This window comes from Pseudophryne corroboree, chromosome 2 (genome assembly GCF_028390025.1).
Source record: "Pseudophryne corroboree isolate aPseCor3 chromosome 2, aPseCor3.hap2, whole genome shotgun sequence".
Classification (NCBI taxonomy): Eukaryota; Metazoa; Chordata; class Amphibia; order Anura; family Myobatrachidae; genus Pseudophryne; species Pseudophryne corroboree.
In genome coordinates, this window is record NC_086445.1 from 642622153 (window position 1) to 642694241 (window position 72089).

General features: G+C 46.1%; 1 protein-coding gene across 1 annotated transcript; it reads right to left on the reverse strand.

Moving 5' to 3' along the window:
- Positions 1-29218: 29218 nt before the first annotated feature.
- On the reverse strand, positions 29219-58382 carry TNNI1 (troponin I1, slow skeletal type). Its single transcript, XM_063954967.1, has 6 exons — positions 58274-58382; positions 56680-56811; positions 56504-56593; positions 49697-49873; positions 46136-46247; positions 29219-29446 (listed from the first exon to the last, which is right to left on the reverse strand). Exons 2-5 carry the CDS (start codon positions 56803-56805, stop codon positions 46140-46142), a joined length of 501 nt encoding a protein of 166 aa, XP_063811037.1. The 5' UTR covers positions 56806-56811; positions 58274-58382; the 3' UTR covers positions 29219-29446; positions 46136-46139.
- Between the last annotated feature and the right edge of the window lie 13707 nt (positions 58383-72089).

Below are 72089 nucleotides of genomic sequence, written 5' to 3' on the forward strand. Positions count from 1 at the left end.
CCCAAAATTCATATCGGATTATAAATTAGATGCAGAGGTGCCTCTCACTGATGAGTACAATCAGGAGAATGTACGGCAAATCAACCTGCAATTAGGAATGTATTTCCCTACTGTTGTTAAATGGAATAAAATCTTCTCCATAAGACAAAAGGAAGGTAAAATGGCATCCGAGTATTTCCATAGAGCATTGCAGGAAATGGCTAGATACACTGGGATCGAGGATATTAAGGAGAATGCCAACCACAGGGAGGTAGCTGTCTCTGTGTTAATGGACGGATTAAAGTAGGCACTGAGGACAAGAGTGCAAACCTCTCTACCTAATTGGAGAGGTATCTCAGTGGTTGCGTTGAGAGAGTCCGCTATCGAGCATGATCGTAACATCAGTAAACACAGGGAGTTGCAAGGGGATAAGCTGATGACAGTAAGTATACAGGCACTTACAGGAAAGTCCCATCAGCCAAAACCCCAGACCCCTGATGGTAAGTCACGGTCAATAGTATGTTTCTATTGCCAGAAGGGAGGACATTTCATGAGGGATTGTAGGAGTAAAGGGACACATAACGTATACAGACCCCGTAAATATGAACCACGCTACAATACACATAGTTGGGACCAGGGACCACATAGAAGGGACTACGAGACACATAGAGGGGAAACACGGAGGTACCCACCCAGGAGGGACTGGCAGATCTCCGAAAACTCACAGGTATACCCCTCACATATCGTAGCTGCCAATGTGCTGCAGGAAGGTACCACTACACAATAGAGGTTAGGCCACACCGGTAGTCTACAGCCAGTGAAATTGATTGCTAGCCTTGGTAGTGAACCTGAGGTCATGGTTGATGTAGCTGGTGAACCACTACCTTTTCTTGTAGATAAAGGGGCGGCCAGGTCAATGTTGAATTCCACAATAGGTGTAAAAATCACGGGTAAAATGATTTTGGCAATGGGAGTAACAGGAATGGTGCAACAATACCCTTTGAGTAGACCTGCAGAGATTATGATAGGGCCCTTGCAGACAAAATATTCATTTCTGCTGGCTTCATCGGCTCCGACTAGCAGAGATTTGTTGTGTAAAATGTAGAGATGTGCACCGGAAATTTTTCGGGTTTTGTGTTTTGGTTTTGGGTTCGGTTCCGCGGCCGTGTTTTGGGTTCGACCGCGTTTTGGCAAAACCTCACCGATTTTTTTTTTTGTCGGATTCGGGTGTGTTTTGGATTTGGGTGTTTTTTTCAAAAAACACTAAAAAACAGCTTAAATCATAGAATTTGGGGGTCATTTTGATCCCAAAGTATTATTAACCTCAAAAAACATAATTTACACTCCTTTTCAGTCTATTCAGTCTATTCTGAATACCTCACACCTCACAATATTATTTTTAGTCCTAAAATTTGCACCGAGGTCGCTGGATGACTAAGCTAAGCGACCCTAGTGGCCCTAGTGGCCGACACAAACACCTGGCCCATCTAGGAGTGGCACTGCAGTGTCACGCAGGATGTCCCTTCCAAAAAACCCTCCCCAAACAGCACATGACGCAAAGAAAAAAAGAGGCGCAATGAGGTAGCTGTGTGAGTAAGATAAGCGACCCTAGTGGCCGACACAAACACCGGGCCCATCTAGGAGTGGCACTGCAGTGTCACGCAGGATGGCCCTTCCAAAAAACACTCCCCAAACAGCACATGACGCGAAGAAAAAAAGAGGCGCAATGAGGTAGCTGTGTGAGTAAGATAAGCGACCCTAGTGGCCGACACAAACACCGGGCCCATCTAGGAGTGGCACTGCAGTGTCACGCAGGATGGCCCTTCCAAAAAACACTCCACAAACAGCACATGACGCAAAGAAAAATTAAAGAAAAAAGAGGTGCAAGATGGAATTGTCCTTGGGCCCTCCCACCCACCCTTATGTTGTATAAACAGGACATGCACACTTTAACCAACCCATCATTTCAGTGACAGGGTCTGCCACACGACTGTGACTGAAATGACGGGATGGTTTGGACCCCCACCAAAAAAGAAGCAATTAATCTCTCCTTGCACAAACTGGCTCTACAGAGGCAAGATGTCCACCTCATCATCATCCTCCGATATATCACCGTGTACATCCCGCTCCTCACAGATTATCAATTCGTCCCCACTGGAATCCACCATCTCAGCTCCCTGTGTACTTTGTGGAGGCAATTGCTGCTGGTCAATGTCTCCACGGAGGAATTGATTATAATTCATTTTAATGAACATCATCTTCTCCACATTTTCTGGAAGTAACCTCGTACGCAGATTGCTGACAAGGTGAGCGGCGGCACTAAACACTCTTTCGGAGTACACACTTGTGGGAGGGCAACTTAGGTAGAATAAAGCCAGTTTGTGCAAGGGCCTCCAAATTGCCTCTTTTTCCTGCCAGTATAAGTACGGACTGTCTGACGTGCCTACTTGGATGCGGTCACTCATATAATCCTCCACCATTCTTTCAATGGTGAGAGAATCATATGCAGTGACAGTAGACGACATGTCCGTAATCGTTGTCAGGTCCTTCAGTCCGGACCAGATGTCAGCATCAGCAGTCGCTCCAGACTGCCCTGCAACACCGCCAGCGGGTGGGCTCGGAATTCTGAGCCTTTTCCTCGCACCCCCAGTTGCGGGAGAATATGAAGGAGGAGATGTTGACAGGTCGCGTTCCGCTTGACTTGACAATTTTGTCACCAGCAGGTCTTTGAACCCCAGCAGACTTGTGTCTGCCGGAAAGAGAGATCCAAGGAAGTTTTTAAATCTAGGATCGAGCACGGTGGCCAAAATGTAGTGCTCTGATTTCAACAGATTGACCACCCGTGAATCCTTGTTAAGCGAATTAAGGGCTCCATCCACAAGTCCCACATGCCTAGCGGAATTGCTCCCTTTTAGCTCCTCCTTCAATGCCTCCAGCTTCTTCTGCAAAAGCCTGATGAGGGGAATGACCTGACTCAGGCTGGCAGTGTCTGAACTGACTTCACGTGTGGCAAGTTTAAAAGGTTGCAGAACCTTGCACAACGTTGAAATCATTCTCCACTGCGCTTGAGACAGGTACATTCCACCTCCTATATCGTGCTCAATTGTATAGGCTTGAATGGCCTTTTGCTGCTCCTCCAACCTCTGAAGCATATAGAGGGTTGAATTCCACCTCGTTACCACTTCTTGCTTCAGATGATGGCAGGGCAGGTTCAGGCGTTTTTGGTGGTGCTCCAGTCTTCTGTACGTGGTGCCTGTACGCCGAAAGTGTCCCGCAATTCTTCTGGCCACCGACAGCATCTCTTGCACGCCCCTGTCGTTTTTTAAAAAATTCTGCACCACCAAATTCAAGGTATGTGCAAAACATGGGACGTGCTGGAATTTGCCCATATTTAATGCACACACAATATTGCTGGCGTTGTCCGATGCCACAAATCCACAGGAGAGTCCAATTGGGGTAAGCCATTCCGCGATGATCTTCCTCAGTTGCCGTAAGAGGTTTTCAGCTGTGTGCGTATTCTGGAAAGCGGTGATACAAAGCGTAGCCTGCCTAGGAAAGAGTTGGCGTTTGCGAGATGCTGCTACTGGTGCCGCCGCTGCTGTTCTTGCGGCGGGAGTCCATACATCTACCCAGTGGGCTGTCACAGTCATATAGTCCTGACCCTGCCCTGCTCCACTTGTCCACATGTCCGTGGTTAAGTGGACATTGGGTACAACTGCATTTTTTAGGACACTGGTGAGTCTTTTTCTGACGTCCGTGTACATTCTCGGTATCGCCTGCCTAGAGAAGTGGAACCTAGATGGTATTTGGTAACGGGGGCACACTGCCTCAAGAAATTGTCTAGTTCCCTGTGAACTAACGGCGGATACCGGACGCACGTCTAACACCAACATAGTTGTCAAGGCCTCAGTTATCCACTTTGCAACAGGATGACTGCTGTGATATTTCATCTTCCTCGCAAAGGACTGTTGGACAGTCAATTGCTTGGTGGTAGTAGTAAAAGTGGGCTTACGACTTCCCCTCTGGGATGACCATCGACTCCCAGCAGCAACAACAGCAGCGCCAGCAGCAGTAGGCGTTACACGCAAGGATGCATCGGAGGAATCCCAGGCAAGAGAGGACTCGTCAGAATTGCCAGTGACATGGCCTGCAGGACTATTGGCATTCCTGGGGAAGGAGGAAATTGACACTGAGGGAGTTGGTGGGGTGGTTTGCGTGAGCTTGGTTACAAGAGGAAGGGATTTACTGGTCAGTGGACTGCTTCCGCTGTCGCCCAAAGTTTTTGAACTTGTCACTGACTTATTATGAATGCGCTGCAGGTGACGTATAAGGGAGGATGTTCCGAGGTGGTTAACGTCCTTACCCCTACTTATTACAGCTTGACAAAGGCAACACACGGCTTGACAAATGTTGTCCGCATTTCTGGTGAAATACTTCCACACCGAAGAGCTGATTTTTTTGGTATTTTCACCAGGCATGTCAACGGCCCTATTCCTCCCACGGACAACAGGTGTCTCCCCGGGTGCCTGACTTAAACAAACCACCTCACCATCAGAATCCTCCTTGTCAATTTCCTCCCCAGCGCCAGCAACACCCATATCCTCCTCATCCTGGTGTACTTCAACACTGACATCTTCAATCTGACTATCAGGAACTGGACTGCGGGTGCTCCTTCCAGCACTTGCAGGGGGCGTGCAAATGGTGGAAGGCGCATGCTCTTCACGTCCAGTGTTGGGAAGGTCAGGCATCGCAACCGACACAATTGGACTCTCCTTGTGGATTTGGGATTTCGAAGAACGCACAGTTCTTTGCGGTGCTTTTGCCAGCTTGAGTCTTTTCAGTTTTCTAGCGAGAGGCTGAGTGCTTCCATCCTCATGTGAAGCTGAACCACTAGCCATGAACATAGGCCAGGGCCTCAGCCGTTCCTTGCCACTCCGTGTGGTAAATGGCATATTGGCAAGTTTACGCTTCTCCGACGACAATTTTATTTTAGATTTTGGAGTCCTTTTTTTACTGATATTTGGTGTTTTGGATTTTACATGCTCTGTACTATGACATTGGGCATCGGCCTTGGCAGACGACGTTGCTGGCATTTCATCGTCTCGGCCATGACTAGTGGCAGCAGCTTCAGCACGAGGTGGAAGTGGATCTTGATCTTTCCCTAATTTTGGAACCTCAACATTTTTGTTCTCCATATTTTAATAGGCACAACTAAAAGGCACCTCAGGTAAACAATGGAGATGGATGGATACTAGTATACTTATGGATGGACGAGCGACTGCCGACACAGAGGTAGCTACAGCCGTGGACTACCGTACTGTGTCTGCTGCTAATATAGACTGGATGATAATGAGATGAAATCAATATACCGTATATACTCGAGTATAAGCCGACCTTTTCAGCACATTTTTCTATGCTGAAAAGGCCCCCCTCGGCTTATACTCGAGTCAACGGCTGCAGCAGACGCCGTGGGCTGTGTGGGCGTCCGCTGCAGCCGGCTCCAGAGACAGACACTAGAGGTCATTATTGACCTCTAGTGTCTGTGCGGCGTTGCTATGGGAGAGACGTCATGACGTCTCTCCCATAGAGATGATCGGGTGCCGGGAAGCGGGCGCCGGCGCGGGCGGCCAGACGGAGCGGCGACCAGACGGAGCGGGTGGACAGATGAAGCGGCGGCCAGACGGAGCGGGTGGACAGACGGAGCGGAGCAGCGCAGCAGCAGAAGAAGCGGTCGGGAAGCAGGAGCGGGGCAGTGGTAAGTATTGTTTTAGTGTATGTTTGTGTGTTTGTAAGCTGCAACGGGGGCACAGTAACAGGGGGCAAAGAAAGGGGGCACAACAACTACTGGGGGCAAAGAAAGGGGGCACCACAACTACTGGGGCAAAGAAAGAGGGGTCATAACTACTGGGGGCAATGAAAGAGAGGGCATAACTACTGGGGGCAATGAAAGAAAGGGCATAACTACTGGGGGCAATGAAAGAGAGGGCATAACTACTGGGGGCAATGAAAGAGGGGGCACAACTACTGGGGGCAAAGAAGGGGCATAACTACTGGGGGCAAAGCAACGGGGGCATGTTTTATCTGGCACTGTGGGGAGATATCTGTCACTGGGGGTATATGTGGCACTGGGGGCACAACCCTAGAAACAAACATTACACCCTGGCAACAAGCATAACACCTACCGCATGAAATCCCTGGCAACGAGCATGACACCCTGAGCATGAAAACCCCTGGCACCGTGTATTTCCCATCCTAGGCTTATACTAGAGTCAGTAATTTTTCCCAGTTTTTTGTGGTAAAATTAGGTGCCTCGGCTTATATTCGGGTCGACTTATACTCGAGTATATACGGTATATATATATAATATCACTAGTACTGCAGCCGGACAGGTATATATATTTATTATGTAATGACTGATGACGGACCTGCTGGACACTGTCAGCTCAGCAGCACCGCAGACCTCTACAGTAAGCTACTATAGTAGTATGTATCAAGAAGAAAGAAAAAAAAAACACACGGGTAGGTGGTATACAATTATGGATGGACTGCCGAGTGCCGACACAGAGGTAGCTACATTCGTGGACTAACGTACTGTGTCTGCTGCTAATATAGACTGGATGATAATGAGATGAAATCAATATAATATCACTAGTACTGCAGCCGGACAGGTATATATATTTATTATGTAATGACTGATGACGGACCTGCTGGACACTGTCAGCTCAGCAGCACCGCAGACTGCTACAGTAAGCTACTATACTATAGTAGTATGTACAAAGAAGAAAGAAAAAAAAAACCACGGGGAGGTGGTATACAATTATGGATGGACTGCCGAGTGCCGACACAGAGGTAGCTACAGCCGTGGACTACCGTACTGTGTCTGCTGCTAATATAGACTGGATGATAATGAGATGAAATCAATATAATATCACTAGTACTGCAGCCGGACAGGTATGTATATTTATTATGTAATGACTGATGACGGACCTGCTGGACACTGTCAGCTCAGCAGCACCGCAGACTGCTACAGTAAGCTACTATACTATAGTAGTATGTACAAAGAAGAAAGAAAAAAAAAAAACCACGGGGAGGTGGTATACAATTATGGATGGACTGCCGAGTGCCGACACAGAGGTAGCTACAGCCGTGGACTACCGTACTGTGTCTGCTGCTAATATAGACTGGATGATAATGAGATGAAATCAATATAATATCACTAGTACTGCAGCCGGACAGGTATGTATATTTATTATGTAATGACTGATGACGGACCTGCTGGACACTGTCAGCTCAGCAGCACCGCAGACTGCTACAGTAAGCTACTATACTATAGTAGTATGTACAAAGAAGAAAGAAAAAAAAAAACCACGGGGAGGTGGTATACAATTATGGATGGACTGCCGAGTGCCGACACAGAGGTAGCTACAGCCGTGGACTACCGTACTGTGTCTGCTGCTAATATAGACTGGATGATAATGAGATGAAATCAATATAATATCACTAGTACTGCAGCCGGACAGGTATGTATATTTATTATGTAATGACTGATGACGGACCTGCTGGACACTGTCAGCTCAGCAGCACCGCAGACTGCTACAGTAAGCTACTATACTATAGTAGTATGTACAAAGAAGAAAGAAAGAAAAAAAAAACACGGGGAGGTGGTATACAATTATGGATGGACTGCCGAGTGCCGACACAGAGGTAGCTACAGCCGTGGACTAACGTACTGTGTCTGCTGCTAATATAGACTGGATGATAATGAGATGAAATCAATATATATGTATATATAATATCACTAATACTGCAGCCGGACAGGTATATATATTTATTATGTAATGACTGATGACGGACCTGCTGGACACTGTCAGCTCAGCAGCACCGCAGACTGCTACAGTAAGCTACTATAGTAGTATGTATAAAGAATAATGAAAAAAAAAAAACACGGGTAGGTGGTATACAATATTATATATATATATATATATATATATATTATATAGAATTATATATATATATATATATTAAACTGGTGGTGATTGATTATTAAACTGGTGGTCAGGTCACTGGTCACACTATCAGCAACTTGCAAGTAGTACTCCTAAGCAGACAATAACAAAATATATTATACTGGTCTGGTGGTCAGTGTGGTCACAATGGCAGTGTGGCACTGACTCTGGCAGCAAAAGTGTGCACTGTACGTTATATGTACTCCTGAGTCCTGCTCTCAGACTCTAACTGCTCCCCACTGTCAGTGTTTCCCCCACAAGTCAGATAATTAATACAGTCACACTATCTAATCTATATCACTTCAGCAAGTAGTAGTAGTATAGTAGTACTCCTCCTAATAATGCTCCCCAAAATTACTACTACTGTGTCTCTCTCTACTGTCTCACTCTCTTCTCTAAACGGAGAGGACGCCAGCCACGTCCTCTCCCTATGAATCTCAATGCACGTGTGAAAATGGCGGCGACGCGCGGCTCCTTATATAGAATCCGAGTCTCGCGATAGAATCCGAGCCTCGCGAGAATCCGACAGCGGGATGATGACGTTCGGGCGCGCTCGGGTTAACCGAGCAAGGCGGGAAGATCCGAGTCGCTCGGACCCGTGAAGAAAAAACTGAAGTTCGGGCGGGTTCGGATTCAGAGGAACCGAACCCGCTCATCTCTAGTAAAATGAGGTGTGTCATATACTGTACTCCTGAGGGTGTGTTCTTAGATGTACCTGAGAGCCATGCGCAAGAAGTGCAAGATATATTAGACACTCCTCAAAGGCTAATGTTGCACTTTACTGTTATAGACACGTGTCCATCGCAGGTAGAGGAAATGATCTCACAAATACCGGGTTCCCTTTCGACCAAAGATGGACAGGACACTGGATTGATGGCGAATGTAGCCCCAGTAGCAGTACAAGTAAAAAAATGGCAGGATAGCTCCAAAAATTCCACAGTATCCTCTGAAGCCAGAGGTAGAATTAGGAGTGTACCTCATCATAGAGCGGCTGCTACAGCAGGGCATCCGAGTCAGGACGTCCAGCACCGCCAATAGTCCCATCTTCCCTGTGAAAAAGAGTGCGGGGAGGGGTTACAGGCTAGTGCAGGATCTAAGGGGGATAAACAAGATAATTGAGAGCCAATTCCCTGTAGTGCCCAATTCAGCTGTCATCCTCATGCAAATTCCCTCTACCTCAAAATTCTTCACTGTCATTGACCTCTGTTCTGCTTTCTTTTCTGTCCCTCTTCACCCTGACACTCAATACCTCTTTGCTTTCACTTACAGAGGAGTACAGTACACCTGGACTCCTCTCCCCCAAGGTTTCATTGACAGCCCGAATATTTTCTCACAGGCCTTACATGACTGTGTGCAATCTTTTTAACCTGAGAGTGGGTCAGTGCTAGTACAATATGTTGATGACTTGTTGTTGTGTTCTGACTCACTCGAGTCGTCCTAGGCAGATACTAAACAACTTCTGTTTCACCTCTCCCAGACAGGACACAAGGTTTCAAAGGATAAGTTGCAGTTGTGCCAGACCAGGGTTAAATACTTGGGACACTGCTTGACGCAAGGACTTAGGCACCTGACCGCTGATAGAATACAGGCGATTCACGACATGACTCTGCCACAAACTCAGTAACAGATCCGCACTTTTCTCGGAATGTGTGGGTACTGTTGGAACTGGATTCCAGGGTTTTCCATGCTGGCACTACCTTTTCAAGAAATGGTCTCTTCGAACAAACCGGAACGGATCTCTCACACAGATGAGTCCGAACTGGCATTTGAGAGACTAAAACAGTGTTTATCACAAGCACCTGCGTTGGGTATGCCAGATTATGAGAAGCCCTTTGAATTGTACGGTACTGAAAGTGCTGGGTGCGTGGCAGGAGTCTTAACACAGAGACATGGTGATGCCAGCAGACCGGTTGCCTACTACAGTGCACAGTTGGACACTGTAGCACGGTCTCTCCCCACTTGCTTGCAAAGTGTTGCAGTGATAGCTTTGCTGGTAAGTAAAAGCGAGGACGTAGTGTTAGGACACGACTTGACCATCCATACACCTCATGCAGTATCAGCCTTACTAAACTAAACTAAACATGTCTCATCTGCTCGGTTTACAAAGTGGAAATTATCACTGATGGCCCCTGTAAACATCATCATTAAGAGATGCAGCTCACTAAATCCTGAAACCTACTTGCCAAGTGTGCTGGTCATGCACAAAGGGTGGAGGATGAGAACGACGGTGAAGGAGGATTTAGTGCAGACACTGATACGCATGATTGTATGGAATACCTGAACCAAACTTTCACTGCGAGACCTGACATCAGTGACAACCCACTGGAAGTAGACTTTACCTTCTACACTGACGGGAGTTGCCACATACAGACGGAATCGGGATATGCTCCCACGTGTATACCGGTACCGAAAATACTTTCCACTGTTGGCTATCTTGCGTACAAGTTCAGAGTCGATAGGAATCCTATCAGCTCTGTGTGAAAAGGTCATTGTCTGGTTATTCCACGTCACTTCCCAATTTCCTGGTTTTCGGAAATTGCAAACATTAAAACACAACAGAGACCTATCTACATTGTACTGGTGGAGCTTCAAGCTAGGGGGCCTAGATATATTGAATTTCTTGTCCACCGGTGTCCCACCCCGTAATTCGAGTACCTCATCTATCGTTAAAGGGTATGGTACTAATCCTGACTTACTCGGTCCTTAAGGTACCTGTGAGCACACCCAACATTCGGTTTGGTTTAAGACCTTACCCAATAATGAGTGGTAATCACTCAACGGATGTCGGCCCATGTCGGCATTAATGTTGGACTGACATCTTTGGATGCACCCATCTTCGACTATGTTCTCACAATTTCTACATATACAATATTCGTCAGACAATAACCCTTCACAGTTCCTCCAAGCTCCATGACTACCAGAGCGCTTACTGATACCAGCCTTTACCAGAGTGATGTGCTGCTCCTGAGATCCTACAAATCCGTCCTCGCCATCAAAACCCATTCCAGATCCTTGCTCAACATCTCTGGGACCCTCCCAAAAACATATTGTCCTGATAGATAATATCACTGAGATGTATGATGACACCTTCAGGTATACAGGAAGGGAGTTACAAGCCTACAAGAAGGATTTGATCCAGCACAGAATGGTCCTTAATTACATTACGTCTGTGACAGGTGGGTACTGTGTTACCCTGGCAACTCAATATGGAGTGAAGTGCTGTACCTATATTACGAATAGCACTGACGACCCCACGGAGATCATTGATCAAAAAATGGATGAGATCTTGCAGTTGAAGTGGGAGTTCAGGAGGAAACACAACCTTACCTTGACGGCTGTGGGTAATGAACTGACCGGCTGGGTCTCATGGTTGAACCCACGCAAGTGGTTCTCAGGGTTAGGAGAGTGGGCAAAGAATGTTATTATGAGTGTGGGAAAGTTTCTCCTTTGTATCCTGGGTGTCGTCATAATTATTGGTCTGATATTCAGGTGTGTTCAAATCTTGACGCGCCGCAAGCTCAGCACAAATTTGATATGTCTAAGGAGCGAGGGCATTGTTACAGCAGCAGATTTGATTTATGATCCATCCGTACAGACAGTGTTATGATAAGGATTGCAAATGAATTTTATGGCCTGTTTCTTTCACTATTTCTCTCTGTTTCCCCTCTCTACCCAGAAACATCCAACCGGAAAAGACGTCATCCATACCCAATGTTATGTGAATGTATTTTTATATATGTGTCTTACCTTCAACCCTCAGTTAATGGCACACATAGTCGACAGGTGTTATCCACATATAGTAGCACTCACATATGATCCCCCTCCATGTATCATCAGATAAATGTGCTCCCCATTTGTTGGTATTAGAAGCCGAAAAGATGAGGGTCAAAAGCCTTTGCCCGAAAGGAGCTCGGAAGTGTTTGTTTGCCCAAGTACAGACCCTTAATATGGGATAAGAAGGATTAATGTATACTTCGCAATACCTCGAAGCTTGCTTAGAACATATACGGCACTATGATACATGCCCCTCAGACATTGATTCATACATACATGCTTTTTTTACTATCCCACTAGGCTAAACATTTCCTACCTACAACTCTCCCCTGATCATCCAAACTTTGTATATATTGTATAGGTAATATTTTCTGTTTAGTAGAAAAGTGTGGCAGCTATTGATGACTGCCAAAGGGTGGACTGTCGAAGTTGAAAATATTGCAGCCATACGCATCAAGTACAAACACCACACAGATGGCCTCCGTGCGCATACTTGTTCTGCCGTGCGTGCACATTCTCGCAGGTTGCATATGACCACTCACACGGTGGTGCATATTAGCGCGTGGTATGAGTAATTATGGTAGCATATGTATTTGCATGGAAAACCAAAAAGACACATTTCATATTTAATTCACAAAGTGCACGATTTACACATAGCCTACATGCACCACACCAGCGAGTTACACTTGCTTAAAAGGCACAGTAACAAAGGAATTCACCTTTACAGGATATGAGGGGACAGAATTAGGTTAGGAGGTGGTGTTTGGTATCCAGTTGTACAGTATTTTAAGAGCAATATACCAGTAGCAGTTTGCAGAAGATAGCATGTTCCTGCGTATATCTATGCGCAGGAACAGAATATTAATATTACACTGTATTTACTGTACTTTGATATTCAGCGGGAACCCAGTGGAGACCATCTGCAAGTGCGCCTGAGCCAGGCATCGCCCACCTATTCAAACCGACCTATGACCCCTCCTGTACTGTAAATGACCAGCCCTGTGACCTATGGGTGAAGAGATTACAGTTTCTATTGTATCATGAAATGGACAAATGTATAAAAAGCCAAGCTGCTTGGCCGGCCACACATTCTCTGAAAGTCATCTATCTTGATTGACCGGGGACCGGGACTGGGTGGCGCTTGCGAACAAACGTATGTATAATTGGTTGTAGCCTGTATCTCTTATTGTGAATTGTATTACTATTGTAACCCCCTGCTAGTAATAACTGTTGGTGGGTCGGATCCCAACATATTTAAATACAATTGGTGTCGTGTCCCTTTCCTGCTAAGGTTTAAGGTGTATTTCAGCCACACGTGTAGCTGCATTGTGCTTACAGGGTGTCGGTGTGTGTGTACGCAAAGTGTGTACTTTGTACGACCGTTGCGGCGTGTGTACGCAAAGTGCTTACACGGTACGGGCCTGTATACGCTAACTGTGTAAAAAGTACATAGGTTGAGGATTACATCCAGCAGCTGCAGCGGCTAAGGTTTTAGTGTAAAAGGTATAGCTTTTCTGTCCTGTAAGGTAATCAGCATTAACAGCGTTTTGACGCATTTGTGACAGTGATTAATGCTGTGCTGTTATTTGAGCTATACACTTGACTGTAACCAAAGTTTAGTTTACAGCGGTGACCAGTATGTGGTTAATAAATCATTGCCACCGTCACTTTGTGTTCCCTCTTATGTCTGGGGTGCGTTACTTGGGGTGTTCATCCTTCTGTTACAGCAGGGATTCCCAACCACGGTCCTCAAGGCACACCAACATTGCAGGTTTTAGTGATATCCAGGCTTCAGCACAGATGGTTAAATCAAAATAACTGAGCTACTAATTACGTCACCTGTGCTGCAGCCTGGATATCACTAAAACCTGCACTGTTAGTGTGCCTTGAGGACCGTGGTAGGGAATGCCGTAGGGAGAAGTCTCTGTAGCTGTTGAGTCAAGCCATCGTCTGGAAACACAGGTACGACATTATACCTTTCCAGGGGCCGCTATTACAGGTACATTATCATGGAAATACCTCATCCCATGTAGCTTAACTCATGGGTTTTGAGCTGGGGAAGAGTATGTGTGGCAGAATGAATAAAAGGCATTAGTGAACCATGGTGTCAGCGGCGGTGGGTGTAAGACGCGCGGCTCCCGGACGTTGCTAGGCAACGGGGCCGGCGCATCACTTCCGCCGCTGAGCGTCCATCTCCGGCCGGTTGCCTAGCAACCGGGGACACTCGGTGGCCGCCCCGCACTTTAGTCCCGGCTTTTACCAGCAGCCGGGACACTGCACAGCTGGACAATTAGGTTTGGGGGACTGGTCTGCCAGCTCTCCCATGATAGGTCAGCAGGACCTTTTTATGGGAGCCAGGATCAGGCAGCTTCGCCGGTGATAGCTTCCTGTGGAGCTGCTTCCTGCCCCTGGAGAGTTCCTCTGCAGCCTTCCAGTTCTGTGACCCTGCATCCTGAGTCCTGGTGTCCGGAGACTGGTCATTTGGAATCTGATGCAGCCTTCCAGTCCTGCGATCCTGTATTTGCAGCCTTGGGGTTCCTGTTCCATCTGCGTGCACCTTTACCGGTGTCGTGAGTAGCAGCTCTGCCTCATTTTACGGCCGTAGCCGTATTATTTCTTACTTTCTTGCTTTTGTGTTTTCTGCGGAAGTTTCCACCTTTGCTGTCCCCGCCGAGATACGACGGTGTCGTGTTTGGCGTTTGGGCAGCGTTGCTTTTGTTACGGGTTTTCTTGGCGGCCACGCCACACATAAATTTGGTTATAGTTTTCAGCAGTTTCCCTTTTTCTTTTGTGTGTCAGTTTTTAGTTAGATTTCCCCTTGTTCTCTCTCTGTCTCGGTTAACGCCTTGTCACCTACTAAGATCGGGGGGCATCGGAGTCGGGCAGACCTAATCCGCCCATGAAACGCTGCTGCCATGGGCCCAAGAAACCATAGTCTAGCAGGTGTTGACCGACCACTTGGGGGAGACAACGGAGTCTGGGTTTCCTTAGGGATTGCTGCTGAACTCCGCTCTAACTGCAGCATCACGTTCCTGTACTCGGGGCTCATCTATTGCCACCCTGTCTCTTGGGTTCCGAGTACAGAGAACGTAACATGGTTTCTGTATGGAGCAGGAGGGATCTGCCCACACATGGAAGAAAAGGCAGGTGTGTGCTCCTAATGGCTGGAGAGTGCAGCCCAGATGGAGTTGTAAAAGCCAGTCAGACTGCAGTGGCAGTAAGACAGCCCAGTGTGCCAGGCAGCCAGTGGAGGCCAGTGTCTACACCTGAGGGAGGCAGGGAAGACCACCAATCCCTGTGACAGTTCTTATGTTGCTGAGAAGAAGCCAGTGTGAAAGTTAATAGGCCTGGAGATGCCTTACCTGTCAGACAGTAATGAGACTGTATGTGAGTAGTTGTGACAGCCAGCCAGCCCGAACAGAGCCTGTGATAAATCTGCAAGAAGCAGGCAGGACTTTGAGACTATGGGGGTAATTCCAAGTTGATCGCAGCAGGACATTTTTTTAGCAGTTGGGCAAAACCATGTGCACTGCAGGGGAGGCAGATATAACATGTGCAGAGAGAATTAGATTTGCGTGAGGTGTGTTCAAACCGAAATCTAAGTTGCAGTGTAAAAATTCAACGGAAAATTAAAATTCAGTGTAAAACCAGTATTTACCATACACTATAACAACAACAATATAGCCCACCCAATCTAAATCTCAATGCATGTTACATCAGAGTTGCCTACCCTCCCTCATTCTGCAGGAGACTCCCTGAAATAGTAGCAATCTCCCTCATTCCCTGAATACACCAGCAATCTCCCTGATTTTACTTTACATTCATGGGGTAAAAAAATAAATCAGAGATACATACATACAAAGGAGTTCATCAGTGTCAATTCCCTGCATTGTTATAAGGCACAATGATCCCTATGGCTACATGTATTTTAAATAAGATTTCTCTTGGCCAATTACAGTATATGGAACCTCTTGTAAAACACAATACATGAAAAATTCCTGAAAAATATCAGTGTCTTTTCTTCAACAAGTAGATCTTACAAACTTTGGGGCTCATTTACATTTGGATGTAAGTCATTTTTATGACACGCCTCTCAGATGTAGCAGTACATGTCCGCGCTGATAGGTGTTACTTTCACATCTCCCTGAAATGCTTTTTCAAAAGAAGGTAAGTATGTGTTACCTGCAGCACATGTTACTAGATGTGTGCTGAGCGATCTATCAGTGACCGCTCAGCACACATCTCTCCCCCAGCGGGTGAAATGAGTGATGTGCTAGATCACAGGTTCTCAAACTCGGCCCTCAGGACCCCACACAGTGCATGTTTTGCAGGTCACCTCGCAGAATCACAAGTTAAATAATTAGCTCCACATGTGCACCTTTTAAAATGTGTCAGTGAGTAATTAATACACCTGTGCACCTGCTGGGTTACCTGCAAAACATGCACCGTGTGGGGTCCTGAGGACCGAGTTTGAGAACCTGTGCTCTAAACCACAGGTTCTCAAACTCGGTTCTCGGGGGCCCACAAAGTGCATGTTTTGCAGGTCTCCTCACAGAATCGCAATTGAAATAATTAGCTCCACCTGTGGACCTTTTCAAATGTGTTAGTGAGTAATTAATAAACCTGTGCACCTGCTGGGTGACCTGCAAAACATGCACTGTGTGGGGTCCCGAGGACCAAATTTGAGAATCACTGCTCTAAACCACAGGTTCTCAAACTCGGTCCTCAGGACCCCACACAGTGCATGTTTTGCAGGTCTCCTCACAGAATCACAAGTGAAATAATTAGCTCCACCTGTGGACCTTTTAAAATGTGTCAGTGAGTAATTAATACACCTGTGCACTTGCTGGGTAACCTGCAAAACATGCACTGTGTGGGGTCCTGAGGACCGAGTTTGAGAACCACTGTGCTAGATCATAGGTCTGCAAACTCGGTCCTCCTTACCCCCACACAGTGCATGTTTTGCAGGTAACCCAGCAGGTGCACAGGTGTACTAATTACTCACAGACACATTTTTAAAGGTCCGCAGGTGGAGTTAATTATTTCACTTGTGATTCTGTGAGGAGACCTGCAAAACATGCTGTGTGAGGTAATGAGGACCGAGTTTGCAGACCTATGTGCTAGATAGTGCCTGCATGCAGGCCAATCTAGCACTGGCGATAGCGACACGCAGGGCCGCGCATCGCTATCGCTGGGGGGCATACACTCGAGAGATCCGTGCTTAAAATCTAAGCAATCTAGTCAGATTGCTTAGATTTTAAGAATGGATCTCTCTGTGTGTACCCCCTTAACATGGTTTTGCCCATTAGTGTGCTTTTTTTGTTCGCTAACACACCTGAATAACTCATTTTGTTTGCAGTTTAGCTGGCCAGTACAGTGAGTGGCGAATAAGTGAGTTATAAGCTAGATTGTTATTTTTTGTTTCATGTATGCTGACAGTAAAGCACCATTTAATTTAGTTATCTGACAGCCGTGTGTTGACCTGGGTTAAGCACCTAGACCGTGCACCCCTCCACCGAGTTGATTTACCCAGATTACCACTAATAGATAGATAGATCATACATGCCTACCTGACCCTCTCCATAAGGGAGAAAATGCTCTGTTCCTGGGCTTTCCTGGTGATGTATGATTGCCATCACCTGTGGTGAAACACCTTTCTTATCAATTACCTAGCTCACCACAGGAGATGGCAATCATACATTACCAGGAAAGTCCAGGAACAGAGCATTTTCTCCCTCATGGAGAGGGTCAGGTAGGCAAGTATGAGATAGATCACAGGTTCTCAAACTCGGTCCTCAGGACCCCACATAGTGCATGTTTTGCAGGTCTCCGCACAAAATCACAAGTGAAATAATTAGCTCCACCTGTGGACCTTTTAAAATGTGTCAGTGAGTAATTAATACACCTGTGCACTTGCTGGGTTACCTGCAAAACATGCACTATGTGGGGTCCTGAGGACCGAGTTTGAGAACCACTGAGATAGATAGATACAAATAGAAAATTCAGCACTCACCAATCACCATAGCAAGCTCACTTGTCCTCACAACATCAATAAATAAATGATGGGGGTTTAGTTAGTGAATTGGCCAATGCACGGAAGCCTGCATACCGCTCGCCAAGGTACCCCACCTTCATGCAGGTCCTACACTACCACAAAGCCTTAAAAATTGGTAGTGTAGGACCTGCATGAAGGTGGGGTACCTTGGCAAACGGTATGCAGGCTTCCGTGCATTGGCCAATTCACTAACTAAACCCCCATCATTTATTTATTGATGTTGTGAGGACAAGTGAGCTTGCTATGGTGAGTGCTGAATTTTCTATTTGTATGTATTTGGGTAGGTGGCCATGGGCTGCATGCACCCCACCCTATGAGTGGGGAGTGCAGACACTGCACTCCGCTTCTGGGGTGGCGAGTGCTGTGGTTTTCTATATTTGTTTGTATATTATGGGGTTAATCTTTGGTTAACTCTTATTAACCGTGGTCACAGGCCTTTTCATGCACCCCTGTGTAATCTCAATTGTTCTAAACCTGTGTCAGCTGCTCCTTAGTAATTTATCGGCTAGTGTCAGGTGACTAGTATGCCTTTAAAAGCCATAAGATATGTGGTAGGCATACATTAAACTTAGTGGGCATATTTGCAGTTATATTATATGTGATACAGTTGGCAGGTTTTAATTTTTAAGGCTTTGTGGTAGTGTAGGACCTGCATGAAGGTGGGGTACCTTGGCGAGCGGTATGCAGGCTTCCGTGCATTGGCCAATTCACTAACTAAACCCCCATCATTTATTTATTGATGTTGTGAGGACAAGTGAGCTTGCTATGGTGAGTGCTGAATTTTCTATTTGTATGTATTTGGGTAGGTGGCCATGGGCTGCATGCACCCCACCCTATGAGTGGTGAGTGCAGACACTGCACCCCGCTTCTGGGGTGGCGAGTGCTGTGGTTTTCTATATTTGTTTGTAGATAGATAGATAGATAGATAGATATGCACAGTATGGGTCTGGCATTCATATGCAAACTGCATCACAAAAATGTGCTCCGGTGCCTTCCTGACAGGCCTGGGCAGCCTGTACATACACAGAAATCCACAGAAGGTGGCACTCAGGAGACTGCAGAGTAGGTGAAGAAAGCTGTGCTATTTATTATCAACGTTTCGGGACATGGCGGTTCCGTCTTCAGGACACACACAAGTGCAAAGTGATAAAACAAAACAATATATACCTGTAACAGTGAGCCTCCATCCGCCCCCGTCATGCCACTGCTCGGTTTCCAGACTCTGCGCTTCCGGTCCGGCTTCCAGTCACCTGACCAGACGCATCATCATGAGGAGCCGTCCAACGGGGGGCCGGGATTGTCACCAAGGAAACCGCTGTAAATGATGCACTACGTTTGTGTTCATTTAATTTGTTTTACACTGTTACTGCAATCATTCACAGCGGTTTCCTTGGTGACAGTCCCGGCGCCCCGTTGGACAGCTCCTGATGACGTTCAAGAATTCTAACTTCTGAAAAAATGGGCTTTTTGAGAAGTCAGTTTTTTTCACAAAGGTGATAATTTTCTCCCTCTGAAGCTGCAGCACCCAACACCCCCCGCCGCCGGGACCACCTTACCTGTGTCTTCCGGGGCGGCCGCCCCCACCAGCAGCTTACATGTGTGTCCCGGCCAAGGCCGGTCCCCCCACCACTGACACCTGTGTCACCCAGCCATGGCCTCCTCCCACAACTTACATGTGTGCTGCAGCCGCGATAACTCCCCTCACCAATAACACCTGTGTCTTAGCCACAGCTGCTGCACCCCCCCTCGCATTGTAGTGTTGGGGCTGCCCGGTTGTGAGTGTAGTGGAGACTCCTTTTAGCCGGGCAGCTAGTCGCTGGGGCAGCCAGGCCCCCTCAGGGTGGCTAACAATTGCCGGGGCAGCCTGGCTGCAGAAAGGATTGCCTCACCCCCCTGCCGCTGGCACTTATTATAGGGGCCTGACCGGCTGCAGAGAACACACTGCAGCCACTCCACCGTCCTCTGCTGCACAAGCTGCCGTGTAAACGGCAGCTTGTGCTGAGACTCAGAAGCTGTTCGCCATCTCAAGATGGTGAACAGTTCCATGATCAAACTCCGAAAAAAAAATGCTTTTTCAGAGTTTGATGAATGTCACAATTTCTACATCCCCCGGGGAGTGCAGAAATTGTGGCTTTTTAAGGATGATGAATATGCCCCTAATTCTCTTACTTCCCGATATGTTAGGAAGCTGAAATTAAACATAGGTATTCTTTAGGTGGAAAATAGGAAAACTACAGAACTAGAATTTTAATAAACCTCCCCTAAGGGGAAATAACAGGGAGTTGACATAATTACATCATCACCGATGCGTGGCTTGTGTTGCGTGAACGATAACACCCAAATGGACAATCGGATCAAAATTTGAATTGCATCTACAGTGGATAGAATTTAATAAACTACAAAAATGGTCCCGTCTCTTTTTACCATATATGCAACGGGTGCTCCTTGGGTAATACCAAGAACCATGGATTAATATTTACTTACATTAAAAAGGTCTCAAGTTTACATCTCTACAGATTTACAGAGTTCAAGATTTTACCCGTGCTGCACCCCTTCAGTGGAACGCGTTCACTCACTTCATTAGACTCTCCCCGACCTTGCAAAGCTTCAAACGGTCACTGTAAACCTATCTATTCATCAAAGTGTACCCTTCCACTGCATAACCTAGTCCTGAGGCTGCTCCTCCATTCCCCTGCCTTGACCATCTCTGCTTTGCTTACATCCTGCCATCAGGTTACCCCCCGCTTGCTTGCACCCCATGTCATCTGTCTGTCGCCCCTTCCCACTAGATTGTTAGCTCTTTAGAGCAGGACCCTCTTCCCTCTTGTTGTCAAAGGCCTCTTCTCACATTTCACTTACAGCTCTCTCCTACTCAGCGACCATCTTTACCCGCATATGCTCCTGCTGGTAAAGGCTCATCTCTGTCTATGGCCGCAGTCCCCGAACAGTATGCTGATTACTCCCATGTTACTTACATCTAAGCTGTAATGTGTACTGAGAATTGTGGTGCTCTTTGTTACCTGTACTCAATCTTTGTTTTTTATTTACTGTAATGTTAGGTTCTGTCTCCCTGTACTGTTCTATTGTATGCCCTTTGTACGGCGTTGCAAAACACTTGTGGCGCCTTATAAATAAAATGTAATAATAATAATTTACCAAATATTGAACACTCATTTATATTTACAACCGTGAAAATCCGAAACTCCCATGTGAATAACGAATAGAACAGCTAGTGTGTGTGTATATATATATATATATATATATATATATATATATACACATACATTATACACACACACACACACACACACACACACACACACACACACACACACACACACACACACACACACACACACACACACACACTCAGGCAGCAGTGGCACGGACCCATGGCTATTAGCACCCCTCCCCTCTGGAGTATAGCATCCCCCTGCCAGAGCTTGCACCTACCTACTTGGGGGGTAATTCAGACCTGATCGTAGCAGCAAATTTGTTAGCAGTTGGGCAAAATCATGTGCACTGCAGGGGGGGGCAGATATAACGTGCAGAGAGAGTTAGATTTGGGTGGGGTGTGTTCAAACTGAAATCTACTGTAAATTGCAGTGTAAAAATAAAACAGGCAGTATTTACACTACACAGAAACAATATAACCCACCCAAATCTAACTCTCTCTGCACATGTTATATCTGCCTCCCCCCCCCCCCCCCCCCTTGCAGTGCACATGGCTTTGCCCAACTACTAACAAATTTGCTGCTACGATCAGGTCTGAATTACCCTCACGGCGCACTCCCGGCAGTGTGTCCATCACTCCTGCCCTGACTCTGCCACAATAAAGTCCCGGATCACCACCAATCCCAGAACCAAACGGCACTACTGCACCTTCATATCCCAGCATGCCTATATTTTGTGTGTGATTGCAACTGTATATGCATACAAAATGTTATGCTACAGTGTTTTCATGGAAAACACAGTAACGTGGCATTCCAGATGCAGATAGAGCCACAGTTCCACACAGAATATATCATTTAATCAGCAGAACCTGCTTGTGTGTCCTATTACATCACTTTGAAAAAAGTTTTGAAATGTATTGAAAAAGTTTGAAAAAAATGCATAAAAAGACGTTCATCGTTACCGAGTCCCGCCACCGCATGGCACAACTTCAAGGGCTGTTTAGCATGACTACAGCAAAGATTCCAGAGGACACATCTGTATGCCCCAGAGCAGCAGTTGAAAGGGAGAGGCAGTGGGTGACGGGGGCTGATGCAGAGGGTGATGTGCAGATGGTGACAGAGGCACTGGGTGACAGGCAGAGGGTGCAGTTACCTCATTCAGGCAGTGACGTACGGTGAGGACAGAGGCTGGGGAGGCACAAATGGTGGTGGGTCTCAGTGCTGGGAGCCTTTCTCACCCGCTACAAAATGTAAGTCTTATGTCTCTGCACTACAGCCAAGCAAACACAGAGAAAACATACATAAAGTCATAGCCAGGTCACCCTAGTGTTGTGAGTAAACTGGTGGATACTAACTTCTGTGGGAAGTGCCCCCCACTGCGCCTTCACATGCAGAACACCGTTGGCCTGGTGCAGGAGGTTACACAGGGCAATACAGTTATCAGTTATACAGTCAGCAGCACCTGGGGAGGGAGAGCAGGAACATATCTGTACACTACGTCTCACTACTGTAGCCACACACAGAGTCCTGCCTCCGCACTCACTACAGATGCCACACACACACACACACACACCTGTCCCTACACTCACTACAGATGCCACACACACCTGTCCCTACACTCACTACAGATGCCACACACACACACACACACACACACACACACACACACACACACACACACACACCTGTCCCTACACTCACTACAGATGCCACACACACCTGTCCCTACACTCACTACAGATGCCACACACACACACACACACACACACACACACACACACACACACCTGTCCCCGCACTCACTACAGATTACACACACACACCTGTCCCCGCACTCACTACAGATTACACACACACACCTGTCCCCGCACTCACTACAGATTACACACACACACCTGTCCCCGCACTCACTACAGATTACACACACCTGTCCCCACACTCACTACAGATGCCACACACACACACCTGTCCCTACACTCACTACAGATGCCACACACACACACACACACACACACACACACACACACACACACACACACACACACACACACCTGTTCCCACACTCACTACAGATGCCACACACACCTGTCCCCACACTCACTACAGATGCCACACACACATCTGTCCCCACACTCTCTACAGTTGCCACACACAATCATGTCCCTACAATCACGACAGATGCCACATGCACACACAGTCATTTCCCTACAGTCACTACAGATGCCACACGCACACACAGTCATGTCCCTACACTCACTACAGATGCCACACACACACACACACACACACACACACACACACACACACCCATGCCCACACTCACTACAGATGACACACACACACACACACACACACACACACACACACCTGTCCCCACACTCACTACAGATGACACACAGAAACATATACAGATCCCTGTCCCCGCACTCACTACAGATCACACACACAAACACATACAGAGTCCTGCCCCCACACTCACTACGGATGCCACACACACGCAGTCCTGCCCCCACACTCACTACAGATGATACACACAGAGTCCTGTCCCCGAACTCACTACAGAACACACACACACACACACAGTCCTGTCCCTGAACTCACTACAGATGACACACACAGAGTCCTGTCCCCACACTCCCTACAGATCACACACACACACACACACACACACACACACACACACACACACACACACACACAAAGAGTCCTGTCCCCACACTCACTACAGAATACAGATGCCACACACACACACACACACACACACACACACACAAACACAGTCCTGTCCCCACATTCACTACAGATGACACACACAAACACACAGTCCTGTCCCTGCACTCACTACAGATGTTACATGCACACACAGTCCTGTCCACACACTCACTACAGATGACACACACACAATCCTGTCCCCATACTTGCTACAGATCACACACAAACACACACAGGTATTGTTTGAAAAGTCAGTTGGGTGTCTGTTTTTTCCTATCAGGAAAATACAGACACCCAACCAACTTTTCAAACAGGAAAACACAGACACCCAACCGACTTTTCAAACAATTGAATTCCACCCACAGAGTCCTGTCCCCGCACTCACTACAGATCACACACAAACATCGGCGGATTGGCACGCGGGACGTTTGGCTGGTCCGGACGTCCGCTCCATGGCTGCCGTCATTCCCCATGCTGGACGGCTGCCGTGATCGGAGCTTAGCTCCGCTCGCGGCAGCCAGGCCCGTCGCTACCCGCACACTAAGGGCCGCGGATGGGTGGATGACTGTCTGCTGCAGCGCAGGAGAGAGGCCGGCGGGTGGGAGAGTTAGCTGCTAAATCCCGCCCATTTGATTAGTGATGCCTCTCGGAGCTCCGCCCTTCACCAGCAGCTTTCTTTGCTCCCAGAGGAGGGGGGCGTGGCCAACCTGGGCGGTTCTGACAGTACAATAACAGCGAACCCGGGGCAGCCATGGTACTAGCGGAGCCTGCCTTCCAGCATTGGAATTGGCCCGTTCGGAGGCTACGAGACCCCAGGGACGATTCGGCTCTGGACCCAGCAGCTGAATGTAGGTAACAGTGGCGTGCAGTGAGGTCAGAGGCTGGTGAGGCACTACAGCCATAATGTCCGCCGAATCCTGCCGATGACCCCTACCGCCGCCGAGCCAATGCCCGCTACTGCCACTGAGCCGATGCCTGCTGCCACCGCCCATGGCTTACAAACTAGCCCACCATCAACTGACCCTTCCCTCCGCCACTAATTTGCACCTCAGTCCAATGCCGCCAATGCCCGCTGCCTGCCTGCTCATCATACTTGTGATATATTGTACATTTTTATAGAAAAAAAATAAAAATTAGTGTTTGGGAAGGGAGTGGGAGGAGGACATGAATGCAATTTTTTTGTCCAGGGCTTCCATTAACTTAATGGAGAAGGATCTGAATGGGTTAAAAAATAAAAAAAAATAAAAAAATGCGTGAGGTCCCCCTTCCTAAGTATAACCAGCCTCGGGCTCTTTGAGCCGGTCCTGGTTGTTTAAATACTGGGGAAAAATTGGACAGGGGTTCCCCGTATTCAGACAACCAGCACCGGGCTCTTAGACCGGTCCTGGTTCCAAAAATACGGGGGACAAAAGATGTAGGGGTCCCCCGTATTTTTAAAACCAGCACCGGGCTCCACTAGCCAGGGACATAATGCCACAGCCGGTGGACACATTTATGTAGGTCCCTGCGGCCGTGGCATTTACCCCCCCAACTAGTCACCCCTGGCCGGGGTTCCCTGGAGGAGTGGGGACCCCTTAAATCAAGAGGTCCGCCCCTCCAGGCACCCAAGGGCCAGGGGTGAAGCCCGAGGCTGTCCCCAGCACCCCTGGGCGGTAGGTGCCGGGCTGATAGCCATAAGTGTGTATAAAAAAGAATATTGTTTTTTGTTGTGGAACTACAAAGCCCAGCAAGCCTCCCCCGCTTGCTGGTACTTGGAGAACCTCAAGTGCCAGCATGCGGGGAAATAACGGGCCCGCTGATACCTGTAGTTCTACAACAACAAAAAATACCCAAATAAAAACACAACACACACACCGTGAAAGTAAAAATTTATTAAAACACACTTACACACTCACACATACTTACCTACATCCCACGCCGGTCACGTCCACTTGTCCATGTAGAATCCAATAGGTGGTTCCTGTAAAAATGAGAGAGAGATTACTTACCTACATCCCACGCCGGTCACGTCCACTTGTCCAGTAGAATCCAATAGGGCCGGTACCTGTAAAAATGAAAATTATACTTACAAACAAAGTAATCCACAGAAGGAGAGAGAGAAATGAATGAATATTATGCACTCGCTGATGCGGGAAGACGTTAGCACAGACAGGGGAGAGTGCTGCTGCTAACTGGGATGATGGAGCAGGCTCCCCAAATAGTTGTGAGACTAGTAGCTGTACCCCTAGTAGCTTTGCCCCCTGTAGCAGTGCCCCCAGTAGCAGTGCCCCGAGTAGTTGTGACCCCTGTAGTTGTGCCCCCAGTCGCTGTGCCCCCTGTAGCTTTGCCCCTTGTGGCTGTGCCCCCAGTAGTTGTGACCCCTGTAGCTGTGCCCCTTGTAGCAGTGCCCCTTGTAGTTGTGCCCCCAGTCGCTGTGGCCCCTGTAGCTGTGCCCCCAGTCGCTGTGCCCCCAGTAGTTGTGACCCCAGTCACTGTGCCCCTTGTATCTTTGCCCCCAATAGCTGTGCCCCCTAGCTGTGCCCGAAGTAGTTGTGCCCCCTGTTGCTGTGCCCCCAGTCGCTGTGCCCCCAGTAGTTGTGACCCCAGTCGCTGTGCCCCTTGTAGCTTTGCCCCCAATAGCTGTGCCCCCTAGCTGTGCCCGAAGTAGTTGTGCCCCCTGTTGCTGTGCCCCCAGTAGTTGTGACCCCAGTCGCTGTGCCCCTTGTAGCTTTGCCCCCAATAGCTGTGCCCCCTAGCTGTGCCCGAAGTAGTTGTGCCCCCAGTCGCTGTGCCTCCAGTCGCTGTGCCCCCTGTAGCTTTGCCCCCAGTAGCTGTGACCCCTGTAATTGTGCCCCCAGTTGCTGTGCCCCTTGTAGTTGTGCCCCCCAGTTGCTGTGCCCCTTGTAGTTGAGCCCCCCAGTTGCTGTGCCCCTTGTAGTTGTGCCCCCCAGTTGCTGTGCCCCCAGTTGCTGTGCCCCTTGTAGTTGTGCCCCCAGTTGCTGTGCCCCTTGTAGTTGTGCCCCTTATAGTTGTGCCCGTTGCTGTGCCCCTTGTTTTTGTGCCCCCCAGTTGCTGTGCCCCTTGTAGTTGTGCCCCTTGTTGTTGCTGTGCCCCTGTTGCTGTGCCCCTTGTTGTTGCGCCCCCCAGTTGCTGTGCCCCTGTTGCTGTGCTCCTTGTTGCGCCCCCCAGTTGCTGTGCCCCTGTTGCTGTGCCCCTTGTTGTTGCGCCCCCCAGTTGCTGTGCCCCTGTTGCTGTGCCCCTTGTTGTTGCGCCCCCCAGTTGCTGTGCCCCTTGTTGTTGCGACCCCCAGTTGCTGTGCCCCTGTTGCTGTGCCCCGGTTGCTGCCCCCAACACAAACACATAAAAAAAAGAAACACACACACATACTTACCGCTCCTGCAGCGCTGTCCTCCGTCTCCGTCCGCCGGCTCGTCTCTGCTGTACTATGGGAGAGACGTCATGACTCATGACGTCTCTCCCATAGTAGCGGCGCTGGCTGCAGCGGGCGCCCACACAGCCCACGGCGCCTGCTGCAGCCGGGAAGGGGGCTCGCTAGTGATTGGACAGCGGATCCAGCACTGGATCCGCTGGGCCAATCACATCTGGGGCACTGACAGGGGCGTGCATTCATTGGGGCTGAATGCACGCCCCTGTCATTGCGGCACCAGTATAGGTGCCGCTTCTCCATTCATTTTCAATGGGCTTTCACAGCCCATTGCTGCGCCCCGCCCCCTGCCCGCCCCCTGCTGCCCGGACTTTTAATGTTAGCAGCGGGAGGCACCTCTCCCGCTGCCTCCCACCCTCACAAGCAGCCACAGGGGGGGAATTATTAAAATAATGAAAAAAGATATTTATAACAGACTGTGTTATAAATATCTTCTTTTTATTATTTTAATCATTATGACAGGGGAGGCACTGCCTCCCCTGACTGCACGTCCCTGGTAGGTAAAGAGCAGCAGATGGCAGTGGGGCGAGAATGGCAGTAGTGCGGGCGCTCTGGTGTAATCCTGTGTGGCGACAAATGTGTCATGATTGCTGACATCGGTACAGGTAGCAGCATTGGGCATCGGTGCTGCCCACCGGGGTTGCTAGTGCTGCCATGCTCATGTGTATGATATGGGCACGCTGCTGCAGGAGACCCCAGCATGATAGTGACACACGCAGGCTGACAGGCTACATACATGATAACAGGGATGTGATGCTGCTGATGATGATGATATGAGCAGGGCAATGTGATAAAGCATCAGTGGCATGTCGTGTTGTAGGAGCAGAGACAGGGGGGATCATTAGGGATAAATGGAGGATTAGATTCTGGATTTGGTTGAAGCCTTAGGATTTTCAAGTGAGATTTGAGTTCAGTGAAATCATGAATTGGCACTATTATGTGGCCACGCCCCTTCCCCAGGAAGCCACGCCCATAAAATTTTGGCTTTCCGTACCTGCGCTTTGTCAGGCCTTTTGAACAGTAATTCCGCCCACTTGACAGACTCCATCCCCTCAACAGACACCACCCCTACTAGGGCTGCTTTCACAAATTTCCCGGGCTGGTTTTCGGTCCCAATCCGCCCCTGCACACAAACACACACACAGTCCTGTCTCCACAATGGCTGCTACTCACCCCAGTGACTGTGCACGAGTGGTTGCTGCTGGCACCTTCAGGTCCCCATTTCCCTCTTCCCCTGCCACACTGCTCAGCTCCGATCTTCTTGCATTTCCTGGATTGGTCACATGACCAATCCGAGCTGTCTGTCAGAGCTCAACCATGCCCCCATTGTGAGGCATGCCTCCCATTTCCTTGTTCTATGCCTTATGATTGGCTGCTGTGTAGCCCTGACCATCTGTACAGGCAGTGCCTGACAGTGTGATAGATCTTTTTCTCCCTGCAGTTCCAGGAGCACTGCAAATCTGGCCAGTTTTGCATTAATACAAAGAAAATGCTTATAAGTAATAAATATCTTCTTTGTGTTGGATATATCCGTTTGTATGTCATTTATATTTATGTTTACTGATTGGCCACTTTACTTTCCTTGTGCTGCTATTGGCCTGTTTTGTGGGTGTACATGGTTACTTAGTGGTGAACTGTGGTCAATTTACAAGTTAATTAGACATTTACGAATCTCTGATATTTTCCCAAATTTCATATTGCCCATCCCTAGGCCAAAGCAACACAATTAAAAATCGGATGCAGTTATGTGACCTGAGGTCAGTAGACCACCGGTCACAATACCGGCACCTACATCCCGCCCACTCGAAATCCCGACAGTCAGCATGCCAAATAACAGGGACTGTTAGCACCCATGGGTGTCCACGACATCCATAGAGTGGGAATAGAACATGTGGCGTTGGGATCCTGACCCCTGGGATCCTGCCCACCGGTAACGGTAACACAACTCCAACCCTTAAAAACAAGCAATATGTGTGATCAGTAAAATGAGACACAACACTTTCAGATAACATTGGAGATATTGTGACAGTATGATAAGCTTTAGATTAGCAATTAAATATGAATAATATTTTTTATAATAAAAACACAACAATGCTTTCATTTTATGCAGAAATGTGTTATTAATATTATGTTTATTATTGAGACAAAAAGTCCATATCAGTGATATCTGATAAAAGCGATTTTGATTGCCCTGTTCACTTGGGAGTTACTCACAACTTCAATTTTAGAAGAAAACAATTTATGAAAAACTGTGTAAATGACATATTGCACATGGGGAATAGAGCACAATAAAGAAATAAGGCAATTGAAGATTCATGTGGTTCTGCAAAAAAATAAACCGAAAAGAAAGATTAGATTGGATCAGAACTGATTAGGTTAATCATCAAGGTAATCTATTCATGACCACATAACGTATATTAATAGGGGTTATCCTGTTTTATTTTACAGTAAGTGTCTTATTTGTGCATTTGCTGTACAAAATAAATTACATTGGTTTAGCTTGTGTACCCCTTAATGTGGAAATGATACAACATTGAAAGGCCATGATAACAATAAACTGTGAAATCAAATATTACATTTATATCCTTCCATGCTGTATAAAAGTTCTGCAATAGTGGGCACAGTTAGGACTGGTTTTAACCTACATTTACCCTATCGCCATCTCATAATACTATTAAAATATAAGGTTTGCACAAGCATTTTTGTTTTTGTTTTGTGCCAGACACCTAGACCTACATACATAGAGTGAGCAAATAAAAAGACAAAAATCAGAGTTAAGGCCCATACACACTGGGCGATCGTGAGGTGAAAGCAGCTCACTTTTGGTGTTTTGAGCTGCTTTCAGCTCAAAACCGCCCAGTGTGTATGCACAAGTGATGAGCGCTCCCGCTTCATCGCTGGCGGCCGCCGTTCATCTACTGGTATTACGAGTAGATGAACGGCGGGGTGAGCGGCTTTCCATAGCGTCCTGCTATGGAAAGCTGCTCACCCCCGCTGACATCGCTGGGCAGGGGGGAAAAGTGCTCAGTGTGTATGCACTGAGCGCTTTTCAGCCCAGCGATGTCAGCCATCATCGCTATTCATACACGCTGGGCAAAAACGCCCAGTGTGTATGCACCTTTAGGCTGAGCATACACTATACAATTATCTGGCAGATTATCTGCCAGATCTGGCTGGTTGAAATTAAAATTTGGTAATGGATGAAAGCAATTGACAATTGATCATTTGCTCCCAAACACTGAAAAATGGACAAAAACTGTTGTTCATACAAATTAGTCAAATCTAGGGTTACCACCTCATCCCTTTAATTCTGGACACATATTATTAATTACACAGGTTCTGTGGCTGATTAAAACCAGGTAAAATGGAGTCTTGAAGTCAGCCAGCCACAGAACCTGTGTAATTAATATATGTCCAGAATTAAAGGGATGAGGTGGTAACCCTAGAACTTAAATCCGTCATTTTACCAATTTGTCTGAACAACAGTTTTTTTTTCTATTTTCCAGTGTTTGGGAGCAAATGGTCTATTTTTTCATCCATTACCAGCAGGGGTGTATCTTCCTATTGGCCAGGATGGCACTTGCCAGGGGCACCGGCCAAGGGGGGGCGCCACCCGGCAGTGCCACCCGCGCCAGGGGGTAGAATGACATAGTAGTCACTGAGTACATCCCTTAGCAGTGCTCATCCACTGCCAGACTCTCAGAAGCGTATTGCACTCTAACACTCTCTGTGACTACGGTTACAATGATGGTGAATATAGCCAGGGAGCGGGGCACTTCCAGGAATGGGGAGGGACGAGGCACCTCCTCTTCCTCATCCGCTCCCCTTCTCATTGGTACCACGTGGTCTGTCATCAAACAGTAGCCACTACAATCAGCACCAGTCAGCAGTGCAGCATGAGCATACCTGTACATTTTCTGCGGTACCGTAGCTGCACTGCATGGTCTATCCTGGTAGTCTGGATCACAGGTTACAAAGAGCTCTGTATGGAGATTTATCTATACTAGTGACTGCCTGTCCAGCTGTGTTGAGACTACAAGTCCCAGCACACCTTGTCAATTGAATTTGCTGGGACATGTAGTGCCACCACACCTAGAGTGGGGTTTGTAACTGTGTGTATGTGTGCATATATCCCCTCGGTGTCCCTGTCCTCACCCTCCTTGTAATTCCCCCTTAGCATCCCTGCCCGCACCATCCCTGTAACTGCCGCCTCAGTGACCCTGCCCATACACTCCTGTAATTCCCCCTCAGTGTCCCTGCCCGCACCCTTCCCATAATTACTCCTCAGTATCCCTGCCCGCACCCTCCCCGTAATTCCCTCACAGTGTCCCTACCCGCACCCTGACCGTAATTCCCCCTCAGTGTCCCTGCCTGCACACCTCCCTGTAATTCTCCCTCAGTGTTCCTAACCTCAGCCTCTCTGTGACTCCCCCCTCAGTCTCCCTGCCTGCACACTCCTCGTAATTCCCCCTCAGTCTCCCTGCCCGCACCCTCCCCGTAATTCCATCTCAGTGTCCCTGCCCGCACCCTCATCATAATTCCTTCTCAGTATCCCTGCCTGCACCCTCCCTGTAATTCGGCCTCAGTGTTCCTAACCTCAGCCTCCCTGTGACTCCCCCCTCAGTGTCCCTACCCGCACACTCCTGTAATTCCCTCTCAGTGTCCCTTCCCGCACCCTCCCTGTAACTGCCCCTCAGTGTCCTTGACCTCAGCCTCCCTGTAGCCCCTCCCTCTCATTTTCACTACCCGAACCCTCCCTGTAATTCCCCTCAGTGTCCCTGACCTCAGCCTCCCTGTGACTCCCCCCTCAGTGTCCCTGCCCACACCCTCCTGTAATTCAACCTCAGTGTCCCTGCCCATACTCTCCCTGTAATTCCCCCTCAGTGTCCCTGCTCGCACACTCCTGTAATTCCCCTCAGTGTCCCTGCCCACACCCTCCCTGTAATTGCCCCTCAGTGTCCCTGACCTCAGCCTCCCTGTAAGCCCTCCACCTCATTGTCCCTACCACATAGGCAAACGCAGGGGGGGGTTCCAGTTGCCCGGAAACCCCCCTCCTCTTGGCAAGTGGTTCAAATTATGAAAACAATAGCATTGGTATATAATACGATAACTAGAGCTACCACCACATAATGCAGTTTGAGGGACAGAACAGAGCTGCTGCACATGCCCAGTGGTAGCATCTTCTTCTACCAAGTTTGCTGTGTGAATCCTCAATCAGTACACTGGACAAGAGAGTAGCTACCAGGAAGAAAAGACAGGAGCATTACCATGAGGTGGGAGAATGTGTGCTTAAAAAGTGCAGGACTGGTTCTATTATGTTTGTGTATTTATTTATTATGGTATGTTTAATCTCTTTCCTGACAACTTATTTATACTATTTAAATGTGTGATACAGCCTATACTATAGACCATCTATAGTGTTAAATATTAATACTGTATTCCATACAGTATACATTAATGTCCAGGGTCTTTACTAGGTTCTTCTACCGCTCCCCCAGACTCCCACAATTGCTTTAACGTTCCGCAGAGTGGGAGATTGTGTACTGCATTTGGAAACCCCCCCTCTAGAAATCCTGCGTTTGCCACTGTACCTGCACCCTCCCTGTAATTCTCCCTCAGTGTCCCTGACCTCAGCCTACCTGTAACTCCCCCCACTGTGTCTCTTGGTGGGGGGCGCCAGTTCCTTACTTTGCCAAGGGCGCTCAGACCCCTAGATACACCCCTGATTACCAGATTCCAACCACCGAGATCTGGCAGATAATCTGCCAAATAATTGTATAGTGTATGTATGCCCATTTTAAGGTTGTGGGGCCCCAGGCAATTAACTTGTGTGGAGGGGTGGGCTGGGCCAGCTTGCCAAATGCCCTGGCGAACTTCAGCAGCCTTTTTTTTTTTAAGGTAAAAAAAATAAGAATTTACTTACCGATAATTCTATTTCTCGGAGTCCGTAGTGGATGCTGGGGTTCCTGAAAGGACCATGGGGAATAGCGGCTCCGCAGGAGACAGGGCACAAAAGTAAAGCTTTCCGATCAGGTGGTGTGCACTGGCTCCTCCCCCTATGACCCTCCTCCAAGCCAGTTAGGTACTGTGCCCGGACGAGCGTACACAATAAGGGAGGAATTTTGAATCCCGGGTAAGACTCATACCAGCCACACCAATCACACCGTACAACTTGTGATCTAAACCCAGTTAACAGTATGATAACAGCGGAGCCTCTGAAAAGATGGCTCACAACAATAATAACCCGATTTTTGTAACTATGTACAAGTATTGCAGATAATCCGCACTTGGGATGGGCGCCCAGCATCCACTACGGACTCCGAGAAATAGAATTATCGGTAAGTAAATTCTTATTTTCTCTATCGTCCTAGTGGATGCTGGGGTTCCTGAAAGGACCATGGGGATTATACCAAAGCTCCCAAACGGGCGGGAGAGTGCGGATGACTCTGCAGCACCGAATGAGAGAACTCCAGGTCCTCCTTAGCCAGGGTATCAAATTTGTAGAATTTAGCAAACGTGTTTGCCCCTGACCAAGTAGCTGCTCGGCAAAGTTGTAAAGCCGAGACCCCTCGGGCAGCCGCCCAAGATGAGCCCACCTTCCTTGTGGAATGGGCATTTACATATTTTGGCTGTGGCAGGCCTGCCACAGAATGTGCAAGCTGAATTGTATTACACATCCAACTAGCAATAGTCTGCTTAGAAGCAAGAGCACCCAGTTTGTTGGGTGCATACAGGATAACAGCAAGTCAGTTTTCCTGACTCCAGCCGTCCTGGAACATATTTTCAGGGCCCTGACAACATCTAGCAACTTGGAGTCCTCCAAGTCCCTAGTAGGTGCAAGGCACCACAATAAGCTGGTTCAGGTGAAACACTGACACCACCTTAGGGAGAGAACTGGGGACGAGTCCGCAGCTCTGCCCTGTCCGAATGGACAAACAGATATGGGCTTTTTTGAGAAAAAACCACCAATTTGACACTCGCCTGGTCCAGGCCAGGGCCAAGAGCATGGTCACTGTTCATGTGAGATGCTTCAAATCCACAGATTTGACTGGTTTTAAACCAATGTGATTTGAGGAATCCCAGAACTACGTTGAGATCCCACAGTGCCACTGGAGGCACAAAAGGGGGTTGTATATGCAATACTCCCTTGACAAACTTCTGGACTTCAGGAACTGAAGCCAATTCTTTCTGGAAGAAAATCGACAGGGCCGAAATTTGAACCTTAATGGACCCCAATTTGAGGCCCATAGACACTCCTGTTTGCAGGAAATGCAGGAAACGACCGAGTTGAAATTTCTTTGTGGGGCCTTCCTGGCCTCACACCACGCAACATATTTTCGCCACATGTGGTGATAATGTTGTGTGGTCACCTCCTTTCTGGCTTTGACCAGGGTAGGAATGACCTCTTCCGGAATGTCTTTTTCCCTTAGGATCCGGCTTTCCACCGCCATGCCGACAAACGCAGCTGCGGTAAGTCTTGGAACAGACATGGTACTTGCTGAAGCAAGTCCCTTCTTAGCGGCAGAGGCCATAAGACCTCTGTAAGCATCACTTGAAGTTCCGGGTACCAAGTCCTTCTTGGCCAATCCGGAGCCATGAGTATAGTTCTTACTCCTCTACGTCTTATAATTCTCAGCACCTTAGGTATGAGAAGCAGAGGAGGGAACACATACACCGACTGGTACACCCACGGTGTTACCAGAACGTCCACAGCTATTGCCTGAGGGTCTCTTGACCTGGCGCAATACCTGTCCCGTTTTTTGTTCAGACGGGACGCCATCATGTCCACCTTTGGTATTTCCCAACGGTTTACAATCATGTGGAAAAAACTTCCCGATGAAGTTTCCACTCTCCCGGGTGGAGGTCGTGCCTGCTGAGGAAGTCTGCTTCCCAGTTTCCATTCCCGGGATGAAACACTGCTGACAGTGCTATCACATGATTTTCCGCCCAGCGAAAAGTCCTTGCAGTTTTTGCCATTGCCCTCCTGCTTCTTGTGTCGCCCTGTCTGTTTACGTGGGCGACTGCCGTGATGTTTTTCCCACTGGATCAATACCGGCTGACCTTGAAGCAGAGGTCTTGCTAAGCTTAGAGCATTATAAATTTACCCTTAGCTCCAGTATATTTATGTGGAGAAAAGTCTCCAGACTTGATCACACTCCCTGGAAATTTTTTCCTTGTGTGACTGCTCCCCAGCCTCTCGGGCTGGGCTCCGTGGTCACCAGCATCCAATCCTGAATGCCGAATCTGCGGCCCTCTAGAAGATGAGCACTCTATAACCACCACAGGAGAGACACCCTTGTCCTTGGATATAGGGTTATCCGCTGATGCATCTGAAGATGCGATCCGGGCCATTTGTCCAGCAGATCCCACTGAAAAGTTCTTGCGTGAAATCTGCCGAATGGAACTGCTTCGTAGGAAGCCACCATTTTTACCAGGACCCTTGTGCAATGATGCACTGTTTTTAGGAGGTTCCTGACTAGCTCGGATAACTCCCTGGCTTTCTCTTCCGGGAGAAACACCTTCTTCTGGACTGTGTCCAGAATCATCCCTAGGCACAGCAGACGTGTCGTCGGATCAGCTGCGATTTTGGAATATTTAGAATCCACCCGTGCTGTTGTAGCAGTATCCGAGATAGTGCTACTCCGACCTCCAACTGTTCCCTGGACTATGCCCTTATCAGGAGATCATCCAAGTAAGGGATACTTAAGACGCCTTTTCTTCGAAGAAGAATCATCATTTCGGCCATTACCTTGGTAAAGACCCGGGGTGCCGTGGACAATCCAAACGGCAGCGTCTGAAACTGATAGTGACAGTTCTGCACCACGAACCTGAGGTACCCTTAGTGAGAAGGGCAAATTTGGGACATAGAGGTAAGCATCCCTGATGTCCCGGGACACTATATAGTCCTCTTCTTCCTGGTTCGTTATCACTGCTCTGAGTGACTCCATCTTGATTTGAACCTTTGTAAGTGTTCAAAAATTTTTTTTAGAATAAGTCTCACCTAGCCTTCTGGCTTCAGTACCACAATATAGTGTGGAATAATACCCCTTTTCTTGTAGTGGGAGGGGTAATTTAGTTATCACCTGCTGGGAATACAGCTTGTGAATTTTTTTCCATACTGCCTCCTTGTCGGAGGGAGACCTTGGTAAAGCAGACTTCAGGAGCCTGCGAAGGGGAAACGTCTCGACCTTCCAATCTGTACCCCTGGGATACTACTTGTAGGATCCAGGGGTCCTGTACGGTCTCAGCGCCATGCTGAGAACTTGTCAGAAGCGGTGGAACGCTTCTGTTCCTGGGAATGGGCTGCCTGCTGCAGTCTTCTTCCCTTTCCTCTATCCCTGGGCAGATATGATCTTATAGGGACGAGAGGACTGAGGCTGAAAAGACGGTGTCTTTTTCTGCAGAGATGTGACTTAGGGTAAAAAACGGTGGATTTTCCAGCAGTTGCCGTGGCCACCAGGTCCGATGGACCGACCCCAAATAACTCCTCTTCCTTTATACGGCAATACACCTTTGTGCCGTTTGGAATCTGCATCACCTGACCACTGTCGTGTCCATAACATCTTTTGGCAGTTATGGACATCGCATTTACTCATGATGCCAGAGTGCAAATATCCCTCTGTGCATCTCGCATATATAGAAATGCATCCTTTAAATGCTCTATAGTCAATAAAATACTGTCCCTGTCAAGGGTATCAATATTTTTAGTCAGGGAATCCGACCAAGCCACCCCAGCTCTGCACATCCAGGCTGAGGCGATCGCTGGTCGCAGTATAACACCAGTATGTGTGTATATACTTTTTATGATATTTTTCCAGCCTACTGTCAGCTGGTCCTTGAGGACGGCCCTATCTATAGACGGTACCGCCACTTGTTTTGATAAGCGTGTGAGCGCCTTATCCACCTTAAGGGGTGTTTCCCAACGCGCCCTAACTTCTGGCGGGAAAGGGTATACCGCCCATAATTTTCTATCGGGGGGAACCCACGCATCATCACACACTTTATTTAATTTATCTGATTCAGGAAAAACTATGGTAGTTTTTTCACATCCCACATAATACCCTCTTTTGTGGTACTTGTAGTATCAGAAATATGTAACACCTCCTTCATTGCCTTTAACGTGTGGCCCTAATAAGGAATACGTTTGTTTATTCACCGTCGACACTGGATTCAGTGTCCCTGTCTGTGTCTGTGTCGACCGACTAAAGTAAACGGGCGTTTTAAAACCCCTGACGGTGTTTTTGAGACGTCTGGACCGGTACTAATTGTTTGTCGGCCGTCTCATGTCGTCAACCGACCTTGCAGCGTGTTGACATTATCACGTAATTTCCTAAATAAGCCATCCATTCCGGTGTCGACTCCCTAGAGAGTGACATCACCATTACAGGCAATTGCTCCGCCTCCTCACCAACATCGTCCTCCTACATGTCGACACACACGTACCGACACACAGCACACACACAGGGAATGCTCTGATAGAGGACAGGACCCACTAGCCCTTTGGAGAGACAGAGGGAGAGTTTGCCAGCACACACCAAAAACGCTATAATTATATAGGGACAACCTTATATAAGTGTTTTCCCTTATAGCATCTTAATATATATAAGCATATCGCCAAATTAGTGCCCCCCCTCTCTGTTTTAACCCTGTTTCTGTAGTGCAGTGCAGGGGAGAGCCTGGGAGCCTTCCCTCCAGCCTTTCTGTGAGGGAAAATGGCGCTGTGTGCTGAGGAGATAGGCCCCGCCCCTTTTTCGGCGGCCTCGTCTCCCGCTCTTAACGGATTCTGGCAGGGGTTAAATATCTCCATATAGCCTCCGGAGGCTATATGTGAGGTATTTTTAGCCAAAATAGGTATTAATTTGCCTCCCAGGGCGCCCCCCTCCCAGCGCCCTGCACCCTCAGTGACTGCCGTGTGAAGTGTGCTGAGAGGAAAATGGCGCACAGCTGCAGTGCTGTGCGCTACCTTTAGAAGACTGAGGAGTCTTCTGCCGCCGATTCTGGACCTCTTCTTACTTCAGCATCTGCAAGGGGGCCGGCGGCAAGGCTCCGGTGACCATCCAGGCTGTACCTGTGATCGTCCCTCTGGAGCTGATGTCCAGTAGCCAAGAAGCCAATCCATCCTGCACGCAGGTGAGTTCACTTCTTCTCCCCTCTGTCCCTCGTTGCAGTGATCCTGTTGCCAGCAGGACTCACTGTAAAGTAAAAAACCTAAGCTAAACTTTCTCTAAGCAGCTCTTTAGGAGAGCCACCTAGAATTGCACCCTTCTCGGCCGGGCACAAAAATCTAACTGGCTTGGAGGAGGGTCATAGGGGGAGGAGCCAGTGCACACCACCTGATCGGAAAGCTTTACTTTTGTGCCCTGTCTCCTGCGGAGCCGCTATTCCCCATGGTCCTTTCAGGAACCCCAGCATCCACTAGGACGATAGAGAAAAGTACTGTATTAAACAAACGCTTTATTTCAAGTATAAAACATTTCTTAATGCTTCCATTTTGGCAACACCATGTGAGAATGACGTTACCAGATCCAGGAGGTCTATCTTAACACTTAGATTTCCCCAGTGTGCTTATAATGAGTACCCCCATGAATATATAAGGGCACAGAAAAAACAAGCCTTTTGTTGTTGTCTGCAGCAAAAATTAGCCTTTCATGTTTGATAAATCACCCCATGTTCAAAACCTTAAACCGCTCATGGATCAGTGCTTTAACCTTACCCTCCAGAATTACATTTGCCAGCCAGCCCCCTCGTAGGGGCCCCCTGTAACTGTCATCTGGATGCATATTACCAGAAATGTATACAGTAATATTATTATTATTATTTATATAGCGCACACATATTCCGCAGCGCTTTACAGAGAATATTTGGCCATTCACATCAGTCCCTGTTCCAGTGGAGCTTTCAGTCTGTATTCCCTTCCACATGTACACACACACATTCATTCATGCAAGGGTTAATTCTTGTTGGGAGCCAATTAACCTACCAGTATATTTTTGGATAGTGGGAGTAAACCGGAATACCTAGAGGAATCCCACGCAATTATGGGGAGAATATACAAACGCCACACAATTAGGGCCATGGTGGGAATCAAACCCATGACCTCTGTGCTGTGAGGCAGTAATGCTAACCATTACACCATCCGTATTGCCCACTCATAGATCAACAGCCTTCATAGTAATCATCTACAACTATAGTTGATTATGGAATTTTTGAGAATCTACTATAATTGCTAACTATCATAAAATTTGTAATTTAGTTGAATCTTACCAATGAATGTTAAAAAATGCAATATACAGGGTGATTCAAAAGTCGCAGTACACCCTTCAAAAACTGCAGGAAATGGGAAAACTGAATACTCCAGTAAGGTATGGGTAAGGTGGGCTATCTTTTAGGGTATGTACTGAACATGGGCGCCATCTTGATATCGTCCATCTTGAATCTATGTCAGTTTTTTCAAAATGCTATGGAAAGCCGCTCACCCCACCATTCATCTACTCATAATACCAGTAGATGAACGGCGGCCGCCAGTGATGAAGCGGGAGCGCGTATCAGTGCTCATCGCTTGTGCATACACAGTCACACTGGGCGGTTTTGAGCTGAAAGCAGCTCAAAACACCAAAAGTGACCTGCTTTTACCTCAAAATCACCCAGTGTGTATGGGCCTTAACTCTGATTTTTGTCTTTTTATTTGATCACTCTATGTATGTAGGTCTAGGTGTCTGGCACAAAACAAAACAAAAATGCTTGTGCAAACCTTATATTTTAATAGTATTATGAGATGGCGATAGGGTAAATGTAGGTTAAAACCAGTCCTAACTGTGCCCACTATTGCAGAACTTTTACACAGCATGGAAGGAAAAAGGGTTGTATAACACGTCAAACATCATCAGAATTTGCTGAAAAGTTTACTGCTGCAAACAGAATTGAAATAGCAGTTATGGTTCAAAAGTTACAACACTACGAAGTGGACCAATCTACACAGGATTCTTGGTGAGTATATTGTTGTTGTTTTTTACAGATACCCTAATGGATTTTACTTGGACAAGGGGACCGAGGTGCTGTGTGAGACACTAGGTAAGTATGTGTGAGTGTGTAAGTGTGTTTAAATAAACTTTTACTTTCATGGTGTGTGTGTCTTGACTTTTTTTGGGGTAATTCTTTTGTTGTGGAACTACAGGAACCAGCGGGCCCATTAATTCCCTGCATTCTGGGACTTGTGGTTCTCCAAGTACCAGCATGTGGGGGAGGCTTGCTGGGACTTGTTATTCCACAGCAAAAGGGGACAGCCCAGGGCTTCATCCCTGGCCCTTGGGTGCCTGGAGTGGGGGACCCATTTATTTAAGGGGTTCCAACTCCCCCAGAAAACCCCGGCCAGGGGTGACTAGTTGGGGGGAGTGATGCTGCGGCCGCAGGGACCTATATAAAAGTGTCCCCTGGCTGCGTCATAACCTCCCTGGCTAGTGGAGCCCGGTGCTGGTTTCAAAAATACTGGGGACCACCACTTCTTTTGCCCCCCTGGATGAAAACCTGCCCCAGAGCGCTCTTGACCTCAGACTGGGGCAATGGTTAATCTTTCAGCAGGACAACGATCCTAAGCACACAGCCAAGAGTGGCTTCAGGACAACTCTGTGAATGTCCATGAGTGGCCCATAGAGATGAGCGCCTGAAATTTTTCGGGTTTTGGTTTTGGGTTCGGTTCCGCGGCCGTGTTTTGGGTTCGAACGCGTTTTGGCAAAACCTCACCGAATTTTTTTTGTCGGATTCGGGTGTGTTTTGGATTCGGGTGTTTTTTTCTAAAAACACTAAAAAACAGCTTAAATCATAGAATTTGGGGGTCATTTTGATCCCAAAGTATTATTAACCTCAAAAACCATAATTTACACTCATTTTCAGTCTATTCTGAATACCTCACACCTCACAATATTATTTTTAGTCCTAAAATTTGCACCGAGGTCGCTGTGTGAGTAAGATAAGCGACCCTAGTGGCCGACACAAACACCGGGCCCATCTAGGAGTGGCACTGCAGTGTCACGCAGGATGTCCCTTCCAAAAAACCCTCCCCAAACAGCACATGACGCAAAGAAAAAAAGAGGCGCAATGAGGTAGCTGTGTGAGTAAGATTAGCGACCCTAGTGGCCGACACAAACACCGGGCCCATCTAGGAGTGGCACTGCAGTGTCACGCAGGATGGCCCTTCCAAAAAACCCTCCCCAAACAGCACATGACGCAAAAAAAAAAAGAGGCGCAATGAGGTAGCTGTGTGAGTAAGATTAGCGACCCTAGTGGCCGACACAAACACCGGGCCCATCTAGGAGTGGCACTGCAGTGTCACGCAGGATGTCCCTTCCAAAAAACCTGAACCACTAGCCATGAACATAGGCCAGGGCCTCAGCCGTTCCTTGCCACTCCGTGTCGTAAATGGCATATTGGCAAGTTTACGCTTCTCCTCCGACAATTTTATTTTAGGTTTTGGAGTCCTTTTTTTTCTGATATTTGGTGTTTTGGATTTGACATGCTCTGTACTATGACATTGGGCATCGGCCTTGGCAGACGACGTTGCTGGCATTTCATCGTCTCGGCCATGACTAGTGGCAGCAGCTTCAGCACGAGGTGGAAGTGGATCTTGATCTTTCCCTAATTTTGGAACCTCAACATTTTTGTTCTCCATATTTTAATAGGCACAACTAAAAGGCACCTCAGGTAAACAATGGAGATGGATACTAGTATACAATTATGGACTGCCTGCCGAGTGCAGACACAGAGGTAGCCACAGCCGTGAACTACCGTACTGTACTGTGTCTGCTGCTAATATAGACTGGTTGATAAAGAGATGTCTATGTAACTATGTATGTATAAAGAAGAAAGAAAAAAAAACCACGGTTAGGTGGTATACAATTATGGACGGACTGCCTGCCGAGTGCAGACACAGAGGTAGCCACAGCCGTGAACTACCGTACTGTACTGTGTCTGCTGCTAATAATATAGACTGGTTGATAAAGAGATGTCGTAGTAGTATGTATGTATAAAGAAAGAAAAAAAAACCACGGTTAGGTGGTATACAATTATGGACGGACTGCCTGCCGAGTGCAGACACAGAGGTAGCCACAGCCGTGAACTACCGTACTGTACTGTGTCTGCTGCTAATATAGACTGGTTGATAAAGAGATGTCTATGTAACTATGTATGTATAAAGAAGAAAGAAAAAAAAACCACGGTTAGGTGGTATACAATTATGGACGGACTGCCTGCCGAGTGCAGACACAGAGGTAGCCACAGCCGTGAACTACCGTACTGTGTCTGCTGCGACTGGATGATAAATGATATAAAAAATATATATATATCACTACTGCAGCCGGACAGGTATATATTATATAATGACGGACCTGCTGGACACTGTCTGTCAGCAGAATGAGTTTTATTTTTATAGAATAAAAAAAACAACAACACACAAGTGAAGTCACACGACGAGTGTTTAACTTTTTCAGGCAATCACAATATAAGTATACTACTAACTATACTGGTGGTCAGTGTGGTCAGGTCACTGGTCAGTCACACTGGCAGTGGCACTCCTGCAGCAAAAGTGTGCACTGTTTAATTTTAATATAATATTATGTACTCCTGGCTCCTGCTATAACCTATAACTGGCACTGCAGTGCTCCCCAGTCTCCCCCACAATTATAAGCTGTGTGAGCTGAGCAGTCAGACAGATATATAATATATATAGATGATGCAGCACACTGGGCTGAGCCTGAGCAGTGCACACAGATATGGTATGTGACTGAGTCACTGTGTGTATCGCTTTTTTCAGGCAGAGAACGGATATATTAAATAAACTGCACTGTCTGGTGGTCACTCACTATATAATATTATGTACTCCTGGCTCCTGCTATAACCTATAACTGGCACTGCAGTGCTCCCCAGTCTCCCCCACAATTATAAGCTGTGTGAGCTGAGCAGTCAGACAGATATATAATATATATAGATGATGCAGCACACTGGGCTGAGCCTGAGCAGTGCACACAGATATGGTATGTGACTGAGTCACTGTGTGTATCGCTTTTTTCAGGCAGAGAACGGATATATTAAATAAACTGCACTGTCTGGTGGTCACTCACTATATAATATTATGTACTCCTGGCTCCTGCTATAACCTATAACTGGCACTGCAGTGCTCCCCAGTCTCCCCCACAATTATAAGCTGTGTGAGCTGAGCAGTCAGACAGATATATAATATATATAGATGATGCAGCACACTGGGCTGAGCCTGAGCAGTGCACACAGATATGGTATGTGACTGTGTCACTGTGTGTATCGCTTTTTTCAGGCAGAGAACGGATATATTAAATAAACTGCACTGTCTGGTGGTCACTCACTAGTAAACTCTCTGCACTCTCTACACTTCTACAGTACTCCTCCTAGTCCTAAGCTCCAGTAAATCTCTCTCTCTTATAATCTAAATGGAGAGGACGCCAGCCACGTCCTCTCCCTATCAATCTCAATGCACGTGTGAAAATGGCGGCGACGCGCGGCTCCTTATATAGAATCCGAGTCTCGCGATAGAATCCGAGCCTCGCGAGAATCCGACAGCGTCATGATGACGTTCGGGCGCGCTCGGGTTAACCGAGCAAGGCGGGAAGATCCGAGTCGCTCGGATCCGTGTAAAAAAAGCTGAAGTTCGGGCGGGTTCGGATTCAGAGAAACCGAACCCGCTCATCTCTAGTGGCCCAGCCAGAGCCCAGACTTGAATCCAATTGAACATCTCTGGAGAGATCTGAAAATGGCTGTGCACTGACGCATCCCATCCAACCTGATGAAGCTTGAGAGGTGCTGGAATGGGTGAAACTGCACAAAGATACTGTAGGTGTGCCAAGCTTATGGCATCATGTTCAAAAAGACTTGAGGCTGTAATTGCTGCCAAAGGTGCATCAACAAAGTATTGAGCAAAGGCTGTGAATACTTATGTACATGTGATTTCTTAGTTTATTTTTAAATCACAAAAAAAACCTTTTTTCACAATGTCATTATGGGGTATTGTGTGTAGACTTTTGAGGGCAAAAATTAATTTATTCCATTTTGGAATAAGGCTATAACATAACAAAATGTGGAAAAAGTGAAGCGCTGTGAATACTTTCTGGATGCACTGTAAGAACAGTACTCAGGAATAAGCCATTTACAGAAAGAAAAAATATTTTTTTGCAGTGTTTAGTAGTTGAAAGATAATCTTCCTCTCTAGTTTGAGCTATTTGGCAGACGATAACATGTGTTTGCCAGTGGTATATCTATAATGTGCTTTATTCATCTATCTATAAACCCTGCAGAAAAACACACCCATAATATGCTGCTACCACTTAAATACTTCATGGTGAGAATGGTAATAACTGACTGGTGCACAGGGATTTATTTGTGCGATATATACTTCTTTGCATTCAGGCCAAAAAAAAAAAACAGAATGTAAACTGCAATCAATCATTAGACTCATCTTATCATTTGTTTTTCATGTCCCCATTTCCTTACATGGCACTGTTGGAGATCAGGGTGTGCCTACAGGGGCATGTTTATTGATTGGGTGAGGGTCAGACGTGAATAGACAGTAAAGTTTAAAAGTGTGGGTGAGTGTGTGTGTGTGTGTGGGGGGGGGGGATTCCAGGGGAAGGGGGGTGTTTTTCAGATATTGTGCATATTAAATTTAAACCAATGTTGTATATCAGATTTAAACTAATACTTTAATAATGCCTGGGTGCTGTTTATAGTTCCAGCTAATTGAGAGACAACTATTTTATAAAGTTTTCTCATAGTGGAACAAAGATAACTTAAACAACTTAAAATACACTTGGAAAAATTACATCTTTAATTTATCTTGCAAAAATGCAATAACAGCGGCCTCTGTGCTACTTACACACTGAGACAGGACTCAGGAGGACTCTTGACCCAAATACTCTCATTAGATAACAGGTTACACAGGATCCAGATACTCAGGTGGGGAGTAGGAGAAGCTGGGGTCCCTGGGTCACTTGCACCTCTTCCCTTCCCCCCTTCCCCCCACCCCCACCCCCCACCCCTATCTCTCCTCTGGTCGGGAAGCCCCATCAGCAGCTCATGAAGACTCCAGTGTCTCTGCCATCACTGCATACTGTCCCCTGGACCCCTCCCTTAATCTGGCTATACAGGTCAGCACCACTTCCTAGTACAATCATCTAGAGAGGAGGAGCATTAAAGCCATTCTTGTTAGTGAACCTTGCAAACTAGTAAAACTTTTAGTTGTGACCAAGTTTCACTATACCAGTGGCTGGCTATGGGGCATTACTTTTACATGGGGCTGATCACTATGCATTAATATCACTCTCTATCAGCTGGAGTCAGCATATGCAGTACTATGAATATATTTAGTCACAATCAAAATATCAAAAGACCTGATGTCATCAGTTATGAACTAGCGTGACAGCTTTATGTGCTTCTCAATTCAAATAATTGATGTTGGCAAAATGACATGCCCTTGGTCATAGGCAGAAATCTGCATATTTATATATAATTTCTTCTCAAGCGCACCATGTGCCACTACCCTTGAATATATCTGCATATACCCAGCCCACACACAGATGGATACCATGTACAGTAGTATAGATGGGGTGGTCTTCAGGTTGCCGACTGTCGGGATCCCGGCGACAGTATACCGGCGCCGGAATCCCGACAGCCGGCATACCGACAGATATTCTCCCTCGTGGGGTTCCACAACCCCCCTGGAGGGAGAATAAATAGCGTGGCACGTGTGGCGCGCCACCGTGCCCGCAGCATGGCGAGCGGTATGCCGGCGGTCGGGCTCCCTGCGCCGGTATGCTGGTCGCCGGGAGCCCGGCCGCCGGCATTCCATACTACACCCGTATAGATGTTCTAGATACACTATACAACACAGTGTATCTATCAAACAATTAGTCGTAGGATAGATACTAAGTGTTTATTTTACACATTTGCCCTTAACTATGTTCATAAAAGTGGATTTATCCTTTTAGAATTTCACCTTTTTATTGGGCTGTAGGAGATTTTGCTGCATCAAACATCTTTTTCCTGCCCTCCATACCAGACATTGCTTCAACGTTCTTGCGCCAATCACTGACTTCAACTGGACGCTCCTTTGTGATGACAACATACATACAGTGTATTAACAATGATAATTAGCAATACAGAATAAATCCGACCATTACAGTCTCCTGCTGTAGCACATAAAAGCACAGAACTGAAGCTACAAACATATTATAAATAACAGATTCAGTATGGGATCCTGGCGGTCGGGATCTCGGCGGTCAGGAGACCGACGCTGGAATCCTGACAGCGAGCGCAGTGAGTAACCTCTAGGGCTCACTGCGCTCGCCACGCTCATGGCCACACTATTCTATACCCCCTCGGCTGGTGGCGTGGACCACCACCTGAGGCGGAATACCGGGTGCCTGTCGGGATTCCGGCGTTGGGATCCTGAACACCGGGATCCCGACGTGGTATATTGACAGCATCCGTGCATAACTATAGCATAGAGGGTAACATAGTACATTTCTCACCAATTGCAAGATTAATTGACGTTTAATATTATATATTAAAGATATCTAAATTTTTTACTGTTTTTTTAAAGAAATACATTACAAGAAAAAAAATGCAGAACAAGTTAAACCAAGCAATCAAATAGGTACAATTAAGACTTCATGCAAAACAAAGAAAGTTTTTTATGTGCTTACTAACGTGTGCACACCCTTCAGAAAACTTTCAGATACGAATTAGCACAAAAAATATAGCCTAAATATATTTAGAAACACATCAGAACATTAAAACACACAGTACTGTACAGCAATATCAAAGGTGGACCCTATTAATACATGTGGGGATCAGATTAATAGATTCTGGTTTTGCTAAATCATTTTATTCTATAATTTTCCTATCCATCTTTAAAACGGCAATGTTATTAAAGGTAAAAAATCAGCAGGTTATGCCTTTAATAACAGTACAGTTTTATAAACTGCCTGCAAAATCACAGATCACCAGAACATATTAAATGTTATGTACTGTATACAGAATTCATTTATACAGATATTTGCATTAGACACAAAAAGTTTGGACATTTCAACTCTTAAAGATAGGGGCAGCAGGATTAAAGTCAACCAATCGCCTTGCTATGAGTACGGAGTATTTCCAAACAGAGCCGACCCATTGCTCCAGAGAGGTGCCCAGCTGGCATGTCAGCCTGGACACACATAGGGGGTAATTCAGACCTGATCGCTCGCTAGCGTTTTTTGCAGCGCTGCTTTCATGTCAGAACTGCGCATGCGTATGCACCGCATTGCGCAGACACGTTGCACGGGAACAAAGCGGATCGTTGCTGTACGATGGGTTTTACGAAGAATCCATTCGCACAGCCGATTGCAAGGAAATTGACAGGAAGAATGCGTTTGTGGGTGGCAACTGACCGTTTTCTGTGAGTGGTTGGAAAAACGCAGGCGTGTCCAAGCGTTTTCAGGGTGGGTGTCTGACGTCAATTCCGGCCCCGAACAGGCTGAAGTGATCGCAATTTTATGCCCTAGGCAAATTTTTGGCTGGTGCCCCCCCCTAGCATCGCTCCTAGTTCTGCATCTGACCCAGCAACACTAAGGCAGTGAGGCCCACCAGGAGGGTTACCATGTGGGCCAATTCAACCCTGCATAATGCCCCACAGTAATGCCCATAATACACATAATTCCAGATAGTAATGCACCTTACACATATGCCCCACATTAGTAATGCCCATAATACACAAAATTCTACACAATAATGCACCTTACACATATGCCCCATATTAGTAATGCCATAATGCACATAATTTCACACAGCAATTCACCTTACACATATGACCCACATTAGTAATGCCATAATACACATAATTCCACACAGCAATGCACCTTACACATATGACCCACATTAGTAATGCCATAATACACATAATTCCACACAGCAATTCACCTTACACATATGCCCCACATTAGTAATGCCATAATACACATAATTCCACATAGCAATTCACCTTACACATATGCCCCACATTAGTAGCGCTAGTAGCTTTTTTTTTTTTTTTTTTTTTTTATAAAACTTGCTTGCTGGTGTGCTTGCAGTCAGTGTGTGCGCCCATGCAGCTCCCTAGATCCGTGACTGCATTTTGTGAGATGGGGGTGGCAGGATGGGTGAGTGCTTGCGCTTGCACCCATTAAAGGGGCACCTGTACAAGGAATGTGACCTCACAGGGTATGCCGTCCTTTGCATGCCTCACCCTTTATTTTCACTTGCTGGTTGGACACAGATAGCAGCAAAGTCCAGATACTGCCATACTTGCTGGTTATCCAAAAAGACCAGTATCAACCATGTAGCAACTGTTCATTCTCTCCACTCTTCAGTGTGTTTGCTGGTGTCTGTTACTCCTGGCAACTGCATGCCCTTTATTTTATACTGTGGGAGAAATATGCTCCGCTCTGGCGCGTCTGAAAGTCACACTGCACTGACGTTTCATATAGAAATAGCGCAACGCAACTTACTGTTCATGTTACAGTGCTGGATGGCAGGGGAATTTTATGGTATGGACTGACTGAGAAATAAAGTGTGGGGAGAACACTGCCCATGTTATATCCCTGCAGACACCTGAGGTTTGCACAGGGATAAGGGACACAGGATAGCAGGGTCCCCCTCCCCCATGTGAACAAGAAGTATAGGTGATGTCAGATTTATGTGAAGCAGTCTTCCAAAATACACATATGGTATCATAAGGAGCCATCCAGTAATAACCTTATATAATCAGTGAAAATGTCACAGTTCCAGGAATTTCAGTTACCCGGCTTCTACTGTCTGATGTCTCACAAGTCAGGGGCATTCACGCATGTCGGAGGGAGTTCAAGGGGCTGTCTGCATTCTATTTGACAAATGTAAACAGCAGTGTATACAAGTGCTGATTGAATACATTTAGAAAGTAACAGATAGTTTGCAGACTGTCCCTCCCAGCATGAGATACTGTAGGGACATGCTTGGATGCCCCTAGACATGCTTGGATGCAAATGCCTAGCCTGCCTATAGCTAAGGCCGGCTCTGCTCCCAAGAGCTAGCACATTACCGACACCTCCATACTATGCATATGAAGAGGGGCAGATTAATAGAGGAGGGGGCCCATGTGCAGGCTCCATGCAGGCCCCTTCCTCTCTGGCAGTGGCCGCAGTGCTGAGGCTCTGGCTTTTTTGGCATGGTCTATTGCGTATGTGAAGGTTTCTGTGAACATGGCACATGCCTTGTTCCCGGGGACATATCTACTGCACATATGCAAATTACTGACAAAATGGCCGCCATGCCATTTTCCCAGTGATTTATGTCTGCAGTGCCGGCCACCGAATGTCTGCAGAGGGGTAAGTAAGTTTATATGGGAGCAGAATGATGAGTGTGGGCGCCTGAACCCAGGGGCCCATATGCAACGCACACCCTGCACCCATTATAGATACACCAATGCATATGCAGACTGGGATTACAGCAGGTCTTTCATTTTTTGTTAGCGTGGCCTAAAATAACAAAAAACAATATATACCTTCTCAGTATCCTCCTTCTTAACAGATTTCAAGTTAGCACGCAAATCCATGGAGACCTTGTGTTTTGAACCCAGAAGTGCGCGGAGCATAGCATCAGCGGATACTCGCACCCTCCGCAGTGGAGGTCTTTTAAACTTTCCACGCAGATCCAACACCTTCATCCTCAGATCTTGAATCTATAATGTAAAATATGTTATTTTTAAATACCTTTTATAGGCATGCCATGATGAGCATGAAGCATGTGATTTTGGGAAATGTGCTGCTGTTGTGGTAGAAACACAAGAAATATAATTGAATAAGTCTTTTTTACATGCCTGTCAACACTTTGGCAAGGATCAACATTTAAGATTACTGCAAGTGTTGGCAGAGTGTTGTGGTGTCAGATAGGGATGTTAGTCCACACAACGGCACTTAACCAGGATGATTGGTTTATTCATATAACAGAGATAACAGCTTTTAGTATATAGAAGATGTTCTGCAGCAACAGGAAATCACAGTATACATGTGAAGCAGCATACCTTCCAGCTGTATGCAAAAGAATGATTACCCAAAGGTACTCGGGCGCTTAAGGTTTGAGATGCTATGTCGCGCAGCAGCCTCAGATAAATACAGGAAGTCACTCCCACATAGATAAACAAATGCAAAACAAAGATGGAGGCTGTGCTAAAATGATATATGTTGACAATACTGATATAATGAATACTTGAAAATGTATTAATAATTAATACACTAAAATAAGGTGATTACACCTTAATGCATGCACCAATAATAAGATAAAAATTACAGTTAGTACAACTGATAAAATAAGGGTGACCCAATTAGCCAGGAATATTAGGATAGCTTTCAATCTAGGAAGTCCGTTCCAGGTTATTTTCCTCAATACTAGAGTCCAGCAAAAGCAATTAGGAGGTTAGCAAATTGTCCAATGTTGAAACTTTACCGCTAGAGGGTATGTTGCTCCTGATGTCTAAGTGGTGAGCTCCTCATGCATTGCGGAGAGCAAAGTTTATCGGTTCAGCAAGTGGAAAAATCCTCCAAATCAGAGTAGTTTTCTGGGTTTCCGTGGGGGATGGTTCGGTTTCCAAGTAAAATCCTGGCGTGGGTCCCTATACACCTGACGCGTTTCGCTGCGGTCAAATAGCAGCTTTTTCAAAGGTAACATTGGTTTGAGTGTGTGGGGTTTATATACCCATTCCAATATGGTGGCTAATTAGCACCTGGAACTGGTGTTGCATGGTTACTGATTGCTAAGCATATAAATACAGTAAAAATTACAATGAAAACAGACCCACTTCTCATATGATGGAAAAATATATATACAAAGATCCGATTTTAATAGAAAAACTCATGTAAACAGCATATATTTACTTTCAATAACTGGGAGGAACAGGAAGTAAAGGTATATTCAACAACCAATCAATACGTTTGTTATGACTAGTGTCACTATGGAGATGATTTAAATGCACCCCCATTGGATAGGGACAGAATTATATATAACACAGGAATATCCCCTGTGAGGGTAATATATCTGAAGACCCGGTCACATGATCGTCATCACGTCACGTGACCAACACTCGTGCCGCACTTACCAGTGGTAAGGAAGTATATCGGGTGCCAGGTCACGTGACCGTAGGCCCGTCATGTGACCGGCGCTTCAGCAGCGCTCATCAGTGTGTGGGAGTGATCACAGAATGGCCGCCGGAATAGTAGTTTCCGCCCTTAGTGCGGCATCACTTCCGTTCTCGGCGGGCATACATATGTGGGAAGCCAACCAAGGGCGGTGTTGTTACAGGCACTTCCGCCCTTACTAGCAGGATTCTAATCCTGTAAACCCAACACTACATGGTAGAAGGAAACTTATCACGGAGGCGGTCACGTGACCACATCCGACTTAGATGTATTAAAGAATCTATTTAGGAAATTTAAGAACGGTCATAACAAAAAAAGGGAATCTTATTAAGAAAATTAGGAAATCACTAAGGTAGAAGGGGATAATAGAGATTCTATGTGGCCAGCAAGACAAAACATTATGAAAACTTAGAATAAATAGAACTCTTCATATCAATTCTAAACAATTCTAGATCATGTAATCAAATTCAATGGTCTTAAGCAGATTAAATTCATTAGCCTACAGACACTTCAATGATGGTGGGGAATTATGCATACATATATAAAAATGTATACCAAAAAAAAAAGGAGGAAGGGAGTGCGAGAGGGAAAGATGGCATCAGAGGGAACTTTTGTTAGATTATGGAATTCAATTCGACAGCCTCATTTAGACCTCCCGGGTAAATTGTGCCCATTCTAAACATCCAGTAAGCTTCTTGTTGGCATAGTCTCTTGTATCTATCACCCCCTCTGATGGTCAGTGGGATATGTTCCACCCCAATTATTTTGAGATTTTTTGGATTGGCATTATGGGTAACATGGAAATGTTGAGAAACGCTGTGGGACTCGAGCCTCTTAATGATGTTTCTACGGTGCTCGTCTAAATGAGGCTGTCGAATTGAATACCATAATCTAACAAAACTTCCCTCTGATGCCATCTTTCCCTCTCGCACTCCCTTCCTCCTTTTTTTTTTTTTTTTGGTATACATTTTTATATATGTATGCATAATTTCCCACCATCATTGAAGTGTCTGTAGGCTAATTAATTTAATCTGCTTAAGACCATTGAATTTGATTACATGATCTAGAATTGTTTAGAATTGATATGAAGAGTTCTATTTATTCTAAGTTTTCATAATGTTTTGTCTTGCTGGCCACATAGAATCTCTATTATCCCCTTCTACCTTAGTGATTTCCTCATTTTCTTAATAAGATTCCCTTTTTTTGTTATGACCGTTCTTAAATTTCCTAAATAGAATCTTTAATACATCTAAGTCGGATGCGGTCACGTGACCGCCTCCGCGATAAGTTTCCTTCTACCATGTAGTGTTGGGTTTACAGGATTAGAATCCTGCTAGTAAGGGCGGAAGTGCCTGTAACAACACCGCCCTTGGTTGGCTTCCCACATATGTATGCCTGCCGAGAACGGAAGTGATGCCGCACTAAGGGCGGAAACTACTATTCCGGCGGCCATTCTGTGATCACTCCCACACACTGATGAGCGCTGCTGAAGCGCCGGTCGCGTGAAGGGCCTACGGTCACGTGACCTGGCACCCGATATACTTCCTTACCACTGGTAAGTGCGGCACGAGTGTCGGTCACGTGACCTGATGACGATCATGTGACCGGGTTTTCAGATATATTACCCTCACAGGGAATATTCCTGTGTTATATATAATTCTGTCCCTATCCAATGGGGGTGCATTTAAATCATCTCCATAGTGACACTAGTCATAACAAACGTATTGATTGGTTGTTGAATATACCTTTACTTCCTGTTCCTCCCAGTTATTGAAAGTAAATATATGCTGTTTACATGAGTTTTTCTATTAAAATCGGATCTTTGTATATATATTTTTCCATCCTATGAGAAGTGGGTCTGTTTTCATTATAATTTTTGCTGTATTTATATGCTTAGCAATCAGTAACCATGCAACACCAGTTTCAGGTGCTAATTAGCCACCATATTGGAATGGGTATATAAACCCCACACACTCAAACCAATGTTACCTTTGAAAAAGCTGCTATTTGACTGCAGCGAAACGCGTCAGGTGTATAGGGACCCACGCCAGGATTTTACTTGGAGACCGAACCATCCTCCACGGAAACCTAGAAAACTACTCTGATTTGGAGGATTTTTCCACTTGCTGAACCGATGAACTTTGCTCACCGCAATGCATGAGGAGCTCACCACTTAAACATCAGGAGCAACATACCCTCTAGCGGTAAAGTTTCAACATTGGACTATTTGCTAACCTCCTAATTGCTTTTGCTGGACTCTAGTATTGGGGGAAATAACCTGGAACGGACTTCCTAGATTGAAAGCTATCCTAATATTCCTGGCTAATTGGGTAACCCTTTTTTTATCAGTTGTACTAACTGTAATTTTTATCTTATTATTGTTGCATGCATTAAGGTGTAATCACCTTATTTTAGTGTATTAATTATCAATACATTTTCAAGTATTCATTATATCAGTATTGTCAACATATATCATTTTAGCGCAGCCTCCATCTTTGTTTTGCATTTGTTTACCTTCCAGCTGTACCTTTTTTATGGTCTGTACCGATTTTTGGCTCTCCAAACTTCCATTGAAAGTATAGGAAAAGGGGTGTGGCAATGCCCATTTACCTGTGGCCATGCCCCCTTTTCGAATTTGTACCGATTTTTATGTGTAAATTGTTGGAGGGAATGAAGCAGTATATCGGTAACACAGCGTCTTAGTACACACAGGATACGGCTGCATACACACAGGGTGCGGCTGCGGGGTAGACAAGGTCACACACTCGGGAGAGCAGAAGCTGCATGTTAGTGCAGTTGTCTCTCAGACTGTGCACTAAGCACCTCCTCCTGCACTGAGCTGACACTAGGAGGGAAAACACTAGAGCAGGGAAGCTGCCTCTAGTGCTGGGAACGGAGACAGACAGCAGAGTGATCCACTGTCTAACAGGAAGAAGATACAGTATTGCTTGTAATGCAGTTAAACACAGTAGATATGAGGATATACACACATTGTAGGCCACTGAACTTGCATGGTCAGATGGGATGCAATTGCAGCAAGATAATTTTTCTCTGACACGGGGGTGTGGATTATTAGATCTACTCTAAATGTTCTACAGTCAATAGGTTGACCACTATTGGTCGACATGCATTAGGTTGACATGGAATACGTAGAAAGTAGAAAAGGTCGACAGGGTCAAATGGTCGACAGGGTTAAAAGGACGATATGGATATGGTCGACACAAAGAAGGTGGACACAATTATTTTTTGGGGGGTTGTTTTGTTACTTTTATGCCACAAACAAGACCCATTAGAGTAGCACTTCGCTCACAATGCTTCGGGCTAAGTGCATCGCTCTGCTACCGCTGCGCTCAGCACAGGTTACTATTCCCAATCATAGTCCACGTGGATGGTAAAGTATGCAGTTAAAGAAAATGGAAAGAAAAATGAAGATCAAACATATGTGTGTCGACCATTGTCCTGTCGCGCTTTTGATCCTGTTGACCTAATGTCTGTCGGCCATAAGTGGTCGTCCTATTGACTGTAGACCTTTTTAGCTTAGATCTATAGACCGGATACCATGCCAGTAAGGGGTGATCCCCACATGGACACTTCGCACAGACCCCCTCTCCTCATAAGATGCCTTTGGGCAAACATCCATCATTTTGGCTTTGCTGTGAAAAGACATATTTTGGGGGAAAACATGAAAACCCTGCTTACCTCTACACATTGCCAGCTATTTTGGCCTCCAAAATGTTTATCCAGCAGTCTGAAGGCATAAAAATAAAATCACTGGCAATGTGACACTTGCTAGCAATTTAAGCCACATTGCAGAAAAAAGCCAGAAAAAGTTATATATTAAGGAGTAGCAATACACTAATGAATTGTGATGCCAATTTGTATCTATTAACTAAGGGGGTAAAGCAGCTTCATGGAGACAAAACTATTTTATAAATATATTATGGGGGCCAAATTACCCTATGAGTCAATTAAAAAAAATATTATTTTTGCATTAGGGGATTTATTATTATTGTTTAAATGAAAGAGAAAATACGTTTTGAATGGTAACGGGGCAATATTAATGTACTAATAATACATCTATTTTTTTCATGTTACAGGCACAATTTATACTGTAGTGCACTCTTGTCACTTAAAGTGCCAGCATGTGCCTGATGTGTCTCAAGTGTGCAGCATAAATGGTAGAAAATGACCATGTTGGAGAGTCTTTGTTATTTCATGTAAATGCTGTGTTCTGTAAGTAAAGGCTGGTACCAAGCCCCAAAAAGCAGAATGTTCAGTGAAAATCTCCAGCAATAATTTCTGCATGCTTTATACAAAGAAGGTGGATATTGCCAATTTATCAAGTCCCTCCGGATGGCGGTGGAGGGGAGTAGTAAAAGAAAAAATGCTGCACACATGCACAGTGCTGTACCCTATCAAAAATATGTTTTTAGTTATGGGGGTCATTCCGAGTTGTTCGCTCGGTAAAAATCTTCGCATCGCAGCGATTTTCTGCTTAGTACGCATGCGCAATGTTCGCACTGCGACTGCGCCAAGTAATTTTTCTATGAAGATAGTTTTTTTACTCACGGCTTTTTCTTCGCTCCGGCGATCGTAATGTGATTGACAGGAAATGGGTGTTACTGGGCGGAAACACGGCGTTTTATGGGCGTGTGGGAAAAAACGCTACCGTTTCCGGAAAAAACGCAGGAGTGGCCGGAGAAACGGAGGAGTGTCTGGGCAAACACTGGGAGTGTTTGTGACGTCAAACCAGGAACGACAAGCACTGAACTGATCGCAGATGCCGAGTAAGTCTGAAGCTACTCTGAAACTGCTAAGTAGTTTGTAATCGCAATATTGCGAATACATCGTTCGCAATTTTAAGAAGCTAAGATTCACTCCCAGTAGGCGGCGGCTTAGCGTGTGTAACTCTGCTAAAATCGCCTTGCGAGCGAACAACTCGGAATGAGGGCCTATATCTTTAATGGGTGGTATTCAATATGCCGGCTGTTGGGATCCCGACACCTGGCATACCGACAACTATTCTCCCTCTTGGGGGTCCACAACCCCCCTTTCCAGAGGGAGAGCACCTCCATGCCCGCAGCGTGGCAAGCGCAGCGAGCCGGCAAGGGGCTCATTTGCGCTCGCCCAGCTGTTGGCAAGCACCGACATACCATACTACACCCCCTTGAATTTACCTCTCTTGTATTATGGAGAACTTTTGCTTCAATGTCATATCTTTCCTCATCAACAATCCCCACTTTCTCATGGAGTTCCCGGCACAGCTCCTGAAATGTCAAAATCATATGTCAGGTTATTGACTCCTATGATGAAAATAAAGAAAGTATTTGCTATTTAGCAGCACAAACAACACCTGTAATGCAGCCAATGCCAGACCATGTGTATTGGTATGAGGTACCCTTTCACTTAGGTATCTCTGCTTTTCCTCCTGTGTGTTCACATGTTCTTGATCCCATGCCTCCTTTGCCTTTGCCAGCATCAAACTCTATGGAGTACAGACAAAAAATGAAGACGAGCATATACTGTTTTTCTTATTTCAAGTTTAAAGCGAATCTCACACATGTCACTTGTTAAATCTGCTCTTTATTTCTAAACATCTACGGGGGTGATTCAATTGTTCTATGGGCGTCAACCAGAGCTATTCAATTGTGTCATCCTCCCTGCCCCCCATTGGGCACACATCAGACTTGCCTACCCTTCTGGAATGGCCGAGAGACTCCCAAAAATCGGGTGACCCTCCCAGTCCTCCGGAAAGGAAGGCAAGTGTCCCAGATTTAGATGCATCCCCCGTACTCCCCTTCTGCTGGGGTATGGGTCAACTCAACTTAGGTCGACAGTCATTAGGTCGTTTTTTTGCGTACAGTGACTGGGAAGCCGAATTAGTGCACCATGTCCCCTCGCATGGCTCTCTTCTCTCGCCATGCTTCGGGCAAGGTTACCGTTCCCAATTGTAGTCCACGCGGATCGTCAAGTATGAAAAAGTCCAAAAAATGAATAAAAAAGTGAAAAATTCATGTCGACCATTTGACCTGTCGACCTAGTACATGTCGACCTAATGACCATGATGACCTAATGCGTGTCGATCTTCAGTGGTCGACCTAATGACTGTCGACCTAAGATGTGTCGACCTAACGACCGTATCCCTTCTGCTGTTAGTGGAAGTGGGCAGTGCAGGGGGTGATAATGCAAATTGCGTCATCGTAGTCCCACCCCCGCTTGACTGCCTATTTCCTCAGCATCATAGAGAGGGTGGAGCCACGATAATACGTTTCAAGGCTCCACCACCTGCAGCCCACCACCCTATCAGCCATGCCCCCTGTATGCCGACCGGGCGGGCAGCTACGTCGGCAAGAATGGCACACACGCCCCGTGTCCATTCCCATTAGTACCAGCTTTAGCCATGCAATGCGGCTAAATCCGTCTAAAGTCCAAGTTAGGGAGGATTGAACCTCAGGAGGCTGCAAGCTGAATTGTGTCTTTCTGGCTGCATGAGGAACCGAACAGAGCAACAATTTAATTGCTCCATTGTGTGCTATCTAGCGGGGGTAAAGAACAATTGAATTCCCCCTATGAATGTAACTGACATAATCTATAGTAGGTAATATTTATTTTGATGGTCTATTCAACTTGAATGTAAATTACTTTAATGAGAAATAATGTAATAAAAATGTAGTTTCTTACAAGTTTTCTTTGTCCAGTATCTGTCTGTCCTTGATGTATGCACTAACTATTGCTAGTAAAGTTGTGCCTTGGAACTCACAGATTTCACGTAATTAGCTGTATCATTACACTATAATGTATCAGTACTGTATGTGCCTACTTTTCAGTCACTTTCTGACAAGGCCTACCTATCGTGTCATTAGTGCCAACCCTAGTGCTAGCCCAGTTATTTATTTATTTCTATCATTGCGTATGACTTTCTACTATGTATTCATAACTTTGATTACCTTTAACAGCAGTTTGCGTGATGCTGAAATCTTTGATTTTCTCTGTATGATAATACAAGTACATGAGCAGTGATACCACAGAAAGAGAAACGAGGAATGAAAGAAGAAAGAATGTAAATAAAAGAAGTAATAGAAAGGTGAACCTCTTAAAAAAAAGATCTAGATGCTGATTGACTGATCGCTGCTTGTCACTGGTCTCAATTACTACACACCTGACAGCTCTGTGATAAGATGCAATAAGTACCCAGTGGTGAGTTTACCTCTCTAATGTTCAGAAGTGAGTTTAAAATTGATGATGGTAGTTACAAAAAACACTGCAATGATCTACCCTCTTATTAACCTGTGATATGCCCAGCTGTTTAAGCTGGAAAGAATGGTTAAAATGTACATAAAAAAATTATTAAAAAAATTAACCTTTAGCCATGTGTTAGACGTTGCGATTCCAGTTTCCTTGTCACCTTCAGTGTGTTGTTTGTTTGAACAATAAAATATCCTTAGGGCAGCACTTTTGATGTAGTGCAGTGGTTCCCAAACTCGGTCCTCAGGGCACCTTAACAGTCCAGGTTTTATAGATTTCCATACTTTTGCACAGGTGACTTAATTAGTGTCTCAGTCGGTTTAATTATACCATATGTGCACAAGTATGGATAGCCTTAAAACTGGACTGCAAGGTTGCCTTGAGGAATGAGTTTGAGAGACCCTGGTGTAGTGGTTAGAATTGCATCATGGCTCTGTCTTGATACATATGTCCTCATACCCCTATCCTTTATATATCACATGGCGCAACTTCACCATGGATAGCAATTCCTGGAGTTTTGTACTTTTTTAAATTAATTTAGCATCTTATACACGGGTGGTATTCATGTGACCGGCGGTCGGGAGACCGACAGTCACATAACCTCGTCCAGCATCCCGACCCCTCACTATCCCGATGGTCGGCATGCCGACCAATAGGGACTATTTCCACTCGTGGGTGTCCACGACACCCATAGAGTGGGAATAGAACCCGTGGTGACCGCAGGTCGCCACTGAGCCCACAGCGTGGCGAGCACAGCGAGCCCGCAAGGGGCTTGCTGCACTCGCCCCTCCCTGCCGGGATCCCGGCGTCGGTATGCTGCCGGTATCCTGGCGTTGGTATGCTGACCGCCGGTCAGCCATACTACACCCCTTATACACATTGCAGCTGCATCCAAAGTTCCTAAGTTTGTCTTAGGCAAAGGCAAACTGGGCTGGGGGGCTGGGGGACATGTGCCCCAAGGGCCAGATCCTACTTGAGGACCTATTATTAGGACCATTATCTATCCAACTCAGCTGTAAGGAATAAAGCCAAATACTGTTTAGCATTTGCAGATGTACATAAGTATTCACAGCCTTTGCCATGAAGCTCAAAATTGAGCTCAGGTGCATCCTGTTTCCACTGATCATCCTTGAGATGTTCCTACAGCTTAATTGGAGTCCACCTGTGGTAAATTCAGTTCATTAGACATGACTTGGAAAGGCACACACCTGTCTATAAAAGGTCCCACACTTGAGAGTGCATGTCTGAGCCCAAACCAAGCATGAAGTCAAAGGAATTGTCTGTAGACCTCCGAGACAGGATTGTCTTGAGGCACAAATCTGGGGAAGGGTACAGAAAAATATCTGCTGCTTTTAAGGTTCCAATGAACACAGTGGCCTCCATCATTCGTAAATGGAAGAAGTTCGGAACCACCAGGACTCTTCCTAAAGCTGGCTGGCCATCTAAACTGACCGATCGGGAGAAAAGGCCCCTAGTCAGGGAGGTGACCAAGAACCCAATGGTCACTCTGTCAGAGCTACAGCATTCCTCTGTGGAGAGAGGAGAACTTTCCAGAAGGACAACCATCTCTGCAGCAATCCACCAATCAGGTCTGCATGGTAGAGTAACCAGAATAAAGTAACTCATTAGTAAAAAGCACATGGCAGCTCACCTGGAGTTTGCCAAAATGCACCTAAAGGACTCTCAGACCATGAGAAACCAAATTCTCTGGTCTGATCAGACAAAGATTGAACTCTTTGGCGTGAATGCCAGGCGTCATGTTTGGAGGAAACCAGGCACCGCTCATCACCAGGCCAATACCATCCCTACAGTGAAGCATGGAGGTGACAGCATCATGCCGTTGGGATGTTTTTCAGCCGCAGGAACTGGGAGACTAGTCAGGATAGAGAGAAACGTACAGAGACATCCTGGATGAAAACCTGCTTCAGAGTGCTCTTGACCTCATACTGGGGCGACGGTTCATCTTTCAGCAGGACAAAGACCCTAAGCACACAGCCAAGATATCAAAGGAGTGGCTTCAGTACAACTCTGTGAATGTCCTTGAGTGGCCCAGCCAGAGCCCAGACTTGAATACGATTAAACATCTCTGGAGAAATCTGAAAATGGCTGTGCACCGACGCTTCCCATCCAACCTGATGGAGCTTGAGAGGTGTTGCAAAGAGGAATGGGTGAAACTGCCCAAAGATAGGTGTGCCATGCTTGTGGCATCATATTCAAAAAGGCTTGACGCTGTAATTGCTGTCAAACGTGATTCAACAAAGCATTGAGCAAAGGCTGTGAATACTTATGTACATGTGATTTCTTAGTTTTTTTATTTTTAAGAAACTTGCAAAAATCTCAAAAAAACTTTTTTCACATTGTTATTATCGGGTATTGTGTGTAGACTTTTGAGGGAAAAAGTGAATGTATTACAGTTTGGGATAAGGCTGTCACATAACAAAATGTGGAAAAAGTGAAGTGCTGTGAATACTTTCTGGATGCACTGTATTTATTGGTCAGAATCAGGGATTGATGGGAATCCCATCAATTGGGAATTTTTTTTTACAAATTCATCTGCAAAATGAAGAATTTGCCCAATAGATTGCTGATGTGGGAGCCCCATTACTGTTGTCTAATAACTGTGATCTGGATGTTAAAACAGGTAAGTTCCATTGCTTTCCCTGCAATTATAAAAAAAAAGATGCATGATCATGCTCTATTGGGAATATTGGGGTCACTATATATGCTGTGCTGCCCACTGAAGAGGAGAGGACCTCACCTTTTCTCCTCCTCTACCAGCTTAAGAAGTCTCCTCCTTTCCCTGAAGGACTGAATATATACATAAATACAGTGTGGGATATTCAATTGTTTAAAAATGAAAAGTCAGTTGGGTGTCTGTTTTTTCCTATCTAATAGACAGGACAAAACAGACATCCAACCGACTTTTCAAACATTTGAATTCCCCCCAGTATGTCTACATCTCCCTGTCTGTACCATCCTCTATGCTCTTCTTCTTTACACACCAGCTTCCCTGTTCTTCTCCTGACTGCGGGAGCGATGCGTGTTGGGGAGGGGCAGGTACGGGGGTGCGGCAGATAAGGGAGGGGGTCCAGAGGCGCTGCGGGTAGTGGGGAGGGTGCGGGGGTGCCACGGGTGGGGTAGGGGGCTAGGAGGCGAAGCAGGTGCGGGTGGGGCGGTTGCGGGGAGGGCGCGGATGGGGAGGGTGTCTGTAGATGCTACGGGTGGAGGGGGCAGGGATGACGGAAAGGGTTGGGAGGTGGTGTGGATGGGGGCAGGGCGGGGTAGTGGGGGCAGCAGATGGTGTAGGGAGTTCTGAGGCGCTGCATGTGGGGGAGGGGTGGGGCTGCCGCTGGTGGCGGGGGATGGGGTCGGGAGGGGTGGTGGCGGCGGGTGGTGAAGGGGGTTCGGAAGTACCACGTGTGGTGGAGGGGTGAGGGTGCCGCGGGTGGGGGAGGGGGTCCAGAGGCTCTCCGGGTGGTGGAGGGGTGGGTTTGGGATTGCCGCGGGTGGGGTAGAGGGTCAGGAGGTGCTGCGGGTGGGAGAGGGGTGGTTGCGGGGGGGACTGCGGGTGGTGGAGGTTGTCTGTAGATGGTGCGGGTGGAGAGGGGTGCGGATGGGGAGGGGTTTTGGATGTGCTGCAGGTGGGAGTAGGGAGTGGGGGCCGCGGGTGGTGTAAGGGCTCCGGAGGCACCGCATGTGGGGGAGGAGTGGGGGTGGTGCATGTGGGGGAGGGGCAGTTGCGGCCGAAGGGGTCCGGAGGCGCTGCGGATGGTGGAGGCGTGGGTGCAGGGGGGCCGCGGGTGGGGTAAGGAGGCACTGCGGGTGGGGGAGGGGCGGTGGAGGGGGATGACCGCGGAAGGGGGAGGGTGTCTGTAGATGCTAGGGTGGAGGGGGGCCTGTGGTTGGGAGGGTCTGTGGTTGAGGGAGGGGCAGGGGAGTGGGGTCCGTGAGTGGTGTAGGGGGTCTCGAGGTGCCGCATTTGGGGAGGGGTGGCGGAGCGGCGTGTAGTGGAGGGGCAGGTGCGATGGATGGTGGAAGGGACCGAAGGCACTGCGGGTGGTCGAAGGGTGGGTGCGGGGGTGCTGTGGGTGGAGTAGGGTGTCTGTAGATGCTGTGGGTGGAGGGGGGCAGATGCGGGGGGGCTGTGGTTGGGAGGTTCTGTGGTTGAGGGAGGGACAGGGGAGTGGGGCCGTGGGTGGTGTAGAGGGTCTGGAGGCGCCGCGTGTGGGGGAGGGGTGGTGGTGCTGCGGGTGGTGGAGGGGCAGGTGCGGCGGATGGTGGAAAGGACAGAAGGTGCTGCGGGTAGTGGATGGGCAGGTGCGGGGGTGCCGTGGGTGGGGTAGGGGGTCAGGAGGCACTGCCGGTGGGGGAGGGGTGGTTGTGGGGGATGACCGTGGATGGGGGAGGGTGTCTGTAGATGGTGTGGGTGGAGGGGGGCGGATGCGGGGGAGGGGGATGCGGTAGGGGGTTGGGAGGTGCTGCGTTTGGGGCAGGGGCAGGGGAGTGGGGGCTGCGGGTGGGGTAGGGGTTGTGGTGGCACAGCGTATGGAGGAGGGGTGGGGGTGGGGCAGGTGTGGCGGATGGTGGAGTGGTGCGGAGGTACTGCAGGTACTGTACCTGCCAGAAAGGTAGTTAGAGGGTATGCAGTAACAGCTATCAGTCACACTGCTAATCTCTCCCCCTATGATCCTATCTCTCAGCAGCAGCAGCAGCTCCCGTACACACATGGCATGTCTGCCTCTCTCGTACTGTCTCATTGCGGCGCTAGGCCGGGGGTTGCGAGTGTTCCTCCACTTGGGCCGCAGGCCACCCGGGCTCAGTGTCAGGGTAACTATAGCACTGTAGCGGACAGCCGAGGAGCACAGCAGCCTGCGGTGTCCCTGCTCCCACGTAACCCGCTCTGCCTCGCATCTCCCCCGCCAGCCGCCCCACATGCAGTGGTCCGCACTGGCCACAGCAGGCAGCCATCGTGTCCGAAGCGGGGACCGGCTCTACCGGGAACACTGGACAGAGAGCTCGGGGATGGCTGAGTCGGCAAAGGGAGCGCGGTGGAGGGTTCCCTCTATCCTGGTTGTGTCAGGCCGTTGCATGGACTACTGTGACAGCCGGCAAGGGAGAGGCACCAGCGCTCAGGCGAGGAGCAGGAGTGAACATCTCACATCACCACTGCGGGACCGGAGGGACGATGGATCCGGCTGGACCTTGGTCGGATGACTGGGGACATGTGCGCTGAGAAGAAGCGTGGTGTGTGGCAGAGTGAAACTGTCCTGCGCCAGCGAGCCCCTGCTGAGCATGCTGATGCAAGGGGTCAAGCACACAGTAAGCCGGTGCACCTGTCTGTTTGTACGGCATACCCGCTCACACAACTCTGCCTGTGCCATGCCCGTGTCAGCTGCTCCTCATTGCCAGGCATCACTGATCTGCATAGATTAGCCCACATCTGTGACTCCGCCAAGCCCTGTGACTCCGCCCAGCGTTAGAGACCCAGACACAGAGTCACAGATCTGGGCTATTATATAGGAGATATGACATAGTAGTTTGAATCTTGTTCTGTTTGTAGTCACTTGCCCAGTATTTTCAGGCATTCCTTTGAACTTAAACTAAAAAGCCCCAAATTCAAAGATCCTTGCAACATAGGTTGACACCTTGATTGCTTAAATGAAAGTCTATAAAAGAGATACTGTAGGTGAAAGTGTGGGAGTTTTTTCAGAAATGTTTTGGATCAGTGGAGGATTAAGGTTTGCAGTGGAAATACAATGTGAATTACTTCTGATTAATTGTGTAAAGTCTAGGGATCAGGACATTGATTGTTTCCAGTATTGGAGGATACTCAACCACACACTACTAGGGATGAGATAGGACTGTAAGCACTACAGTGTGGGCTAATACATTATCTTCACACAACAAGGGCAACAATAAACTTTACCAGCGCTTGTAGAGGAGCTCCTTCAATCTCATCTCTATAAATATGTCTCCAATCATTTGATATAGAAAGATGTGCAGTCTATAGTGAAGTACAATTATTATTTTTTATTTAATAATAATATAAATACAGAAAAATGCAATAAAATTCTCTACACAAAAACTACGTGGCAGCTATTTGTGCTTGAATTATCCACAGTCCACTATAAAATGCAGGTATCCACATATAGCGTGCAATTTGGACAATTACCAGATGTGTTGGAACTGTTGGCATACAGTTCAAAACAAGCATAGATTAGGTAATCCGATATCTAAAGATGATATTTTGGATCAGGTCCTATAATTGTGCCGGTGGATCCTGTGTTCTGTCACACCAACACGTTTCCTCCCCTCCTGGGGACTTTGTCAAGGTGAATGTTATGAATACTATCCCACTGTGACCAGGTATTTTAAAACTCTATTGTGCAATTTAAACCTCCGGAGCGCAGCTGGATCCTATGCACATAATTACTACAAGTCCCATGATCCTGCAGTGTACTCCGGACTTCCTGTATTGTGTTAACATTGTCCCAGGGAAACCGTGGCAACCAGAGACTCCAACACAGTTGGATCTCAGGTATCGTCACGTCACTTCCAGTCTTAGAATTTTGCCAAGCGGCTTTACTTTAACCTCGTCCCGCTGTCAAACGGATCTGTTGCTTGTATATTCTGGGCTTTAGTTGTATTATGAATCTTCTTAATGCCTGACATTTTGTTCCATTTTGGTGGCGATCATTTCATCCGATACGTCACTTCCGGTGACGTAACTGTATAATTAAGAACATACAGTGACGTCTCATAATCATTATCACATGGTCTCTGGCGTCACCTATAGTCTCCACTCAATAGTAATTTTAAGAGACAAATAATAGGTTATTCAAAAACTTCATATAAAATTAATCATATCTAAAAATAACTACAAATACACTCCTAATAACAGTGGCCTCATCCACAAAGTGCTTCTAGTCAAAAGTGCATAGTAAAAGTGCAAAAAGTGCACAAAGGGTATAGATAATAGGAGAGAGGTGCATGATCACTGAATCAAGAAACATTTATCATAAAGGTTTCATAGAGTTCATAAGAGCCATTTGACTTCCAGATTTAGGCCTCCTGGCTGTAGAGTGCCCAAATCGTATATGGCCTTCATTTCTGCTCTTGCCAATTGGCTCTTATCTTCTTTTTGCCTCCAATTTGGTTTTATATGCCGTAACCCACAGAATCTCTTTATTCCTGAAATACACTTTTGATGATGGCCCTCATTCCGAGTCGTTCGCTCGGTATATTTCATCGCATCGCAGTGAAATTCCGCTTAGTACGCATGCGCAATATTCGCACTGCGACTGCGCCAAGTAATTTAACAATGAAGATAGTATTTTTACTCACGGCTTTTTCTTCGCTCCGGCGATCGTAATGTGATTGACAGGAAATGGGTGTTACTGGGCGGAAACACGGCGTTTCAGGGGCGTGTGGTTAAAAACGCTACCGTTTCCGGAAAAAACGCAGGAGTGGCCGGAGAAACGGAGGAGTGTCTGGGCGAACGCTGGGTGTGTTTATGACGTCAAACCAGGAACGACAAGCACTGAACTGATCGCAGATGCCGAGTAAGTCTGAAGCTACTCTGAAACTGCTAAGTAGTTTGTAATCGCAATATTGCGAATACATCGGTCGCAATTTTAAGAAGCTAAGATTCACTCCCAGTAGGCGGCGGCTTAGCGTGTGTTACTCTGCTAAAATCGCCTTGCGAGCGATCAACTCGGAATGAGGGCCGATGTTTCAGGAAATTATCTGATAACGCATGTGTCATTAATCCTTTTCTTATATTACGGAGATGCTTTCCAATACGGACCTTGAACGGTCTGGTTGTTCGTCCGATATACCACAGTCCGCATTTGCATTCTATCCCGTAGATTATATTGCTAGTGTTACATGACATAAAGTCTACAATTTTAAATATTTTACCATTTATAGTGACTTCAGTCAATTTCGTACTTGAGCCTTCTACACCCTTACAACCCAAGCAAAGGCCACACCTGAAAAAGCCTTTCGATTTGACAGTTGTCATTTGTTTCTTCGGCATTAGTGTACTTTTTGTCAATTGGTTACTTAAATTCGGGGCTCTTTTGTAGATGCATTTAGGACCACCCAATGTTTTTTGATGGACTTCTCAATTACCTTATATTGACTGCTGTAAATTGTTACAAATGACCACTCATATTTAGTATCTCCTAATTTCACTTTAGGTTTCATCTCTAATAAATCCTTCCTATCAGTATTTGCCACTAGATCTTTAATTTCCATGACTTTTTCTGCATCATAACCTGATGCGACAAACTTCTTCTGCATTAAGTCAGATTGGATACAGTAAGTATTAGGTTATGTCCAGTTTCTTTTTAGCCGTCTAAATTGCCCCCCCGGGTATGGAGTCGAGCCAATTAGAATGATGGCAACTGTCTGTCCTAATGTATGTTCCCGAATCCATAGGTTTATTTGGAGAGGAGGAGAAGTACTTTTAAATAACTTTTTTTTAAATACTTAAATGATAATTTATATAATATATTTATCACTTTTGATAGCAGTAAAGACAGTGTCAACTTTCTGGATGTGACAATATATGTAGAGAACAACACGCTGCAAACTAAAAATTATACTAAACCTACGGAGGTTATGATGCGGAAAAAGTCATGGAAATTAAGGAAGGATTTATTAGAGATGAAGTCTAAAGTGAAATTAGGAGATACTAAATATGAGTGGTCATTTGTAACAACTTACAGCAGTCAATATAAGGTAATTGAGAAGTCCATCAAACAATATTGGGTGGTCCTAAAAAAAGACCCAGTTATAGGATCACTATTACCAGCAAATCCTAAATGCATCTACAAAAGAGCCCCGAATTTAAGTAACCAATTGACAAAAAGTACGCTAATGCCTAAAAAACATATGACAACTGTCAAATTGAAAGGCTTTTTCAGGTGTGGCCTTTGCTTGGGATGTAAGGGTATAAAAGGCTCAAGTACGAAATTGCCTGAAGTCACTATAAATGGTAAAATATTTAAAATTGTAGACTTTATGTCATGTAACACTAGCAATATAATCTACGGGATATAATACAAATGCGGACTGTGGTATATCGGTCGAACAGACCAGACCGTTTAAGGTCCGTATTGGATAGCATCTCCGTAATATAAGAAAAGGATTAATGACACATGCATTGTCAGATCATTTCCTGAAACATCATCAAAAGTGTATTTCAGGAATAAAGAGATTCTGTGGGTTACGGCACATAAAACCAAATTGGAGGCAAAAAGAAGATAAGAGCCAATTGGCAAGAGCAGAAATGAAGGCCATATACGATTTGGGCACTCTACAGCCAGGAAGACTAAATCTGGACTTCAAAGTCAAATGGTTCTTATGAACTCTATGAAACCTTTTTGATAAATGTTTCTTGATTCAGTGATCATGCCCTCTCTCCTATTATCTATACCATTTGTGCACTTTTTACACTTTTACTATGCACTTTTGACTAGAAGCACTTTGTGGATGAGGCCACTGTTATTAGGAGTGTATTTGTAGTTATTTTTAGATATGATTAATTTTGTATGAAGTTTTTAATAACCTATTATTTGTCTCTTAAAATTACTATTGAGTGGAGACTATAGGTGGCGCCAGAGACCATGTGATAATGATTATGAGACATCACTGTATGTTCTTTATTATACAGTTACGTCACCAGAAGTGACGTATCGGATGAAATGATCGTCACCAAAATGGATCAAAATGTCAGGCATTAAGAAGATTCATAATACAGTACAATAAAATCCGGAATATACAAGCCACAGATCCGTTTGACAGCGGGACAAGGTTAAAGTAAAGCCGCCTGGTAAATTCTAAGACCGGAAGTGACGTGACGATACCTGAGATCCAACTGTGTTGGAGTCTCCGGTTGCCAGGGTTTCCCTGGGACAATGTTAACACAATACAGGAAGTCCGGAGTGCACTGCAGGATCATGGGACTTGAAGTAATTATGTGTATAGGATCCAGTTGCACTCCGGAGGTTTAGATTGGACAATAGAGGTTTAAAATACCCAGTCACAGTGGGATAGGATTCATAACATTCACCTTGACAAAGTCCCTAGGATGGGAGGAAACGTGTTGGTGTGACAGAACACAGGATCCACCGGCACAATTATATGACCTGATTCAGAATATCATCTTTAGATATCGGATGGAATAACCGGGATTCCACCTAATCTATGCTTGTTTTGAACTGTATGCCAACAGTTCCAACACATCTGGTAATTGTCCAAATTGCATGCTATATGTGGATACCTGCATTTTATTGTGGACTGTGGATAATTCAAGCACAAATAGCTGCCACGTAGTTTTTGTGTAGAGAATTTTATTGCATTTTTCTGTATTTATATTATTATTGAAAAAAAAATTGTACTTCACTATATACTGCACCTCTTTCTCTATTTCTATATCAAATGATTGGAGACATATTTATAGAGATGAGATTGAAGGAGCTCCTCTACAAGCGCTGGTAAAGTTTATTGTTGCCATTGTTGTGTGAGTATTGTTCAGGTGAGAGGTGGAGGATACCTCTTTTGGGCAACTTTCACTAACTAGCTGCTTTTGCGCACTTATTTCACTTCACAAATGTTTCTTAATACATTATGTGTCCTCTTAACACAACAGGGAAGTCAGGGCAGATACTACACTATACTACTACAGTATGGGGGGTATTCAGTTGATGCCATTTTTTCCGACAGTCGGAAAAAACTGCACTTTTCGACAGTTTTTAGTTTTAGGTTGAATATGCATTTGACCTATTCAATGAAAGTGCAGGTTTTACGACTGTAGAAAAAAACAGCACTGTCAGAAAACATGTGGATCTGCGAGTTGCTCGTCGATCCACGTGTTTTTGTTGAAAGCACAGTTGTTTTCAACAGTTTACCACTGATGCAGATTCGACTTGTTATCAAGTCGAATCTGCATTGTTGGAATGCTTGCTGGAAATGGCCGGCATTGAATAGTGACATGCCGGATCCTCTCCGTCGGAGAGGAACCAACATCAATTGAATATACCCCTATATATTTCACTGCTCCCAATTAAGTGCACTTATTCTGTTCCTACTCTGACACTCCAGGGAATAGAATAATTTGGAATGAGAGGAGTATAATATCTCCTATGGCCACAAGCTCTAGCTCTGTCTGCAATTACATCATCTCTGGAGTCCCATATGAAATGATATTCAACTTAACATGGTATTATCCTGCAAGATTAATCAAACTCTTACCACTGGCCACCCTGCTGCACATTTATTTAGACAATCTTATATTTTAGTAACCTAAATAAAACTTTGTTTTTATTCCTATAATGCAGCTTAGAAGAGAACACCAAAGTAAGGATAGGAAAGATAGGGAAATATTTTAGCCATTTCCTTACCTCTCTGTCGTTGATGTTTATTAGTCATATGGAAAAAGAAAGAACAGTGAAAAGCATGTTAATAATTAAACATCTTAATTTGTTACATCTAAAGTTTTCAAGTTTGATGTTAAAATTAGGGTAGGAAGAGAAGATATGATAAAACAGTTGCAAAATGTTATACAGTACAGAAGAATTATACAAAAAAATCGCATTGACAAGTTCATCCACACACTATCTGGCACAGAAATTGACAAATGAATCGGAAATCACTGTCTATGTGGATATAAATACTGTGCTTCAAGTATGCTGTATAGGATGGTATGTCATAACAGACATGGTCTGGATCTCTTTAGCTGGTTCCCTAGTCAGCATTTTTAAGACCTTTACTGTATACCTGCTGCCCATTTTTCATTGGCTGACCTCCATGGATTAAATCTTATTACAATTTATGCACTTAAAAAAAATATATAAAAATGCATCTAATTTACATAGTAGACATGCTTATAACTTATAAAAGAGGTGCTTTTTGTATAAATGATTACAAACATTATTTAAAGACATATGTATTACATTGCTTTAGTAAAACATGATTTTCTATCCTTATTTTAACAGTTGTTTTGTGGAAAAAAAAAACATTTAATGACAAAAAGTTCTTCAACGCAACATGAGAAGTTTGAGAACAATGAATATTTTAGCAGTAAAACTGCAAAGTTTAACAAGAATTTAATTGCACTGATTTATTTGTACTGGTTTTAGTATTAAAGCAGAATTTAAAACTAGGAACAGATGTAGATGTTAAATTTGATTATTTAACAACGACTATCTGTATATTTAAAGCATTCTGTTTTCATTTTTCTTTCATTTATCTAAAGGAATATATTTGATTTACAATCATGACCCATGGATCTGCCAGATCTCTTCCTGACATAATTTCCCAAAAGTGGGATCATTTGAGGAATCCTGTCATGTATAATTGTAATTACACAAACTGTTAACACCAAAATAAATATGCAGGTATTTGTAAGGAATCTGGGTTTTGTTTGTGTGTGCATAGGGACTGGGACCACTGGCTGTATAGATGAGGCTTTTAAGTGTGATGACTGTATGTAGTGCTTAAACTGTAGGATGAGTACAACATATTTTTTTTTGAATGATTTGGCTGGGACTGGAAGGTGACCAGATTGGGACTGATATAGGAGCCAGACTGGAATTAGGAGATGACTGAATTGGAATGGGTACTGGATCCAGACTGAAACTAGTACTACATGTACTGGACCCAGGAGATCACTGGATTGGAACAGGTATTGAAACTAAACTGAAACTGGTACTGGAGCCAGACTGAAAATGGGAGATGACTGAACTGGAACAGATGAAGACTCAGGGAGCCAGACTGGAATAGTCTGAAGAGGTACAGATGCCTGGCTGGAACCAGCTAAGCTCAGGATGTCAGGCAGGGACTGGCTAATAGGCACAGATGCCAGGCTGAAACTGGCCAAGCTCTGGATGCCGGGCTGGGCCAACTACTTGGCACAGATTGTGGGATGGAACTGGCAAAGCTCTGGATGCCGAGCTGGGACCGGCTATGCTCTGATACCAGGATAGGAACAATAAATGCTGGAGGCAGCATTTACCAGATGGGAACTTATTTTGCTGGGAACTGTAGGGATGCAGAACAAGTCAATGCTGGGAGTTACCAGGCTAGAACTGGTATGCTGAAGTCAGGTTGGTGCTGGAAACAGGATTAACCAGGCTAGAGCTTGGGTTGCTAGAAGCTGTAGTGTACAGGTGTACAGATAAATGGAGTTACACATGTGGAAAGCACAGTTAGTAATGAGACCCACTGAAGCACTACACTGGGTTCCACAGGGAATAACATCGGGGATGTCCTAAAGCAGTTCCTCATGGGAGGGGATGCACTGTAGCGGGCACAAGAACCCGGCGTCCAAAGTAAGCATCCTGGGAGGCGGATGTATCAAAGGCATAGAACCTTATGAACGTGTTCACTGAGGACCACGTAGCCGCCTTGCACAATTGTTCAAGGGTCGCACCACGGTGGGCCACCCAAGAAGGTCCAACAGACCGAGTAGAATGGGCTTTGATGGTAGCACGAGCTGTAAGACCAGCCTGT

Bases quoted from the DNA above. Each gene is read 5' to 3' on its own strand.
- TNNI1 (XM_063954967.1), bottom strand. From the start codon at position 56,805: ATGCTGGCAAAGGCAAAGGAGGCATGGGATCAAGAACATGTGAACACA. The intron at 49,874-56,503 runs GTAAATTCAAGG...TTTACATTATAG, and splicing joins TTCTCCATAATACAAGAGAG to ATTCAAGATCTGAGGATGAA. The intron at 46,248-49,696 runs GTATATATTGTT...GTCATCACAAAG, and splicing joins AGAAGGAGGATACTGAGAAG to GAGCGTCCAGTTGAAGTCAG.